The 72,089-nt window shown below is 45.9% G+C and overlaps 1 protein-coding gene across 1 annotated transcript; it reads left to right on the forward strand.

The window, feature by feature from the left end:
• Nucleotides 1-14,703: 14,703 nt before the first annotated feature.
• On the forward strand, nt 14,704-54,466 carry LOC146195938 (uncharacterized). Its single transcript, XM_084596882.1, has 6 exons — nt 14,704-14,875; nt 21,401-21,579; nt 23,582-23,780; nt 36,904-37,022; nt 52,167-52,442; nt 54,150-54,466. The coding sequence occupies exons 1-6, from the start codon at nt 14,704-14,706 to the stop codon at nt 54,354-54,356; spliced, it is 1,152 nt and encodes a 383-aa protein (XP_084453008.1). The 3' UTR covers nt 54,357-54,466.
• Nucleotides 54,467-72,089: the final 17,623 nt, after the last annotated feature.

Below are 72,089 nucleotides of genomic sequence, written 5' to 3' on the forward strand. Positions count from 1 at the left end.
TGAAGGCTTCTACGAAGATGTAGAATCAGTCATGCGAAAAGTAAAGACACAGTATACTGTACTAATGGGCGACTTCAATGCCAAGGTAGCAAAAAGCAGGCAGGAGACCAGGCAGTAGGTGACTGTGGCATAGGTTCTAGGAATAGCGGTGGGGGAGTTACGAGTTGAATTTGCAGAGCGCAATAACTTAAGAATCATGAATACCTTTTTCAGGAAACGGAACAACCGGAATGGACATCAAAAAGTCCTAACGGAGAGACTGAGATGTAATTGAATTCATACTGTGTTCAACCCCCGCCATTATGCAAGATGTAGCGGTAATCGGGAAAGTGCGATGCAGTGACCACAGGATGGTGAGGTCCCAAATAAGGCTAAATCTGAAGAACGAACGCGAGAGATTAGTAAGAAGGAAACCCATCAACGAATTAGCGGTGTGGGAGAGGGCAAAAAAGTTCAGGATTTCGCTATAGAATAGCTGTTCAGCTCTAACCGAGGATGGCGACATTACCCTAGAAGCAATGAACAATAACTTTAAAGATAACATTACTGAGTGCGCTGTAGAATTTGGCGGTAGGATAGTTAGAGCGGATACCAGGAAGCTGCCTAAGGAGACGAAAGATTTGATTAAGAAGCGCTGGAGTATGAAAGCTTTCAATCTAACAGACCAGATAGAATTGGCTGAGATATAAAGGCTAATCAATAAGCGCAGGGTGGCCGATATAAGGAAGTATAACGTGGAGACTATTGAGCGTGCTGTAAAGAACGGGGAAGCCTTAAAGCGATAAAGAACAAATTGGTAATAGGTAAAAAGCAGACGTATACGATAAGGGAAAAGGCTGGCAACGTCATCACAAATATGGACAATATAGTCAAAGTAGCCGAGGAGTTTTATAGAGATCTCTACAGTAGCCAAAGTAGTCAGGATTGTAATGAGATTTGCGGTAAGGAAAAACAGTCAGATGTTCCACCAGTGACTAAGGACGAGGTCAAGAAAGCATTAGAAACTATGGCAAGGGGAAAATCAGCTGGAGAGGATCAGATAACTACAGATTTGTTGAAGGACGGTTGGGATATCGAGCTAGAAAAACTGGCCACCCTGAATACGCAGTGCCTGGTGTCATTGACAATACCGGAACCATGGAAGAATGCAAACATTATCCTCATTCATAGGAAAGGGGACTCTAAGGACCTTAACAATTACAGACCAATCAGCTTACTGTCTGTTACGTATAAGCTATTTACTAAGGTAATCGCTAATAGAATCAGGACATCCTTAGACTGCAATCAAGCAGAGGATCAAGCAGATTTTCGGAAACGGTACTCTACTATAGATCATATCCATACCATCAACCAGGTGATAGAAAAATGCTCGGACTATAACCAGCCCTTATACATAGCATTCATTAATTACGAAAAATCATTTCACTCAGTTAAAACCTCGGCGGTGAGAAATTAGGGGGTAGACGAGCCGAGCGTGAAAGTGCTGGAAGATATATATATAGTGGCTGCACAGCAACCGTAGTTCTGCACAAAGAAAGTAACAAAATTCCCATCAAAGAAAGAAGTTAGGCAAGGAGACAATCTCCCCAGTACTATTCACAACTTGCTTAAAGGAAGTATTCAGAGACATTTAATGGGAGCAGTTAGGGATAAGAGTAGATGAAGAATACCTTAGGAATCTGCGATTTGATGATGACATTGCCTTGCTAAGCAACTCGCGGGATGAACTGCAAATAATGATTGATGACCTAGACAGGAAAAGTAGAAAGGTAGGCTTGAAAATCAATATGCAGAAGACTAAGGTAATGTTGAACAGCCTCGGGAAGGAACAGGAGTTTACATTAGGTAGCGAAGTACTGGAAGTAGTAGGCGAATATGTCTACTTAGGACAGGTAGTAACCGAAGATCCGGGCCATGAAAAAGAAATAACAAGGATAAGATTGGGATGGAGCGCATTTGACAAGCACTTGCAGATTATGACTAGCAGCTTGGCGGTATTCGTCAAGAGGAAAGTATACAACAGTTGCATCTTACCTGCACTCACCCATGGGTCTGAAACGTGGAGGCTAACCAAGAGGGGTGTACCTAAGTTGAGGACGACCCAGAGGGCTATGGAACGAAAAATAGTAGGCGTAGCATTAAGAGATAGGAAGCGCGCAGAGGGGGTCAGAGAAATAACTCAAGTTACCGACATTCTAGCGGAAATTAAAAAGAAGAAATGGACATGGGTGGGACATGTAGTGCGAAGAGAGAATAGCCGATGGTCGCTTCGGTAACAAATTGGATTCCAAGAGAAGGAAAGCGTAGCAGGGGGCGGCAGAAAGTTAGGTGTGCGGATGAGGTTAGGAAGTTCGCAATGGGCAAGTGGATGCAGCTAGCACAGAACTGGGTAATTGGAGAAATATGGGAGAGGCCTTCGCCCTGCAGTGGGTATAGTCCGGCTGATGATGATGATGATCAAAGGTAGTGGCTTTTTCTTGGCTTGTCATGTGGAAGTGCGTACTTTCTACGCCTCTCCCTAGACTCTCGTTGTTTCCCCGTATGTTGTGTGTGGTGTTGTGAAAGGCTCTACCGATGGCTCCGCCGACCGGCTAGTGAAATCTCGGACCAAGACATCTACTGTAATGTTAACGTCCACCTCAGCGTCCGGGACCCAAATAATCGTGTGTTGCTTATTTGGGTATGTTTCTTCTGGCCGGCCTATGCGATGAATCCTGTTGTTTTGGAAGGTACGACAGGCAAGGCTTTTGAGTCCGACACTATCCAGTAACTGTGCTGTCTTCGGTTTGCTTCCGAGATTGCTAGGGTTAATGTCACCTTTTCCGCTGTGCGGATACGTTTGGTTCGAATACTTATTTCGTATATGAGCTTGCCTCGTGAGTGAGTGACCGCGGCTGCGGTCGCCTTTCTGCCTTTGTACCTCGCTGCGTCGACGTACATCACAAAATGTTTTGTGTTCAGGTGTTTGTCAAGGGTTTTGGCACTTGCATTTATTCTGCCATTATAATTGACAGGGTTCATATTTCTGGGCAGTGGTCTGACCGTGAAAGTGTCCCTGCTGTCTGGTTCAATATTTGTGGTTTCTGCGCTATTGTCGTCTTTTCGGGTATATCCGAGTTTCGAAGTGAGAGCGCGGCACGTCTTGGTCTGTTGTCTTCTGATGTGCCAGTCGAGCATAACTTCACTATGTTCTTCGAAGGTACAGTGCATGCCCAGAGTGTCAAACGTGCTTTTAGAGGCATGTGGTGGCAATCCTAGAGCCAGTTTGTATGGCTTTCTGATTAGCACGCTTATCTTGTTCCTTTCCGTCCTGTTTGTATTAAGATATGTGAGTCTGTAGATAGAGCGTGGGATGACGAGGGCTGTCACTATCCGCATTGCGTCTTGTTCATTTATCCCCCTTCTTTAGTTTGTTATCCTGCTTATCATTCTAGAGATTTGATTGGTCACAGTGGTAACATATTTGATCGTGTGATCACGCTCGCCTTCTTGTAACCACAGCCCTAGTAATCTCGTTTTGTTGTGTGTTGAGTCGGGTTTCCGTTCATGATTATGTCGATGTCCAGTGGTTTGTACCTGCCAGAGTGTGATCTTTTGTATAATGATTTCTCCGGTGAGCACTGCATTCCGCTAGAACGAGCGAAATCCTCAAGTTCTTGCGCAGCCAGTTGTAGCCGTTCTTTTTTTTCCCCAGTGGACCCTCTCTGGGCCCATACTCTTACATCGTCTACGCAGATTAGATGTTCTATGTGTTATATGTTCCTGAGTCGTCTCGCTATCCCTGTCATGGCAATGTTGAACAGTATTGGAGACATAACTGATCCTTCTGGTGTGCCCTTCGGGGTTTTTCTCCTTTCTGACCGTATGTTATTAATCCCAATGATGGCTGCTCTGTACATTAGGAAAGCTTTGATATACTTAAAGGTCTTTCTTCCACACTTTGTTGCCGAGAGTTCCCCGAGTATCGCTCCGTGGCTATTGTTGTCAAATGCGCCCTTCAAATCTATGGTCAGTATGATGGTCTCATTTCTTGCCTTTATTCTGATTATGATAGCCTTCTTTAGCTGCAGTAGGACGTCCTGTGTAGAGAGCCAGGGCCTGAAGCCGAACATCGTGTGCGGAAACAGGTCATTGTCTTTCATAAAGCTTCCCGCGCACGAGGTCAGTGAAATGGATGCGAGTCCATCCAGATTAGGTGGTTTGCCTGGTTTGGGGATCATTATGATCTCCGCGTGTCTCCATTCCTCAGGCACTAGGTTTACCACCCAATACATCTACAAACAATATCTTAAGTGCAGGGGTTTCCAATACCCTTGAAGAGCTCATTGAGGCTGTAACCACCTCGCAATACGAGAGACTGTTGCGCAGTCGCAAAATTTTGGAGAAACTGAGCTATGAGCCGCAAGCATGCTCCAGACGTACAGACAAGGTTTCTAGACAGGTTAGGGACAAATTAAATATACCTCCGCTCCCCATAAGCATGCGTGCCGTCCACCATGAGAGCTGAAGGAGTGATACAGCAGCAGCGCTGCAAGCCCGTTTTGCGAGCAGACAGGCATCGAAACTAAAATCGTCTATAGTCAGGCAAGTCGTTCAAGCCAGACACATATTAGCAATACTGTTTTGTTAGGTTGCCTTCTCGTCCTTGTCTCCCTTGCACATGACTTCTGATATATATATATATATATATATATATATATATGCGTAAGAAAAAATAGAACTTTCTTCTTTATTAATTCGAAAGCATTACTTCGCTATGTTCACAGATTTCTGTCCGCAGACCGCATCAGCAAAATCGTGTCCTCAGCAGTAGTGAGTAATTGAGATGTGGTGCAGGTTATTCAGTTGTGTCAATCGATGAAAATTGACGTATTGATGTGTCCGGAAAAATATTTAAGCCAGTCAGTTAATTAGGTATATATGTAGAGGCAAAAATGTAAAATTAAAGGCGAAAATGGTCCATTAGCTAATGGCTTGGCGCCACATTTGAATGTGCCAATTGCTAAAAAATAATTACGTCAGTCAATTAGGGTGACGTCAAGATGTATAAAATACTAAATACGTAACTAATTAACCAATCAATTAAGGTGATGCCAAGGATTTGACGTCATGCAACCTAAGTCGAGGAAAAAAAAAGCATAGGAAGGGATTGGCGTGCAATTTGAAAGTACCAAAAACTAAAATAGTTAGGTCAATCATTTAGGGTGGCGTCAGGGATGTGACGTCACGCAACCAAAAGTAGAGCTTAAAATGGCATAGAAAGGCATTGGCGCGAAATTTGAAAGTACCAAAGACTAAAATGGGTAAACAAGAAGTGAATTATTGTGACGTAGAGGATGTAACGTCACGCAACCGGATGTAGATCTGGAAGATGGCATAAGAAGGGATGTACGCGCAATTTGAAAGTAGCAAAGACTAAAATGGATAAACAAGAAGTGTCTTAAGCAACTTCAAGCAGCATCCATGCTTTCGTATTACTGCAATGCAGATTGTGTAGTTCTCTTTTTGTGAACTTCATATGTGTATATATATATATACTGTACTTGTTGTATTTATAACTACTGTACGGTGCAGGAGGCTTTATAAGTCCCACCTCTGACGTACCAATGTCTCCGTGCAGGTAGGGCCACTCACTTTCAGCAGCAGAAATGGACACGTTACACACCACGAGGGTGGTCTGCCGGTCACCATCGCAGCGCGCTCCGCCCAAGGAGGACCCTTAACCAGAGCGACACCAACAAGTCTGCAAGAACATAGTGCGTGCTTTGAAACATGGTGTAGGTGCGGTTAGTACATTAAATGATTGACACTTGATACAGGGGAATATTTGCGGCGCTTCTTAGCAACCAATGTGTGAAAACCTAACATTTTATGTATAACTCATCATTGTGTGGTAGTTGAGAATTCCTTTTAAATATAGAAGAAGACGTCCAGTTGTTATTACTGCTTTGATATCACCAGATAAAGGCTAGTTCTTTTCGCGTGAGTGCTGCAACCCATCAATCTCATAAAGCAAGGAGATGACACCACTACCAAAACGCACACGACATAGTTGTCAGAATACACTCCTCAGCGCTTTTTTTTTAGGGCGATTGTCTTTCTAGGCTTACGGTTGCGTCTGTGGCCGTTTGCCCGGAATGTCCGCCGCATGACATTACAAAGGAACAATCTCTCTCCTACGGGAACCCAGCCACTATACCTTCGGATATATCCGAATGGGCTGCATATTGAAAGCAGTCTAATGGGCACAATGACAGAGATGACAGAGATAAAGCAGAGCAAACGATGACACCATAATTTCGCTATTAATGTAGAGTGGATTTAAATGTTCTATATGCTGGCAGCTTGTGGGACCTATAATACAAGTAAACCAAACAGACAATTAAGCGCTTTTCACCATTCAATTGTTTTCAGCCACGTTGAAAGTCCTTTGCAACGTAGCCTCTATACCCTATACACCATGTATAACCTTCATGCCCAAATCGTTTAAAATTAAAAAAAAAGTTTTTCCTGTAATATACAGGAAATGGGCCTCGGGCGAAAAACTATAACGATAGCTTGAGAGATGCCCGAGGCCCAGTAAAGGCAGGGCAACAAGACGTGTGAAATCAGGGCGAACAAATACATATATAACATAAAAATTACAAACCAGTGGAAGAGCATAATTATACAAATGAAACAGCAAATTAAAACCTACCACATTGGATTAACGGCCAACAATTAACTAACAGTATGCACGCAACATGGCAAAACGTAATGAAAATGAAGTTACTATTCATGTGGTAATGTTCAAGGCAAGGAACGGAAAGTACAGAAAGACAGTACGGAATTGATGAAAAAGTACCTAATTGAGGCGGTAAAGATGCTCTGGTTCTTTATGCGCTATGATTTAGTATGCATGGTAAAGTAAAACGAAGGCTCTGGTTACCGTATAACGTCCTCGTTCGAGAAACGTCCCTTATTTGTTTACTTCTTGTGTAAAAAAGGTTTACGTAAGGCTTCAGTCCAGCAATATTCTTCAAGAAGTCGGTTAAGCATTGAGGTGACAATATAAGGCAGTGAAGTAAACGATACTCAAACATTGTATGCACACGATGAAGCCTGTATTGCGGAAATAATGTTCGCGTGTGGGCAGTGCAGTATGCACCAATAATCTAATAACCTTCTTTTGGAGACCCAGTATGGTGTTCAGATTTGTTTTGAATGTTGTAGCCCAAACGAGGTGGAAGTAGCTCATGTGTGATTGAATTGAAATCGATATCAATTTACTTACCATAGTTTTTCACTGCAGCCACTCAGACATACACAAAAAAAGTTGGTGCCTTCCAATCCATTAACAAATGTTGGATGAAACAGAGCAGCCATAGCCTGAAATTTCTCGAAGTGGCGACGGGGCTGAAAATATTCATGCATGGAACTCGCAGGTGACGGCGATGCTCCATCTTTGGTCACTGTCGCCAAGCGAACACTAGGTAGAGGCCGAAGGCGTGGCAGGACCTCGTGTGCTGCAGCGCCGGTGTTCGAAGTGAGTACACAACAGCCGTTACTCAAGAGGTTCATGCTGGCCGACAGACACACTTCCACGAGTGTGGCAGCAAAACAGGTACCCCAATGATCTGTCATTCCTAAGATTTATGGAAATCAGAATTGTGAGCTATGAATTGTAGTTTTGATGGTCAGATGCATTAGTATCAAAATTCTGTAGCGTGAAGCTTACTGCATGCTAAGCCTGTTTGTGTTGTTTTGGAACGGCATCTGTGCTTTTATACCGTAGATAACCACAGGCAGATATATTTTGTGAACTTTGGATCCACGTTCCGAATGCCGGAACTCTGACGCTGAAACTCCGTGCTTGTGCACGTTGTCTTATGTCGCGTTCATCGTGATGTAATCGAACCCGGAGACCGTTTACTTTCTGCGCACTTCCAAATGTACTCTCATATATACAGTTGCCAAACATCAACTTTGCGGTACAAGACGCAAGCTGAATATAGTATTGTGGGCTTCACCATGGCCGCTCTTATTTTTATATATATTATATATAAATATTGGGGTCTCAAAAGACAGAAGGCAGCTTCGCCACTGTACACAAGTGATGCTATGCATCCAGTGCTCTTTGCAGTGTTCTGGACTGTTGATTCGTACTAGTTTTGGTGTCTCGCAATCACCAACATCACCACAGAAGTTATCTTGACGCAAAGATTGGTAACTGGAAAGACAGGAAAGACAGGTGGGAGGGGAGAGGGCTGTGAGAATACTACAACTCACAAAAAGTAGAGATGCAACAGATTGTAGCCTCGCAGTAACCGGCATGCGCTTATGCCGGCTGTCGGGGAAGACAAGAAATGATGATCGAATTTCTTTTGCCAGATCAATTTGTTTTGAAGTGATACAAGCCAAAATAAGGCGCTACTATAAATAGTACTTACTGGCGACCGTTCTAAGCTGGCAGCGAAAAAAATATAACTCAATATGCACTCTTTTTGTAGCCCTATATATTGCCGCTCGCTCCATCAAAATTGAGCACCTGGTTTGCCGCCTATTCGTTTGAGTGAACCTATTTAATTTCTGTTCCTAATCCTTCAATACAAAACCCAGAGCTTATAAGGTACTGGACTAAAAGAAGATTTCTGAATCGATCACTTTAAAGTTGAACTGCACTGAACTTCTCATTATTGACGCGTGAGGTGACTCTAACAGCTTCGTTTATGCCGTACCGACGCTTTCGCGCAGAATGGGCCATGCTCATGCAGCGGCAACACCGGATATTTTGCACCACACGAGACTGGTCGGCCAGTAACGCCTACAGCGTGCACAGTCCAAGATAGGACTCCAACGAGCGCGAAAGCATCGAAGCAGCAAGGCAAAGACGATGGCGTCAAGTTGCCTGATGGGAATTATCCCAACGTCAACGTTGCGATGGCCATCCCAGGTAGGGGCTTTGAGTTATTATATGAATGATGTGGACGTTTAAGGCTTGTATACGTGTTTTTCTTTCGCGCTCGCAGATTAAATGATAGTCGATTGGCTTGTGACCATACAGTACATGAAAAGCTAACATTTTATACCTTACACCATTACTGTGTTCTCACTGAAAAAATATTTTGAGTTACAGGCGAAGACGTTCGTTTCTTTTTTCTTTCGAATAAAGCCGACTAAATAATTATTCAGAGGGCGCGGATACTTCAACTAATCAGTTTCATTCCGCCAGCAGATTAAGCCGCTACCGAAGGGTCAAAGGCAACGGTAAGAGCATGCAATGCTCTCGGTACTTTTAATACGAATGGGCTATATCGCAACGTCTATCCGGGCTTTCAGGATGTGAGCAAAGGATAACTCAACCTTTGCCTACCTGTAAAAAAATTATTACTACATTAAGTGTCCACAAAGATGCTCACAACTACTGAGCCTTTCTTTTCATGTATACCAATTACTAATAAAAGCATTAGTACGGCATATAATGGGATAAGCATTGATTATGGCAATCAGTATCAAATAAATAAAATAATAATTCATGATAATAATGGAACGAAATAAAAAATAAAAACAAAACTAAAGGTAACTAAACATCTTTTTGTGCGCCATAGTTGCCTGCATAGGCGCACCACGCAATTGCTACGGTACGTGAGACCACGCCATGATGGCAAGTGAGCCGGATCCTTCCACTCCCCCGCCCGAAGAAGCGCGCCATGTCTGGCTAGCTGAGTTGGAACGGAGAAAAGAGGCCTGTACGTGACCACGTTGCCTAACGTATGTGTATCGTAGAGCGTAACCAAGTCTAAACTTCTTTTTTTTATTGCGCAAGGTAAATATATTGGGTTTAAATATATTGATACAGGCCTGTGGCAGTAATGAATGCCAACAGCTCTCGGTGGTGTGGGCCATTTGTCCATACCCCTGTGTCGGGCGGTCTGGTAGGGTGGTAAGAGTGGCTTCTAAGGTGTGTTTTTCGGGCCACGGGAAGACCAGGACAAGTTGTTAGGAAGTGGTCTAGTGTGGCCTCCATAGCAGAGGCTGGGCAGAAAGGGCAGTTCGTGGGAGCAGTCCGGGTGGTACAGGAAGATTTTACAGAAGGCGTTACGCAGCACCCACGCGGATTCTCCGCAGCGCCACCTCCTCCGCCGGGAAGGTTTGATCCACACGGTGGAATTAAAGCACGCGTGGAGCGGCGAAGAAATTCTTTTGCAGGCACTACGGCATCTCCCGCGGACAACTTTAACATAGGCAGATGATATGTCACTTTCTGGGAACAGGATGCATCATCAGTTTCTGTGAGACGGAGCGTAGTGTGGGGAGCCCACACCACACGTACAGGGCAAGAATATGTTCGCACAATTCTGCAGGTATCATTGATGATGTCGAAGGTATTAGCTATACTCCGTAATGCTCGGACTGCTTGGCTTGATTCTGTATGCAAGATCAGAATGGTCGGGGGTGCAGCATATAGGCTGTCTGCTAATGTAGACAAACCGTCGCGAATGGCAATGAGTTCTGCTATTAGAGAAGGAAGGTGCGTTGCTTCTGTTCTATATGAACATATGTGGCGTATTTAAGGAAGAAATTTACAAATGAGGGTAGTATGTAAAACCTCGTAACCAGTGCTTGCGTTTACATAAGCTTGAAGTGCCCCTGTAGTGTCTGTGTAATGATCTGGCTCAGCTTCTTGCACCGAATGTTGAACTCGGCAGTTTTCTCGTAGCGGACGGTTGTTTGTCATCTGTGGTCTATTCCATGGAGGTTCTGAAGGCGTTGCTTCAAGCAGTGTACAAGACGAATCAATATAATGCGCTAATGCATACGCTGCAGGAATAGCTTCACGCTTCAGGTGGCGCGCTGCACGACGCTGCTCGACGAGCTCATCAATGGTGTTCTTCTGGGCCTCCGCTTGGAGAGTGGGAATGGATGTCAGGCGAGGGAGGCCAGTTATGGCTCGCATTGCCTCTCTATTGACTGCTTCCAAGCGGTCCCAATCTCTTGATGTGAGACGTTGAAATTGGGCTTGATAGACAAGCCGAGCCTGTACCACAGAACGCACTAACGTCCGAGCCATGTTGCTGCAAGCGTCGCCTGTTTTCTGGGCTATGCGCCGAAATAGGTGTAGTGTACTAGCGGCTTTCTGTCGTGTAGATCGAACCCATGGCACTGCTGAACCAGAACTGTCCAGTTCGACACTAACGACTCGCATCGACGAAGTGGTAGTGAGCAGAGGTAAGCATGTCTAAACGTAAAGCACAAAAAAAATGCAAGCACCGACTCACAGCTAAACCAAATTCAACCATGCTTTCGCACGTCTACCTCCGTTTAATCTGCTAATGTTTATACGTGCTCCCAATCTACCTACAGCGCTTTATCCTTACGACATTCATTTCTCGATCCAGGAATGATAGTTCGAGTCATGGCCGTATATGTTGCGTTTCGAACCTTATTGAGAACACACAATTTTATATGTTATTTTGCATCATCGCAAAGAGGCTCTGCATTGAAAAGCCCTAAATGGAAGACTAAGAATGAAATTTGCTTCATATTGTGTTCTAATCCTGGAATTATACAGGATGTAGAGATAAGTGGAAAGGTTCGATGAAGTGAGTGCAGGATGTTAACGTATCGAATTAATCTGAATTTGAAGAAGGAACGGAACAGATTAGTAAGAAAGAAGTCTGTCAACAAATCAGCGGTAAAAAGAAAATAGAATATTTCAGGCTCTCTCTGCATAATAGATATCATTGCTAACCGAGAAAACTGACTTTACCTAGACGTAATGAAAAATAATTTCAGAAATATTATTACAGAGTGCGCAGTAGAAGTCGGCTGTAGAACTATCAGAGATGATACTGGTAAGTTGTCTAAGGAGACGAAAGCATTGATTAAGAAACGCCACAATATGAAAGCCTCCAACCCAACACACCGAATAGAACTGGCAGAGATGTCAAATCTAATCAATAAACGCAAGGTGGCTATCATAAGGAAGTATAATGTGGAGACAATTGAGCATGCTCTTCAGCGTGGAACGGCGGTGACCACCATTGACCTTGGACCTTTAGACGACCACCGTAGAAAACCCCAAGCTGGCAGGAGCGGCCACCTTGGGTCGTTCGTTAAACACGGGAAGGTTATGTCAGAATCAGCCTGCCAGGACCTTGTCATTCACGTTACTCCTACAGCCCAATAAGGCACGTTTATACGGCTTGGTTAAAGAGGGGCTTTATATGTGGGCTGGCCGGAGCTGTCGACCTGCCGTACGAACCCAAGGGGTCACTATTCTGCAGTGTAGAATGCTGGGAAAATCTAAGACTGCTGTCATCCTCTTCGAGGGGCCTGTCGTTCCGAGATACGTTCTCTAATATGGCGGTGAGGTAGCCTGCTACCCCTACCGACCGACCAGGCAGGTTTGCCCCGTCTGCCTACAACTAGGACATCGATCGGATGTATATGTCTCACGCCGAATGTCCGGGTGTGCCGGCAGTGCGGGACCCTGGACCCACCTCAAAAACACACCTGCTCGCTTACGTGCGTCCTCTGTGGTGAGGCGCACCTTACTGCTGCAAGGAGTGCCAAAACCACCTCAAAAAGCTTCGCCAACAGCCAGCACGAAGCAATGCCGGATCCTCTACTGGAGGGCGAGGAAGGAGCAGCAGCGCCCAACGCGGACCGCACCAAGGCCGGCATATCAAGTGGCTTAACGTCGAGGGAGAGACATCGCGGAGCTTCTTGCGGTACCGGTCGCAGTCCTTCCCACCCCTCCCCCCCATCGAGGGATACGGAACACTTCCAACTTCAGCTGCAGGGAGGTGGCATCAAGCCTTCTATATTGTCTTCAAAGTCGACGCACAACCGGGAAGCCCAAAGAAACCAAGAGAACAACAAGGATAACAGCGTGAAAGGAGCCAGGAGACGGTTGTTCAGCTCCGAGGGGGCGACGTCGGAGCCGTAGTCGCTCCTTGTCGGTGTCGGCATCTAGACGCCAGCCGAATGACATGAACCCGAGCCCGGCAAAGACAAATAACAAAACGAAGACCGGCAATATGAGCTGGCCAGGAATAGCGGTCAAGGCTTCTGCTCCGGCACACACACAAAACATGGAGACTGCGCATTATAAGTGTAATGAGTGTGCAGGTCTCAGGCGGGAGCTTGAAGTTATGCGAGAGAAGTGCAACGAGCTCACTTGCAAGTTCGATGAATTAATGAAAGTTTTTAGAGGTACGGCAGCTACTGCCGTGTGCTAGGAAATCGTGGACACCGGGGATAGAAAGAGCTGCCGAAAGGGTACACCTTCGCCACTGCCGAAAGAACTGAGGGTCGAACAACAGTCGACCGACTTCATGAAGGATTTCACCTTTCGGAGAAAGAAAGTCAAGGAGAAGGCGTACAGTGGGCCTTCACTTACAGTGAGCTGCAGCGAATTGACCCAAGATAGTCAGGTCTAAGCATAATGGCCAGGCATGCTAGGGGAGACAAAGAAACACTAGAAATCTGGCAATGGAACTGCCACGGCTTCCACAGGAAGCAGGTCAATTTAAAATATTACATGGAAACGGTTCTCGTCAAGCCAGATGTTATACCGCCGCAGGAAACTGGCTGCTCTCCTAGCCTTTCTGGGTACGTTGCGTATTCCAGTCAGACAGAGGGGAAAGCGGGAACCCTGGTAGCCAAAACGTTGACGGCCATTCAACACCCGGTGTTCAACACAGATATCGAGCGTGTGCTAATCGAGATCATACCGCACAAGAGAGGTAAGAAGAGCATATTCGTCCTGAATGTGTACAGCCCGCCCAGGCAAAGGAATGCTGACTTTGCGCTACTATTCAAAGACGAAAGAAAGGTAGCCAAAGATAATGGTCTGGTTGTGTTTGGAGATTTCAACGCGCAACACAAGAGCTGGGTATATGTAGGCGAAACCACCAAGGGAAAGAACCTTGCGCAAGCTGCTGCGCAAGCGGACATGGATCTCGTAACGGATTTTACAAAACCGACTAGACTGGGCAACAGCGTCCGCAGGGATACATGCCCAGACCTCGCTTTTGTAAAGAACACTAATGACGTTACTTGGGAAAACACGAACGAGAGCCTTGGAAGGGATCACTTTATCCTTGTGATATCTTTGGCCACTGCGAGGGTCAGACGAAAGTTAGGAGAAGTGAAAATAACTATCTGGAATGCGTTTAGAGTATATTACGACAAGGAACCAATTCAATCTATTGAGGCGTGGAGCAAGGGACTCCGCGAAGTTTACGAAAGAGCCACAAAGACCGTGAAAAGGACGAGTGCAGTTCTTGAAATTGATAGCCATCTACTGAGGTTATGGGAAGCTCGTAGGAGTATAAGAGGTGGAGGAGACAGAAGGGCAACAGGAAGCTCAAACTGAAGATTGCCCAGGTCACCGCTGAGGCAGAGCAGTATGCGCAAGAGCTCTCTAGACAAAACGGGACAATTGGGCATCTTACTGAAAGGAACACTAGGGACAGCCAAGACTTGGGCGTTGCTAAGGAATCTTATCGACCCGGCCAAGTCTAAGGCCGAAACCAGCAAGACGCTTCACCGAATCACCCACAAGTACCTGGGAGACGATGAAGAGTTGCTAGACAAGATCCGAAAACGGTACGTGGGGGAGATGGACATCCCCGGCTGCACAGAAGTGTATCGAGGAATTGAAAATGAGAAACTCCACCGTCCAATCACGAAGTAGAGGTGTACACGGCGGCCAGAATGGCTCTCAAGAACACAGCGGCGGGAGCAGACAAGATCGGCAACGCCATTATAAGGAATCTAGGGGCGGAACAGATTGCGAGTATCACACAATTTTTGAATGACCACTGCGTTGTGGAGACTGTGCCGGAGGAGTGGCGGCACGCAGAAATCATCACCATCCCCAAGCCAGGCAAGGCGCCATGTTTGGAGAATCTGCGGCCTATATCACTGACCTCATGTCTAGGGAAACTGTATGAAAGGATCGTGATGATCAGACTTCAAAACTATAAGATGACGATCTCCTGCCATACGCAATGTTTGGTTTCCGGCCAAAGCCATCGACGCAAGACTTCCTTCTCCTCAAAGAAGAGGTTCTTAGCAATGTGCCAAAGTATGAATAGCATGTGATCATGGCTCTCGACCTCAAGGGGGCATTCGACAATGTTAGTCATGAAGCCATACTATCGGGTCTGAGCATTCTACGTTGCAGGCGAAAGATTCATGGTTACGCCAAGGCCTTCCTTACGGACAGGACCGCGACTCTAGGGATCGGCGACTAGGGATCGGCGGACAAGATCAAGATGCCTAACAAGGGTAAGCCTCAAGGATCTGTAATTTCGCCCCTTCTCTTCGACATCGCTATGGTTGGCTTGGCGGAGAAGTTGAATGTCATAGATGGCATTCGGCACGCAATATACGCTGATGACATAACGATTTGGACGACGGAGAGCTCGCTAGGTCTCAAGGCGAAGAAACTACAAGCAGCCGCGGACTGTGTCGACAGCTACGCAAGGGCTAGGGGACTTTCATGTTCGCCCGAAAAATCTGAACTGCTCAGAGTATATAGGCCCCGATACGACAGTAAAGTTGACCTCCCCGTTATGCTAGCCGGGGCTCGCATACCAGAATTGCACGTGCTGAGATTGTTGGGAATGTGGATTCAATCCAATCAGAGGTCAGACCACACGATCAGATTGCTATCTGGATCTTCTGCTCAGATAACGAGAATGATTAGGCGAGTGACCTATAGAAGAAAGGGGATGAAGGAGGAAGACACGCTTACGTTAGTGCGGGCACTTGTGGCAAGCAGAGCCATGTACAGTCTTCCCTATCAACACCTGAGCCAAACGGAGAGAGAGCAAGTGAAATAGATCCTCAGGAAGGCGTACGAGACAGCGCTGCGCCAATAAGGACGGCAAACGCGAATTTATTGGCGCTTGGCTTAACAAACACATAGTAAGAGCACAGGGAAGCGCAGCTTGTCTCTCAGAAGATGAGGCTACAACGCACTACGGCGGGACGAGCTCTCCTCCAAAGGCGAGGCTATCATGATCACATGCTAGAGATTGAACGGACGATAGACATACCGGACGCGATCCGGTCTACGTTTGTAGTAGCGCCAATTCCCAAGAACATGCATCCTGTCGTTCATCAGTGTAGGCGTAGGGCCAGGACGGAAGCCTTAGGCAAGACCTATCAGAACAAGAACACCGTCTATGTAGACGCGGCGATGTATTCAAACGAAAGAGATGCGGTGATGACGGTTGTAGATTTCCAGCTAAAAGAGAAAATGAGCGCCTCGCTACGGAACTGCACCATGTCTGACGCCGAGGAGGCCGTTATTGCTCTAGCGGTCGCAGAGGGCAATAGGTCCGGGCGTTCGCTGGTAGTAATGACCGATTCGCAAGCCGCTTGCCAAGGATTCAGCAACGGCAGGATTGGCAAAAAGGCGGCCGCCATCTTGAAGGCCGGCGCGATAAGCGACACAAAACAATTCGTATTTTGGGCTTCGGGGCACGGCGGCATTCCCGGGAACATCCAGGCCGATCTCATAGTTCGAGGTTATGCAAACCCTGGGAGGTCAGAGGCCGAAGAGACCGCGACAGTGACTCGTACCTACGCAGACATTTTGGTGCACTACCGGGGGACCAGAAGACGGTATCCTCCGCCCCACAAGTTGTTAAACAGGGAATAGTGAGTGTTTTGGCGGCAGCTACAAATTCTCATCCATGCCTGTCTTTATACAGCAAGATACATCCGACCGTATACAGGGACACGTGTCCCTGGTGTGGACAGAAACCGACAATTGATCACATCACATGGGCCTGCCAGAAAATAGATGCAGTGCCGATAATTCACAACACCACACCGGAGCAGTCGGAGGCTGCGCTGTCCAGTTCGGAGTCGAAAGACCAGCTTTGGCTGATTGAACGGGCCAGCAGGGCAGCAAAGGCAGCGGGAGTCCTGGACTGAGGACCCTACCGCGGGAGCTCTAGATTATTTTTCTTTTTTGCATTATATAAAGTTTTTTTTCTCTCTCTCACATGTGACGCTTATGTTAGAATCAGTCTGCCAGGACCTTGGCATTTCGTTACCCCTCTAGGCCACTAAGGCACATTCATACGGCTTGGTTAAAACGGGGCTTGATGTTTGGGCTGGGGAAGAAGAAGAATTAGAAGAATGCTCGGTCACCCGCAGCTATTGCTTTCGCTCAATATTCAGTTCAGCAGCGTTGAACTCTTCTCATTTTTTACTTAGGACAGCTAGTAACCGCGGATCCAGACAATAAAAGGGAAATAACTAGGAGAATAAAAATGGAATGAGGTGCATTTTGAAAGAACTGAAACATTATGATTAGCATCGTATTGGTATCACTCAAGATTAAAGTATAGCAGTTACATCCTACTCATACTGACCTTTCGAGCCATTACCATGGAGGGTAATGAGAAAGGTTCTACTTGAGTTGAGGACAATGCAGATGGCTACCGAACAAAGTGGCAGGTGTAACGTTAAGATAAAGGAAGTGTGCAGAGTTGGTCAGAGAAATGCCACAGATTACTGGCATTCCAGTCGAAAGTAAGATGAAATTGGCATTCTTAGAACAAGTAGTTGGAAAAGAGAACAACCGAAGGCCTGAAGTAATCAAATGAATTCTAAGGGAAGGTAAGCATAGCAGGGGGTGGTAGAAAATTAGGTGTGTGGATGAGGTTAAGAAGTTGGCCGGGGTCAAGTGGATGCAGCTAGCACAAGTTCGGGATATTGGAGGTAACTGGGAAAGGCCTTCGCCCTGCTGTGGGTATAGTCCGGCTGATGATGATGAAAGAAGCTTTTGCGGCCAAAAGCTTAAATTCACAATGTCGTCGCCCCGTGGGCAGCTGTGGGACGTTAAACCACAAATTATATGACATAGCATTGCCCTCCTTAAGCTACCGCTATAGTTATTTTGGTATTTTGATGCGTTAGTGGATCAATAGAAGCTTCAAGTTGATCCCCCTATCTGTTAGTTACACCTGAGTCCTTGGTAGGCGTGTGGCAAAGCGAAGAAAGAAATATTCTGCTCTGCATTCAGGGGGGATCAGAAAGAATTTCGGAGAAATAAAAAGAAAGCAAGGTGGAAGGCGACGGTTGATGGTTAGGAGAGTGGATAGGGCGGCTGAGCAATCTTTCAGCCATATCCGCTTTAGATCGGTAAAATAGAGCGGAGGGCATCTTGTCAGACTATAATCAATGTACTTTGACATATTACCCACTAGTAAAATCTTGGCCCGTCTGCGGCTGCTCCACTTGACTAGCACATATTGCTAATATCTACTTGACCACATCTATATTGATCGTGTATAGTTCTTGTATATGCTTCTTGTAGTCGCTTTTGCACAACTGCTTCATGCTTGCTTAGATTTCGTTTTTCTGCTTTCGTCATACTTTCTTTCAACCTAATATATGGGGATTTATCATTTGCGCGTTTTTATCTCTTGATTGGTGACGGGGAGATGACAATTCGCAATTGATGCAGTACCTCTTTAGCACTTTCATCTCATGCGGCGCGATGAGTGGTGCCGTCAGCAACGTGATATGTATAAAAAATAAGTAACGGTTCTATACTAAACCGAAATATTTATTATGCTGGCAGGAGCCAGGGTAATCGGCGCCGCATGCGATTCAGCCTTCAAGTGAAGGAAGGGTATTATATTGTGATACCCCGTTATTCGCTCACGACAATCGCGTACATGCTGCAGCTGCAGCATGTACGCGATTGTCGTGCGGCAGCTGCCTCGACAGCTATGACTACCGAACTAACCACGTGGCGACGATACCGCTATTTTTTTTTTTGCGAAGTTTATTGCCTCAGGGCATACAAGGAATGTTATGATGGATGAAGGATGTGGTCAAATAAATGAAAAAAGGTTGGCTGATGCAATGAAATCGAGGAGTGAACGATGATGCGGTCCCAGTGTCCAAACAGCATATGACTGCGGATTATGGGGGGAGAGGCCAGCTGCCACCAGGTGCCGTATCCGCGTTGGCTTCAACGCTGGACAATCCCACAGTAGGTGATGGATGTCAGCTTCTATATTTCTTGACTTGCAGATGGGGCACCCAGGGTGTGGATATAAATACCGAAATTGTGGCCACTTTCGGATCACTGCTGGTGTTAGGGCCACCCCAACTCTAATCCTCCGAAGCGCCAACTCCTCTGCACGGGTTAGACCGCGGGGGAGGCTTACCGTACACGGAGGTATAAGAGCACGTGTACGGCGCCGGAGGTGCTCCTTTCTTGTTAAAAGCAGGGTGGCATTGTCCAATTTTATGAGGTTTGGCGATGTCGATGTTAAGTTTGAAAGGCGGGTCGCAGAATCTACTTGGCTTTGAGCACTTAAAAGGTCACGCGGGGTCCATTCAATACGAATTGGATTTGGTATGCGAGCCGCTAGACTGTGTATGTTCTGGCAGATTTCCGGGCTACTACTAACTCGTCTAAGTAGCTTTGTCACCTGCAGGGCATCTGTACGTATGATAATACGGGCCGTGGGAAGCATGGGAATGGCGGTCACAGAGCGAAGCGCCTCTTGCACTGCAAGCAGTTCCGCACAAAAAGAAGATGGAGGTTCCGGTAATTGAAATGTTGACGTCTTGTTCAATGAAGATTTGCTAGGACAGTAAACTGCTGTTATCACTTCACAGGCTTTGATGCTTGCGTCGGCGTAAATTATAATGGAACCATGTGGCAAGCTGGCGTCTTGTTCCATAATTCGGTCGCGAAGTGACGACGCCGTTTCCTGTGTTCTTGGTCGGCGTAAATCAGTTGGCTTGTTGTCGCTCAGCTGTACAAAACGCCAAGGAGGAAGAACTGGCAGTGGCGGTGGTAGTATTGAATGTTTCGAAGCATAAGCCTTCAGAGCGCACGTTGCGTGAAAGTGTGTGGCCTTAAGCTTGCGTGCATCACGTCGTTGCTGCACCAGTTCATCTATTGTGTTTAGTTGTGCGTTTTCTTGGAACGCCACGACTGGTTTAATGCGAGGGAGGCAGGTGATGACCCTCATTGCCTCTCGATTTATAGCCTCAAGTCGATCCCATTGTGCCCTTGTCAAATGCTGAAATCGGGCTTGATAAACAAGGCGCGGTTGCACAACTGCCATCACCAACTGTCTCGCAACATCTGAGCAAGCGCCGCCCATTTTTGGAGCAATGCGTCTAAATAAACCGCTACTTGCTCGCAGTTTCTACCATTGGCAATGCAACTCGGCAAGATTTGTCTACGTTGTCGCGGCACTTTCGTGAACGGTTGGGTGATTCCAATGATCCCCATGACATCCCTTATCACGATAGGCATTTGGGAAAAGGAAGGGCGCGTAAACGCGTCATGACATAGGAGCAGAGGTCGATCAAGCACCGGAGCATCGTTTGGTTGAACGGCGGTTGAAGGCTGCCGAAAGACACATCGACAAAGCCGCTTCGCCCCCTGTAGCGTTCTTCACAGGAGCAATTAATAAATAGTAACCAATTACCTTATAAAACAGGTACTCAAAACGCATACCGTTTCAATAATTAACCAACGACATTCCAAAATGTATCGAGAAGTTAATTATTGGCATGTAATTTATTCAATGCAATAATGCAGTACAACTGATACACATTCAACTGCACCCTGAGAAAAAGGGTTTCGAGAGGATGGGAAAAAATGTCGGGAAAGATTAAGGGAAAAAGAAGGATAGAAAAAGACCAAATGCCAAAGTACGAACGCATGATATTTTAAACGCATGTATATTGCACAACTAACAGACCTTTTAAGCTCCAAGTCAAAAACAGCTTTACAGGCAGTGGTGGACAATACGACTGATTATTGTTGAACGCTATCCGCATAGTAATAATAACTCAGAAAAGTGGCTGTGTAAAGTAGTTTCTCATGACATGCTTCGCGCATTATTTTGGTTTTTTTTTCATCTTCGTCGGATGCATTGTAGTAAATCCAAGAAAACCACCATCACAAGACTTCCCATGTCATCGAACACAGAGGAAACCGTCCGAGTCGGCCCAATGGCAGACAAAATAGGCGGGCATACATGAGCACCATAAGATTAATTGCTGTGGTGGTTTATAGGATTTGAGATATTCATGCAAATCGCAGCTCGCGCGATAATTCTAAAAAAGGAAGTGTCACAAAACGGTTCCCAGGGAGAATTACTTCACAGCCATTGGTACAGAGGATTCTCACTCCTGACCTCAAACTGTTGGAGAAAACAGTGATTTACGAATGATCACTTTTGAGTCGAGTCATTCAGGCGTAAAAATGAACTGCTGCCTCAAAGTCTACTCGCAATTAATTGGCAGTAGAAAATAGAACTACTAAGCGAAAGTCAGAAGTATGAAAGACGAGATTTTTTCATGAGTCTCTGGAAGCTACGGGGTAGAAAATGTCTCTTCATGGAACTCGCAGGTGATGACGATTCTACGGGTCTTTTCGCTACAGCTAGACGAACACTAGGCCGAGGCCGAGGACGCGGCCGGAACCCAAGCCCTGGTGCGCCTACCTTAGGAGTGGCTTCACTACAGCCGATCCTCGCGGAGCTGATGCTGGTCGACGGACAAGTTTCCCTGAGTGTGACAGCAAAACAGGTGCCCCTAATCATCACTTCCCTGTTGAGAAGCGGCTTGATTTGCCAGCTTTCGCAAGCAAATCTTCATATCATTATTTAGCATTATCAGGTCTGCTGCCCGTTTCGAATCTTGCTATTGTTAACCGCACCATTTGTGCCCCGATGCGACGAATAACCAGAGCTAGGTCTTGGCTTTTAACTCCAGACCTAAAGTACAAGAGTCGGTATGTTATGTTCAAACCCTTTGTTTGGGCGTGCTGTCTTGTATCGCGTTGATCGTAACAAAATTTATCTTCTTTATCATTTAACCTATCCGCTCTGCCAACACGATAATATTCCTAGCTTTACAATATCATCAAATATGCACTGTTAAATACGAGATGAATAAAATATTTTTTCACCAATTGGGGCGGCGTCTCAGGGGATACGGAGCCGGACTGAAGTACCCAAAAAGCGCCAGCTCCATCATCACCGCCTTGATGCTTTTGAACGAAAGCGAGAAACATGGTTGCCGTGTATCGTGCAATGTCGACTGATAACAAAGAACTTCAGGGGTTGAAATTTCCCAAGGCTTTCAGTATGACTTCTCTCGTGGCGAGTCGCGCTTGAAAGTGAAAACCACTAAATTTATACACCACCCCTTTTCCGCCTGTAAGCATCGTAAGAACCCTATATCCGAACTGCTGGATCACTTCTTTCTTTTACCGGTACATTGGCACGAGACTTTGTAACCTTAAATCACTTGCTGCTAAGGACTAAACCTGGAATTAGTCATGCGAGGTCATTCCCTGGAGATTAAATCATGGGGAAATGCGAACGGCCAGACTGCTGTAACGGTTCAGTGGCAGAGGTTAGAAAGTGCGGACTAGGCCTCCACAGCTGGCCCTGGGGGCGTATATAAAACAAAATTAGGAGCTTCCTCAGAGCTACACTAGACGTATCTAATAAAATGCTCATCATGCCTATCACATGCTTCTCCTGTCCAGAGTTAGACCGAAACATTTTGCGGTCTGCTACAAAGCATGCACTCTATCATGCCCAAGAACAACAAGGGGACTGGAGTACTGGCGGGAACTAAACCTGTAGGCATCAAAGAAACTTGTTTTGCCATAGTTTCCAAATGGCGAATACTGTTGAAAAATCGTAATTACGACGTACCTTTGGCAAGGGAATAAATTTGATTGGAGATTAGAAATGATTCTTTCACATGATGAGTGAAGAGAAGTCCCCAGCACATGTCACATAAGAGTCGGCAAATATATTCTCAAAGGATACCCTGCTCTGCTAGTCATCCTGTGTCTGTGTGACAGATAAGCTGGCAATCTTAGCAGTAGCAAAGTAGATACATTTAATAGCTCAGCTCGGTTTCAAACCCCCACTAGGCACAATCTGTGGCGTTTAAAAAGGAGTGCCATAGAAAACAAAAATGTGTAATCAGAAAAGTTTGGATTGATACTTAATCAACAGGAGATACTTTGTGTCGTTTCAATCAATATCACACTAGTTTAGAACATTTACAGGCAGAAGGGATATGGTCGGTTAACTCTAACGAAATTAATAGACTGGTGACCGTTTTGTTCCAAAATTGTTTTTTTCTTGAAGTGGGTAATTGGCGACATAGAGATGCCATTTTGACCATTACACCAGACCAGCTGCTGTTGCAATTTGACTGACTTGGGCAGGCAAATTTGAAAATTGATGCTTCTGTTTTTTAAGCCCATGAAACTTCGCTTCGCGCCTTCCGGTGTCAGCTTACACTGTGGAAAATATCTGCTCCTCCGTCTTGCTTTTCTAGTAATTAGCAACCAAGCTTCCATACATTTATTGAATTCAATCAATAAATTGCACAGCTCTGGTAAGCATTTTTTTACGCAAGTGTAAATTTCGAATGCTAGGCAAACCGAGCTACAGTAAGTTATCATTGACCGGTTTGACGACGTTCAACTGCATTTTATTATTGATTACGAATATCAAAGTGAGGTTTAGCAACTTAATCATTGCGCACTGATCCTTATGCGCAGAATGTGCTACATTCATCGACTTGGGGCGCTGTAAAGTTTACACCTTCCGAAGACTATCGGCCGGTGTCGCCCACAGAGGTCCCCATTCAAGAGAGGCCCTCCACCAGCGCAAGCCTTGTAAAATGTCAAGAGGGGAACCACGGCATCCAGCTGGATTACGGCATAAATCCTGACAGCGTCGTAGGAAAAGCCATCCGAGGTGAGGCCTTTCGAATAGAAATATAGCTCTTATGCAGAGAACTTCTGAATTTATTCGCATTTTTTTTTCTCGGACGACAGGACGTAGGCTTGTAGAAGTCGCGATAAGGGCGAAAAAGTATTAGTTTCGTGCTCACAGAATTTATGAACTGATAAAATTTAATCGCTCAAACCTGCAGTGGTTGCTTACTGAGAAGAAAGTTAGAATTAGAGACAAAAGAGCCGATTTTTATTAGTGTTTTATTGTCATACGTATTGACGCCAGGTCTTACCGCGGTAGTTAAACCAATCACCCTTGCTGCGCCACAGAAAACGCACCGCTACTAGGGTACACTAGGATCCAGTATAATAATTTATAGTTCTCCGAGCTTCTATATTCTCTTCCCAGCTAGCGGCAACTTTGCAGCATTCTGGATTTCGGCTCGAAACGAAAAACGGTGGGTCGAAATAATGACAACTGCGGCCACGTTTCGATGCAGGCTGTAAGTCGCTTTTCGATTGCGTTGTCTTAGTGTCAGCTAAGACAACGCAATGGCACACCCACAGGCCGATGTTCTTACGTGGTGGTGACCAGGGTTGATGACACAAATGAGTCGGTGATTGCACTGAAGAAACTCTTTATTGCGCTGACTTGCGCCCGCAAAAGAACTAAGCAACCCGGCGGCGGCGATTGCAACAAACGTGCTCGTCGATCGTCGAACAAAGAAAGCCCGTCACACTCCTCAACGCTCAATTTAAAGGCTTTAAAGGCGCTCCACAGAACAATCTAGATAACGTTGCAAACTGCTACTGTCACAACCTGGAACATTGTAGAAACATACGCAAGTGGTCGGAATCTTCGAGACAGATCTCGGCGCATCATTCGCGACAAAGAAAATGATAGCGCGTCGTATCGCGACGAGCATGAACAAACGCGGGATACAGGATTGATACGCGTGCCAGAATCACAGTGAAAAGGCTGCATGCTGCGGCTAGTAAAAAAAACAACAAATACAGTTTTGAAGGTTTCGCGGCATTACTCGCCCCTTAAAAAAACATCGCCTCGATGTTCCAAAATAAACAAAGGAACTTAAATAGAAGCATTACAAAGTTTAAACACCGCGTACTCTTTAACGCGCGTAATAAGCCTTCAGACGAACAACATGTACGGTTTCTGGGCGCGCGCGTCTCCTTTGTGATGCTGTCGTACCGTCGGGAATAACTTCTTAGTCCAGTTGTCCGATGCGGCGAAGCATTTTGTATGGCCCAAAGTGTCGACACAGCAGCTTTTCACTTAGTCTACGGTGGCGAATTGGAGTCCAAACTTACACTTGGTCTCCTGGATTGTACTCTGCGTGGCGTCGTCGTAAGTTGTATCGTCGGCTCTCGGTGCGCTATTGGTCTTTAATGCGCAGCCGTGCGAGTCGTCGGGCTTCCTCTGCACGCTGCAGGTAGGCGGCGATGTCAAGGTTGTCCTCGTTGGTTACGTGCGGCAGCATTGCGTCGAGCGTCGTCGTGGGCTCCCTGCTGTACAGTCGAGCGCGATTTGAAGGTTATCACGCGAGCATCGACCGGGAACATGAACAGCGCCATGGCCCAGAATTCTCTGCCGAGGCGAGGGAGGTGTAAAGCCAGTTTCCCTCACTCTTTTTGCTGTTCCTTCAGCAGCCGTCACTCCCTGTTTGGACATCACTTCCTTTTTTTTCTTTTGGTTCTGCGAACAGGCAGTGATCGCTGTGCACATGACGTATTTTTCGGTATTATCTGAAATCGGACAATTTATCGCAACAATTGGAAAGCTTAACATAGAGAGAAAGGGTGGTGAGTTTGTCGCGGGGGTGATGGTTGTTGTATGGAACAGCGAAAGAGGGAGAAAAGATTCCGAAATCATGATTTTTTCTGTTCCAAACCTGGCCGCCAGGTGCCTGGATTGCTAGGCTGGTCGACGCTCGCGCGATAACCTTCAAATCGCGCTCGACTGTACACAAGCTTGAACGGGGTCGCTCTGGTCGTCTCTTGGACTGCCGTGTTATACGCGAAGATCACGTACGGCAAGATGGCATCCCATGTCTGGTGTTCTGCGTCGACGTACATGGCGATCATGTCCGCGATCGTTTTATTCAGGCGCTCCGTAAGGCATTGGTTTGGGGATGGTACGCAGTTGTCAGTTGATGGCTTGTATGACTGTATTCCAGGATGACTTGCGTCAACTCTGCCGTAAACGCCTTTCCCATGTCTGTGATGAGCACTTCTGGGGCGCCATGTCGCAAGATAATTTGTTCGACAAAAAATTTGCCGACGTCTTCCGCGGTACCATTTGGTAGTGCTCTTGCTTCGGCGTAACGGGTAAGGTAGTCAGTGGCCACGATGATCCACGTGCTACCCATAGACGAAGATGAAAAGGGGCCGAGGAGATCCATCCCAATTTGTTGAAAGGGCCGGATTGGGGGCGGAATCTGCTTTAGTAGTTCTGCTGGTCTGATCGGCGGCGTCTTGCGTCGTTGGCACTCACGACACGTCTTCACGTAGTGGGCAACTTCGGTGGGCAGTCGCGGCCAGTAGTATTTCTCCTGGATTCGACGCAACGTGCGCGCAAATCCGAGATGGCCTGCTGTGGACTCATCGTGCAACGCCGGGAGAATTTCCTGCCGGAGGTTTTTAGGCACTAAAAGAAGCTGCGCGCTCTTGTTTGGTGTGAAGTTCTTCTTCACGAGGAGGCCGTTGCTTAACGCGAACGGAGATAAATGTCGCCTGAACGCACCAGGAGAGGAAGCGGTCTTTCTTTACAAGTAATCGGCTAGTGTTTTCAGCTCAGGGTCTGATCGCTGTTGTCCTCGTCCTTCGTCGTCATCGTCCTTCGGGGGAGCGTCGACGGGAGCGCGGGATAGCAGACTGCGTCGGAATGCTTCCGGCCCGACATATAGACTACAGTCAATTCTTGAAGTCGTAGGCTCCATCTGGGAAGGCGGCCGGAGGGCGTATCGCCATACCATATCCCTTAGGCGCACTGGAACAGATGACGCTTTCAGCGAGTTAAACGGCGATTGTTGCTGAAAGATCTCTGTGAATGCAACCTAAAGGTAACATACACTCACTGTAAAGGGCGATTGTTGCTGAAAGATGTCTCTGAACGCAACCTAAAGGTAACATACACTCACTGAGGCAGGAAAAGATTGTGGGAAAGGTAATTGCTTAGTGTAACTGTTGTCATACCAATTGTTACTTAAAGATGTCTGTAAACGCAACCTAAAGGTAACATACACTCACTGAAGGCAGGATATAATTACAGTGAAGACAACTGAAAAAAAATATATTCAGAAAAAAATAGAACACAGGAGTCGAACGCACGTGTAAGTGGCATCAGTGAAGAGATGCGTGGTGTTAATCCATTGAGCCACCAAAACGACGGGAACGGTGGGCTTTAAATATGTTCTTATTTGTTTAGTCAATATATCCACTATTTGTCGCTTGGTGGCGCTGCTCATAGGAATCACGAGCCAGAGCGTCGTCTACTCGAGTGCTCCTACGGGATATGGTTTGCTAATAAGCGGCTGGAGGGATCTTTCAAATTAGTCAGCCAGCAGAGCGTGTGATGGTCGCTTACCACCTTGAATGGTCGGCCGTACAGGTATGAACGAAACTTAGAAGTGGCTGAGATGATCGCAAGGTACTCCTTCTCGGTCGTCGAGTAATTGTCTTCGGATTTTTTGAGGGACCTGCTAGCGCACGCGATTACTTTCTCCTTTTGAAGGTTTCGCGGCAATATTATTGCTGATCCCTCATTACGCCGCATTCTGACCGCACGAGTAGCTTTGGATAACATAAAGTACAAGTCACATAACTTCCCTCCTACGCGAGCATGGTGGATATTTTTCAGACTGTGATATGCTAGTGCTGCTATACATCGCTTCAGTTGGAAAATCCATCCGCATGTCCACCTGAAGCTTCGGTTAGCTGATGCCAAAACGGAGATGGCCGTGTTCTCTCCCTTTACAGGACAGAGAAAGAGATTTTTGAGTGAGGACAAATACAGGTTTTCAGACTGTGATATGCTAGTGCTGCAATACATCGCTTCAGTTGGAAAACCCATCCGCATGTCCACCTGAAGCTTCGGTTAGCTGATAACAAAACGGAGAGGGCCGTGTTCTCTCCCTTTACAGGGCAGAGAAAGAGATTTTTGAGTAAGGACAAATACAGGTTTGAAGGCAACGACTGATCGTTGGGGGAGAGTGGACCGAGGGTGTGGCCTGTTCCATTTGCGATGGCTGATTTGCATGGGTAGATTAGCAGAAGAGATTGTGTCCGGTGCACATTTACATCATAAATCACGTGATTCGTTCGATCTGCCTAATCCTGTCCTCAACTGCTGCTGCTCCATGATATTGCTACTGCCTACAAGCCTACTAACTACCTGCAGTTTTTACACAAGCTTTTGGGCAAAACGTTAAACAGTGCCAGCGCGAGAACAGAGCTTTTGGCTGAGTCAAATAATTTATCGCAAAGGAATATATAAGCTCGCAAAGATTTGACCATTTAAGACATTATTGGTGTTGGGACGCGGGCTGTACTAGAGCAACCATTTTCACGACATACCGTCTAGTTTTGGCTTAAGCGTGTGCATTAGACCGAACTTCTGTGTAATTTTCAAAAAAGAAAAACAAAAAATCGACAATGGCAGTTACGAGTGTTTACTTTTCAAAATATGTTATGGACGAGAGAGGAAGAAGAGGGCAGTGGCACTGCCAGGAGCGCTCGCGCTAGGCCCGCACACAGATTCATTGATCGTCATCTCACGACCATCGAGCACCTTCTCTCTGTCCTCTGTTCTCCTGCTTTCATCGCTTGCCGCCACGTAACATTTGGCTGTAGGTACGGCGTACGTCATCCCTATTCTCGCCTTGGAGCATCGACGTTATCTGTAAGCCGGGACCATTGCCCGAGGGCCCAGAGATATCGCCGAGCAGCTTTGCCCCAGCCCTTAAAGCCCAGACCTGACCAACTACCATCGCCCAGCCCGGGACTGAAGACAAATAGAACAGACAGACCAATCAGAACCAAGACGAAGGACCCGAAAGACCCGAATGACCCAAAGGAACCGATGGACACGAACACGCAACCCCCGCCCAAGCTGCCCGACGTGACCTCGAGCCATCGGTCCCATGGACTCTGGTGACGGATGGTTGACAGCTCCAGGGGAGGCGGATCACCCACGCACCAGACATCGTACCGTCAAGCCGTTTTATTCTTTCTTCTTCCTCTTCTTCACGCATCCAGACATGCCCATCATCATGTCAAGGAATCATCATCGGTAAACTTCCTCGTCTACGATCGGTACGATCGCTCGGTGGCCCGGGTCATGTTACGGACGAAGGAGGAAGAAGAGGGCAGTGGCGCGGGCAGGAGCGAGCACGCTAGGCCCGCACAGATTTATTAAACGTCATCTGACGACCATATAGTATCTTCTCTGTCTTCTGTTCTCCTGTTTTCATCGCTTGCCGTCACGTAACAATATGAACGATATAGTTTCTTGTCTGCTAATTTTCTTTACAGACACTTCTCTTTGCGAGATGGTTCTTGTCGTGATGTCTAGCGCACTAAAAACGCGCCGCATTGCCTCTCGCTCATTTGACGTGCTTTCCCTAAGTGCTTAAGATTCATGCTGTCGATCAAAAGCTAACTGCTACACAATACACATTCACACATGGAATTGAAGAGATCGAAGAGAACGCATATAAAAAGAGTTGTCACCACCATCTCACAGTTGTTGAGCTGCAAGAGCGTTAGCCCGTGGGTTTTTAAATGAATAGGGTATTTGAGATTACAGCATATTTGAACCGTGACTTTCTGTACGCCTGACACGTCTTTATTCATCATTTTCATATTAAGTTAAACACATGTGGCAAACACCGTTTTCTTCAAACACTGCAATAATCATTTTCAAAACCCGGCATTGAGTACCGGTCACGGCGCTCGACTGCCCAAGGATGCGGGACAGAATCGCGGCCTTAGCGGCCGCTTTTCCGTGGGGGCGAAAAGCAAGGAGCCCGTTTACTGTGGGATGTCAGTGCATGTTAAAAAACCCCAAATGGTCGAAATGTCAGGAGTCCTCCACTACGGCGTCTCTCATTACCGGGGTCGCTTTGCGACGTGAAACCGTACAAACTAAACCACTCGGCATCGAGTAAAGCGCAATTTATGGGGCATTGGCAGCACGGTGATTGGCAGCATGTTCTTAGACACATCCTAACTTCCCGTACATCTCGCGCGTTGCTTACAGAGCCTCCGTAAAGACAGGCGGCGCAGCATACGAAGCACATATCTGCTGGTAATTATTTTTTTCCGGTGTAATAAAACAAGAATGTGGGCTAGCTGATGTTGCTACGTTTTGAAAAGCATTTGTTGTTTCTTAATGGTCCGGGATTGAAGCTATTTGTGGTCGAGAATAGGGCGAGGTACAACGAGGAGCTGCTGTCAGCAGCCAAAACGTGGGCAACTGAGCATGAATACCGGTACGCGTGGTACAGAGGTGGTCGAGTGTACAGGAGGCGTCAAGATCGGAAATAGCTGAATGTTATCAAATGAGAGTAGGAGCGAGTGGCACGCCCTTATCAGATGATCCCTGGGCGTGACAATATTTCAGCAACAGCCCAGGCTCTATGGCAACAGAAAGATACCCAACTGTCGTCGAGATTGAAAATGATCCTGCTTTTACTGGAAGCTATCTTGGTTTTTTTTCACCCAATGTTAGATCTTCTATGAATACAGCTGCTGCTCTAGACCAAATGTTTGCACAGCTAAAATGATGAAAGTGTTTGTGCTCACAGAATCATGGTATGCATATGACCAAAGTTTGATTCAGATACAAATTTAAACGCGTATTTTGTAAACGGTGCTTAGTAGGGTGGAGGTGGTGTTTGCGTTTTTGCGAAAGCAACATTACGTCAGGTTTCGCCTCGTCACGTCGCCGGTAGCCGGTGGGTACGAATGGTCTTTAACAGCCGTTGCCTAGCAACCGTTTCAGCCGAGCTCCGCCAGGTGGTGTCGAAGTCGTCGGCACCGCTGCAGCTCGCTCCCGCCAGAAGTGTGCTCCGCGGGCAGAGGAGAGGAGGTGATAGTTCGCGGACATAAGCGCGCTTCGCCTCGGTAGAATCAGCCTGTCACGGCATTTGAATTCACGTTACCTCTATGCCACGGGCAGGAGCTGCCAATTCGGGTCGCTCCATTTATATAAGAAGGTGATGTCAGAATCAGCCTGCCAGAACCGTTTGCATTCTCGTTACCCCTACGACACGGCTTGGTTGAAGCGTGACTTTATATGTGGGCTGGTAGCGTATGCTCTCGCATCATACCCTTAAAGGGCAAGCTTAAGTGTCCCCAATAATATAGCACCTTACACAGATGAGGCATGATAGGGGAATAATGTGGCAGGCAAAAGAAGCTCCCGCCTTTGCTTTAGCGATTCAACTAGGATTAAGCAGAGCTAAACCATAACTAATTTTGAATGAGCCAAAATCTGTAGTTTGACCTTTACACCCATATTTTCTTTAGTAACTCCGGACTATGAATGGTGTGTCTGATATCTTGTGGTTCTATGCTTGCTGCCTTTTATTGTCACCCTGATGGCTATCTCGACCAATTTGTTGCTTTCTTCGACTGGTTCTCGCAGATGCTTTACAAAATAAGTATGATTTAGCTTTATTTATTTTTTTACCCTCAGTGCCCGGGGGCATTACAGAGGGGAGTGGGATACATAAAAGTATATGAAAGTACAGGAAAGTTACAGAAAAAATACAGTACAAGTACACAAAAAACATGCGCAAAAAGAAAAAGGAAAACAAAGCTTCACAATGCAGTGGGGATAAGTAAAAACTATGACAGGAAGTAAAGGGCAAACAACATAGTAACAAGCACAGATACATTCAAAGAAAAACAATGGCTTTGCGAAATGCGTCGTTATTTATTTTACGTGCGATAGACAGTGCTTTCAACATAAACCTGCTGGTGGATGACATAGCATTCAAAACTTTCATTTCTGTCATTTCTGCTAATGAATGCAGAAATGTAATTGACAAGCTTACTAGAGACACACACAGTTCCCAATCTGTAATTGATCTATTAATTAGAAATATTGACAGTGACTGATTCCTTTCAGCAGTTTTCTGCTACGAGATTAGTGACCACCTACCAATTTTATTCACGGTCAAAGCAATTGTTAATGTACCGCAATGCCCGTGTATGTTTCAAAACATCGCTAGCCAAAGTCTTGCGACATTCAAGGAAGCCAAATCAAAGAAGTTCGAAAAGAGTGAATCACGCCACAATTACTGCAAGTTCAAAACAAAGAATAAAATGTTCAAGTCCTTTATTGAAACACGTGCGCTACACTTATTCTCGAGAACAAAGCAAAGTACAAAAACGGGAAAAATAGGAGAAGAGGACGGGACACGCTGTTGTCGTTTTTTGCGCTTTACTTTGTTTACGATGAACCATTAGTCTTAAACATTTTCCCTTCTTACTCTCGAGATTTAAAATTTATAGAAACATATTGAATAAGGAATCATCAGAAGTTGGGAATCGGTATTATTTTTCAGCGTTTGAATCTTGCTGTGGGGTTTGAGCAAGACATGGGTAACACTGAACGCGCTAATATTGCGCAAAAGCCATAATTCGTCCAATGAGATAGTTTTTGGTGGTAGAAGCACAGTAGAAACTGATATGTGCGAGGCCTTCAATGCCTCTTTTGTAGAGCGAAATGCGCTATGTCATTCATTTGCTCAGGAATGTAAGAACTTTCTCATAATTAACTCTCAATGCGCATGAACCCAACTACATGCAATAAAGCAGTCTCAATGTTTTATGACTATGAAAAATAGCCGATGTTGTGATGCCGATGATGTACAGACAAAGCCTGTAAAGCTGGTGATTGATACTTTAGCCCTTGTACTAAGAAATATTTATATATATATATATATATATATATATATATATATATATATATATATATATATATATATATATATATATATATATATGCAAAAAGGTAGTCATTGCTCTTTTTAAAAACGGTGACATGAAATGTTTATCTAATTGCAGACCAGTGTCCTTTTACTAGTGTTTTCAAAGGGGCTTTGAAAAGTAATTCATGAAATAATGTCTTCTTTTGGCGATGCACAGAGCCTAATTCGGTTTCAGAAAGAATAAATCTACACAGTGTATAACTTACTTGCACATATATATTACCTATTCTGTTTTTCATTTCTGTGCGCCCCACCTCTTATGTAATACCCTCTAATGAGGGTCTTTAAGGTATTAAAGTGAAGTGAAGTGAAACTACGACTAAAAACACATATTTTGTAGAGCTTTGAAAAGAGAGAAGTTTTCTGGGTGTATGTATCGACTTTACATAAGCTTTTGGCTGCATAAATCACAGCGGGCTTCTAACTAAGCTGGAGAAGTACGGTTTCCGGAACCCGTTCATTCTTACCGTGCATACCGCACACAGTATCTTTGTTAATACACCTTAGATCTTCACTTGAAGAGATAATCCTGGTAGATATATGCTTCCCTCAGGGAGGCATCTTGGGACCATTTCTTTTAATTTTTATATTAATAACACTTTGGATTCTTCCAACGATGGCCCCTTTATACTATATGCTGATGATGTGCCTCTGCTGTTCTGATCACACTCTACGGAGAAGGTAGCACAGCAAGTAGACGCGTCATTGAATGCTCTACTGTCCTGGTCTATTATTACTCACTTATATATATACAAAGAAATCCAAGGTCATTTTATTTAAAGCGCAGAATAAAGACGTAGTGTTCGCACCGCACATTCAGCAGGGCAGCGAGAAATAAGAGATAGTCCATACTATGTAGATATTAGGGGATCACTTTAATTTTTTCCTCAGTTGGGACACTCATGTAAATGCTGTAATCAATAATTTATTTAGAAACTTGATGATCATAAGTGGACGTCATAAATTTGTCCCTATTTGAATAAAATCATTGTTGTACACATCTTTTTTGTTACATTTAAACTATGCCCATTTGGTGTCAGAAACAACCACTGTAATTAATAAACAAAGTATTTTTGACTGCGGAAAAGTGCATTGCAGAGAATTTACAATATGGAGTTTGGGGCTCCCACATGTTGCTTATACGAAACATATTATATGGCCCAAATATTTGAGTTATGAGGTAAAACTAATGGAATGGTGCGTAGAATATTCCTTAAAAATCTTGATAACTTTAGTAAGCTTGCTAATCACACACGAAACGTGCAGGTCTACTGATGTCGCAAGCCTGAACTATGGTACACCTCAATTAGCAGAATCAATGATTGGTTTCCAATATATGAAAAACACATTACCATGCCTTCTGAACAAGATTTACGTAAAAGATGTTGACATATCCCTGTTACCGTTGAGACACACAAAAAATAATTTTCTTGCATATACCTTCTGTCTGCTTGTAGTGCATATAGATGTTTTCAAACTTCTGTTTCATTGATTCCATTGTACATCTTGTAGGTGACTTTTACTTGCTTGCATTGTATAATACCTTATATGCAATTTAGTAAACTTTTCATGGTTCTCTTTCTTTATTTGTTTCTCTATTGAGTAGAAAACCTTTTACGAATACGTTCTGCAAATGACTTCTGTTGCTGGTTAGATTCTGCTTACTTATTGTACGCCTCTTTGCCAAAAGCTGCACTGTACAGCTTTTTCCACGCCACTTCCCTTGCAGGTTATGAGATATAAATTAAAGCAAATGAAATACGCTTAGACATTAGAAACACATTAGCGCAAGAAGCAAGTTCTCTGCCGCAATGCGCTGGACACACGTTTTCCGCTCTTGTGACGGTGGCGCGCCGCCATGCGACCGGTAACGCGATGTGCCGGTGTGCTATTTCTACTTCTCTGACAGTTCCCTCTCCATCCTCGTCGTCCTCGTTTGAGGGCACCGTTTACTCCTATTTCTCTGACAATGGCTGCGGCGCTGGGTCACGTGGTATAGTAAAGTGATTGAGTCGTTCAGTTGGAGGTACAAATGTTGACGGTTCGAATCCCAATAAGAAGCGGGACTAGCAGATGAATGCCAGCTAGGACGTACAGGGGTATGACACACCCGCAACGTTGTACACGGAATTGTTGTGTCAAACGTTTGATACATAAGAGAAACCGGACGCAAAATGAAGGTCCGTTATTGATGCTGTGAGCAAATGACGCATCATAGGTGTCGAAGTTCTGAAGAATTATCTATAGGATGGGTATATAACAGCCACAGAACGCTCGTGAGGATAATGCTATTTTGTATTTATTATCTGCACCACTTCAGTCCGTGCACTATTATTCATTGACTCTCTTCTTCCGCAAATTGCTTTTATACCTTTAGGTGTGTGGTATTATTCAATGTCCCCCCACCTAAAACGCGGCGTTTATTCAATCGGCTATTGTAATTGCTATACAAGACCCGCATAGGACCCTCTTGCTCTGGTCACTGCTCCCCTTCATCTGTACTTGCCGCACTCTTTTGGGCGTCCGTACGCATTGTTTGTCCGGATATAAAGACCATTGGCACAGGGCTCTATAAAACGCGAAGGGACATGGCTATCGTGTATAGCACAGCGGAAATTATACGAGTTGAAGTGAAGTAGTAGCCTTCAGTCAGCAGCCACACCGGGGTACATGCCCTTAACTGGGTCTAACAGCACCCTGCTGCTAAAAAAGAAAACTTGGCATGAAATCTAAGTCCCCTTCCCTCCACACACATACACTCAGAGCACCGACGTAGTGGAATACGCCCTGGTTAATAAAATATTCATTATAATGTGTTGCACGCTTCTATTGAAAGAGCGAAGTATATAACCATATCTAACACTAGCGAGCCTGTAGGACAGTTGCCCGCCGCCATTTGCTCCTCTATCCGTATGATCACTTTAAAGCTACCGCAGACACAAAGTACAAGGATTTTTTTATTAAAGCAGCTGTTTAGGGAAGCCAAGTGTTTACTAATTTGTTATTATGCATCTTGAAGTAATACAGATGTTGAAGAAGTGGGGATATTTGACCTCTTTTATTTCAGTGATTAGATTCATGAACTGTGTCTACTTGGAATCAGTATTAACGTGTCGCACAAATAATGTTTCTTTGCTTGTCTTTCAAATCAGTACAAAGTTTTGGGCCTATTGATGAAGTGTTACCTAGCTACGTGGCAAAGCATAGATGGCTGAAATGACACAATACAATGGAGTGTCGTGTGTTTTTAGTCTTTCATTACTATGTGTTGTACCCTTTTGTTGAAGGAGCGAAGTATATTACCCTATCTAACACTAGCGAACCTGTCGGACAGTTGGTCGCGGCTATTTGCTCCTCTAGCCATATGATCTTTTTAAAGCTACCGCAGACACAAAGTACAAAGATGTTTTTATCAAAGCAGCTGTTTAGGGGAGCCAAGGTTTTACTAATTTGTTATTAGGCATCTCGAAGTAATACGGATGTCAAAGAAGTGGGAACATTTGACCGCTTTTATGTCAGTGATTGGGTTCATGAACTGTGTCTACTTGGACTTCGTATTTACTTGTCGCACAAATAAATGTTTATCTGCTTGACTTTCAAATCAGTACAAAGTTTGGGGCCAATTGATGATGTGTTACCTAGCTACAACTTGACAAAGCATAGACGGCTGAAATGACACAAAACAACGCATTACGTGTCATGTATATTTAGTCTTGTCTACGCTCTTCCGCTCTAGTTATGAAAATTCAGGAGAGAAATTGTGGAAAAGTCGAATTTTCTGCTTCCCTTACCAGAAAACTCACAACAAGCAGTACATTCGCAAACGTTTGGGAGTATCAAATATAAAATTTTTTTTAAAATATCGCCACCTACGCTGGTTCGTAACAGTGTGCTGCACTGAAAACTGTCATTGTCGTCATGTATCCTTATGAGTTTAACTTGTTAGCTAGTTAGTCGAGCATTATCTGATTTATTAATCCCCAAGAGGAGACAAGTAATGACCACAGTTGGCAGAAGAGGTTCTAGTAGAACAAGGTTTACTGCCCAGAACTTTCATCGTAGTCAATTTCTTTGCACATAAAAATTCAAGCGCATGCCATTTTCACAGCACGTTCATTGCTTTCGCAGACCCAGATTTATTGACGGGACACGAGACAGAGCTACTGGTACGCATTCTGTGGACGAAGATCAAGGCCGACCTCAGGACCCACCAGAATGCCATCGGTTTCGTAAGCTCTGTCATCAGGGTAAGGAGCCATGGATCCCGAGCGCTTGTGACTAATCTTATTCATTTATTACGTGAACGCCGACAGTTCTGTACTTGTTGTTATCCGCAGGGACAGTTTTCTTCGTCAAAAAAAAAAAAAAAAACACATATCTCCTGAGAGGAACTTCGTGGCGACTCTTTGACTTAGAGTGAATGCAGCCACTTTGTGTAGGGGTTGATGTAGCTGCACTAGAAATTCATGATTATTAAACGAAGAGCACAGCATCTGTTCTACGCGCATTAGTGTATGTAAGACACGCGGCAGGGCTTTAACAAGGTGCACACTCGTACGATGCTTTGGATAAACGAACAGTGCAAAATCGTTTACTAAAAATAATCACGCTTATTTGTATTTCCCATGGGTATATTTAGTTTGATCGCCGAATTCATATTGGCTGTGAGAAACACCGTAGCGGTTGGTTGCAGAATAATTTGTTCGAATTCTTGTTCGTTAGCATGCAGTGATGTCTCGCACTAGACGCAGGCTTTGCCATTTGGCTCCACCTGGACCTCACCGCCTTGAGAGGTCCAGGCACAGCGGCGGCGTCTGTTTTTGATGCACGAGAGATGTGTGCGAAGAACGAAAGTATAAGGAAAGTAACAGGCTCTCGACCGCTTTTTAATATCTTAATGTTTCAAGAAAAATGCGTTCTAGTAGAAAGGCGACAACAGATTATTTCGTACAAAAATAAAATCATGCTAGTAAATACATTACTGGCTTAGTGTTATTCAAGTAAATATGGGTTGGAGAATCAGAGACTGATAAAGAAGGAGTCTCATTGCATCAACACAAAAGCAGTCACAAACCGATGCTATAATCTAAGGTTTTTCCTGGCCATTGAACATAAGCAGCATTTGAGATTTAATTTAGCAGACCGATTAAGAAGTGCCAATGGTTGCCCCGAAAACTTTCGCATATTTTACTGCACTTAACGTCATTCGGAATAGATGGAGGTTACGACCTGAATCTGCAGCGTGAGAGCGTGTGGAAATTTAACACGGCGGATGATCGGCTGCATAGGTAGCTCTGAGGATACTTATTCGCTTCCTAAATATAATTCTCTGGTTTCAGTCCACTCCACTGAGGCGGTGGCTTCTTTTTCCCCGGGTTCGCAAACGCTTCACACAAGACTCGTGGTTGTGGTGGGCAATTCTAAGCTGTGGTTTTATCCTACCAGAGGGCAAAACATTCAAACTTATGCCAAGTTCGTCACTACCCTTCCCGTGACGGAAGGAAAGGATTTGAGCTCGCTTGAAAATTCGGCTGATATTGATCGGGAGATGATATGGACGGGATGGGAATGGAAGCATGTTTTTCAATCACGAGGCCGGCTCACGGCTCTCCGTACACTAAAGGTACCACAGCCCTAATGAAAACAAAAAGCGTACTTTTTAAATAATACATGCAAATTTACAATAAAAATTTGCGCTTTTATTACAAGTTCCTTATCAAAACCTGAATATATAAAAACATCAACTTAGATCAAGAGAACGTGTTAATTCACTCGTAAAGAAAGAGAACCGCCAATAATGTCTTTAGCTTTAATTTTCAGATCATTCATTAGCAAGCTTAGCCCATGAGTCGCATAACGAATGTGTAATATGGGCAAGTCGTTTGCAACTGTTCCACAGCCTGCTTTTATGTCCTTGGTTAACATCCCCACCTTATCAGTCAATTTGCGCATTTCGTCAGCTAGATAAAGCACTGTGTGACAAAGGTTTCATCATTTGGCTGATGACCGAGTATAACTCGGTCAGAACCTGACCAGGTTCTGACCGAGTTATACCGAGCAGGACGTTCGAAAGCATTTGCGCACTGGTGAAAGGTGATGGAGATGACGACGCGTAGATGACAGCTCAAGCTTACAGTAATAATCGACAGAAGGGATAGCTAGGCCGTTCCCAGCTCACTTCCCAATGCAAATTCTTATATCCAATTACATTTCATCCGGCGGGTAATTTATCTTATAGCAGTGCACACTTCAGAGAAAGTGTTTTTAGTGAGATCGAGCAACACTTTCGTTGTGGAGTCTTCTTAATGGCGCTAGGATGACTACAGGCGTCCTTCGCACTAATAATGACTTTGATACAGCCAGGATAAATTCACGAGTGCCTCTTCACGAGAAATAACACACTCATTCCACCAAAATAGCCAGATATGAAAATGTAGTGTCTCTGAATGATGTTTCAATGCTGTTTATTTCGAGTCGAGCGAAACTCCAGTTTCAGAAGTTCTTGAGTAGCTTGAACTAATCCAACGCCGGTTTGTATTTGCAACTATGGTGTTAAAATTTGGAGCTCTGGAGCTCCTTTGATTTTTTTTGTAATTGTTAGTGGTGTTTTCTGCAAAGTACCGCCTCGTTTTAGTTTGTGAATGTGCGGCAAAACAACCCGGATGCTCAGCTTTTGTTTTACTGACGCAAATGTTCTTGTTTTAAAGCCTGATTGTCTTACACAACATATGCCTTGTCAGAAGCGTCACATAGGAAAGCCGGTGCTCAAAGTCAGAGTATTAGAATAGCATTCAATATTTCCCACCAGTGGCCATATTAAGAGAGGAAGAGCCTCGAAACGTTCAACCGCGGGAGGACTTTACACGAATAATTGATTTCATAAACTGTAATTGCTCCCTTTTTTGTTCTTTTAAAGCACAATGTATGCAAAACTAAGTTCATGAAAGGTGAGTGTTTGCGTGTTTTTTTTTTTGCTATTGCATAGCCGTTATTGCATTCCCCTTAGTGTGTACAATAATTGTACAGCATTCCTGAAGAGAAGCTACAAAACATGCAGGGTCTCGCCACAGTAGGCGTAAATTCAGAATACCAACTTTCGCTCTGATAGCCGTTGTGGTATTGTCTTGTGCCTCGCGCAGCAGTAGACTCAGCCATTCCTTTTTAACTTAAGGTGTAAGGTCCAATATCGAATCTGTCGCTTCAATGTTACGTGCCTTTTGCACGCGTTTTCACAGGAAGAACGTGTGAAAGACACTGTTTATTCAGGGGATGGTTTAGCTGCGCTCCAGTGGGGCGCTGAAAGCGGTTTGACCCAGCCGGGAGCCATGTTTCGATGGAGGCGGGCAGCAAGTAGCGTTTGCAAGTAGTAACCCCATGTAAATAAATGTTCAGTTCGATCTCCGTCATAGCCTGAGACTATCAAAGCGAAAACCTTTATTAGCTCATACTGTCGTCCGTTCGCGAGAAGCGTCACCCTTCTTCGCGATGTTCCGCAGGATATCGCGAGATCGGGGCGTAATGATCTGGTGAAGTCATCTACCATGATCGGACGTGAACCTAAAAATACACAAACAAATCTTGTCTCCACCAAGAAAACTGCGTCATGCCCCGGTTCGTGAAACGCTAATCATAATTCTGTTGTCTACAGTGAAGCTGATAGCGGGATTTTGTGAGTGACAGATACTGCACCTGTCTTGTAAACGAATTATAGAACGCCTGTATACTTGAACCCCGCCGAGGTGGTGCAGTGATGAGACGCCTGACTACTGTGCTGGAGTACCCGGGTTCGAACCCGACCGCGGCGCTGCGTTTCGATGGAGGCGAAACGAAGAGGCATCCATGTGCTGTGCGATGTCAGCGCACGTTAAAGATTCCCAGGTGGTCGAAATTACTCCGTATTCCTCCACTACGCCTCCCCATTCTCTCTTTCCACTTCAACTCCCACCTTCCTTTCTCCCTTTCCTTACGGCGCGGTTCAGATGTCTAGAGAAACAAGAGTGACAGATACTGCGCCTTCCCTTTCCTGTGAACCAATTATTATTATTATTATTAGTACTATTATTATTATATTATCATTATTAAAATTATTATTATACTTAGATACGTTCAGTGGAATGCTGGCTGTGTTCGTTGTGGTTGTGGCTGTAGGGAGAAGAAAAGAAAATGCACGAGCCTGCTACTGGCTCTGTAGCTGAGCCACCTCCACTGCCTCGTTCGGACAGGAGAAAGTAGAGAAGAAAAAAAGAGGGAGAAAAAGACGCGCGCCGCAACAGCCGTCGTCCACCACCTAATCGGTGGCGGGTGCAATGGCGGCCTACAACAGATAAAAATTCGGTGGCTGGCTAGCCTCCGCTACAAGCGGCGTTGACCTATCGTCCCTGCCCCCTAGGGCTAGGAACAGCCACCCATCACGAGGCGCGCATTGTACCGTCATGACTGGTCATGACGTCACCAGGCTATTCTGTTGGGTTCGGGCCCGGCCTGTGCACACAGGACGTAATGCTCCGCTTGAGACACGACATCATAGAAAGCGAAACCAGGGACGCGAGGGTACTACTAGGTCTAGACCTTACAAAGGCGCTCGATAACGTAAAACACGCGGCAATTCATTCTGGCCTCCAAGAATTGCGGGTCGGAAAGAAAACGTACGACTACGTTAAAGACTTCCTGTCGGGTACAACGATAAAGATAAAGTTTCAGGACATTGAATCCTCCACCGTCAAACTAGGAAGCAAGCAGGGGGACGCCGCAAGGTTCGGTGCTGTCCCCGTTCCTCTTTAATGTTGCCATGCGAAACCTCCCGGCAGAACTGAGGAAAGTGGAAAACTTGAAATTCAGCATGTACGACGACTTCAACCTGTGGGTCGTTGTTGTTGTTATGAACTTTATTTTTCCACCGATGTAGGAGGCCCCCAACTCCCCGCCCCCGGCACGCAGGCCTATGGGACGGAGGCCGGGGCCTCCGCGACTAAAGACAGGCGAAGTGACAGTGTTTCTTCGCGGCTTCAGCCGCCAGGCGGACAGCTTGCTGCTGGTTGGCGGGGGACTCGCTCCGCAGTAGCAGTTCCTAGGCTTCTCTACTGTTTATGTTTTCCTTGGCGCCAGGAGAATCAAGGCATTGCCAGATTATGTGATCCAGAGTACACCTTTCTCCACAGGTTTCGCATTTATCGTCCGCCTTTTCCTCCACTTGCGTGTGGAAAAGCCAGACGGGACTTGGGAAATTCCCAGCTTGCAGGCGCCGCCAAGCGACGGCCTCCTTGTTAGTTAGCGTTCGGTCCGGTGGTGGCAGGGACCTTCTGCTAAGTCTGCAGTGTTCTAAAATTTATAAGTTTGCAGCCTCTCGTCCATCCCATCGCAATCAGACGGCTCTACGGTTGCCCGGAAGTAGAGAGCTCGGGCTAGCTCGTGCGCCGCCTCGTTGCCGGGACGGACTCGTGCGCGGGGGTCCAAATAATTCGAATCTTTCTTTCAAGTTTTCCTTTGTCTAAAATTTTGGCTGCCTCCGTCGAGACCGTCCCTTTTCCAAAGTTCCAGACAGCTGTTTTGCTGTCACTAATAACTATACTGGCTTCCGTGTGGGTCACCCAGGGGAGTGACGCGAGCGTTGAGGAGCGCTTGCAAGCGGCGGCGGACACCGTGGTGTCCTACGCAGCCGAAAGGGCCCTCTCGTGCTCTCCACAAAAATCGGAACTGTTTATCTACAACCCGAAGGCGCTCAGGTGTAAACGCCAGATAAACATCAGCGTAACAGTAGACGGCCAAATAGTGCCAAAAGTCGAACAAATTAGGATCTTGGGGCTGTTTCTACAAGCAGATGGGTACAACGATACAACGGTAAAGAAACTGAACGCGTACGCCACGCAAGTCACGGGTCTGTTCAGGAGAATCGCACTCAAGGGTCAGGGCCTTGAGGAACGAAGCCTCCTGAAACTAATGCAGGCTTACATCACTAGCCGCATATGTTACGCCACACCATTCCTAAACATTAGATAAGACAAAAAGCAGAGAATAGACGCACTCATCAGACGATGCGCGAAGAGGGCTCTGGGACTACCCATCTCGACCTCGACTTAACGCCTCCTCGAAATGGGGGTGCACAACAATTGGACGGAACTAGTGGAGGCTGTGCGCATGGCGCAACTAGAAAGATTGAGTAGAACCACCACGGGCAGAACCATCCTCGGCTGGGTGGGACTGCAGTCAGATAGAGGAACAAGCCACAAAGTAGACATTCCACGAGAGTGTCGCGAATATATAATTGTGCCCCCCCTACCTAAAAACATGCACCCTACGTACAACAAGGAGAGGAGACAAAAGAGGGCCGAGAGAGAGAGAGAGAGAGAGAGAAAACATTTATTGCTCTAAAAAGTTTCTGGTTTTATCGGCGGGCCGATGTCTTCATATCTTCAGCCTCTTCACAAGATCGGCGCCCCTATTCCAGGGCACCGCTGAGTCTTGCTGCTTCGCAGGCGTGCCGCACCAGTGCCCTTTGGGCCATGAGCTCGCTGCTGGTCAGCAGACCCTCCCATTGTTCCGCACTCGGGTTATTTAGTTTTTGGAAGGCTCTGTTTCGTTCGCATTCCCATGTGATGTGGTATAGTGTGGGGGTTGCCCCGCACCACGGACATGTGTTCCTGTATTGTGTAGGGAACATCTTGTGTAGTATGTATAGATTGTGGAATGTCCCTGCTTACAGTCTCCGCCAGCAGACCGCCTCGTGCTGTGTTAATGATGTGTGGGGTGGTGGGTATTTGAATCTCCGTCCTCTGTGGCAGTTTAGTATTTCTGTATACGTTGGTTCCACCGTTATGGGGTCCTCCAGGGCTTCTGACTGCCCTGCTCGGTTCGTGATCTCGCGAACTAGGCTGTCTACCCTCGAGTTACCCTCTATCCTGGTGTGTGCCGGTATCCAGAAAATCCTGTCTTAAGGTCTTATTTAGAAGCCTTGCTTCGAGGAGGATGCTCAGCGCTTCCTTGCTTATTTTGCCCCGTGTGTAGTTCCTGCATGCTGCTTTGGAGTCTGTTAGGATTATGAGAGATTTGTTCCTACGGTAACCTTCGGCGGCCGCTAGAGCTACGGCAGCCTCCTCCCCCTCCGTTACCGTACAGTTTCTTAACGTCGCACTGCTGATTAGTTCCCCCATGTGGTCTACCACTGCTGCCGCGACTCTGAACTTTCTGGTCCTGCGGTCCCATGGGTATAGGGCCGCGTCTGTGTATACCGTATTTTCCATTGTGGCTAGGTTCCGCTGCACATAGTCTGCCCTGGCCTACCTTCTAGCGGCGTGGAGGTTGGGATCCATGTTTCTCGGCAGGGGGCTGACATCCAGTGTTTGACGGACCTCGTCTGGAATGGTGGCTGTTCTATCTACGATCCCTTCTACGTCGTGTCCTAATCTCTCTAGGAGCTTGCGGCCGGTGACTGTCTGTTGGAGCCTGACTATTTGCGCACTTAGCTGGGTGTCCGTTAGTTCTTCGAATGTGTTGTTTAGGCCCATTTGTAGCAGCTTTTCATTTGATGTGTTTTTTGGTAGGTGGAGTGCCGTCTTGTACGCTATTCTTAGCAGCGCCTCCGTCTGTTCTTTGTCTTTCTTGGTCATGCGGTGGTATGGCAACGAGTACGTGACTCTGCTGACTATCAGGCTTTTGACGAGCTTGATCGTGTCGCTTTCCTTCATCCCGCTTCTGTTCTGCGATACCCTCTTTATCATGCGGCTTACTTGTTCTGTTGACGTCTTGAGTAGACTGATTGTATGGGTACATCTTCTGCTTCCTTGGATCCACATGCCTAGGATGCGTATCATGTCCCTTTCCGGTATATTTTGGCCTTGTAACCTGACTGTCAGGTCCACCTTGGTGGGGTTGGCCCCTACCCTAAGAAGTTCCGACTTCTCCGTGGCACAGGCTAGGCCCCTTTCTCTCACGTACTCTTCTACACATGTTGCTGCTTCCTGCAGTCTCTCTTGCTTTTGTCCTAGCGAGCCTCGATTCGTCCAGACCGTAATGTCGTCGGCGTACATTGCGTGCTGGATGCCATCGATCTTGCTGAGTTTTCTGGCCAGTCCGATCATCGCAATGTTGAAGACCACTGGTGAGATTACGGATCCTTGCGGCGTGCCCTTTCGTGGGGTGGTGAAGGTGTCGCTTCGCAGGTCTCCCAACCCCACGGTCGCTGTGCGTTCTGATAGGAAGGATCTTACGTAGTCGTGGGTCCTCCTTCCGCAATTGGCGTTGTTTAGGCCTTCCATGATTGCTTCGTGGCTAACATTGTCGAAGGCCCCTTTGATGTCCAGGGCCATGATAATGTTTTCGCCAGTTCTGGGTGCCGTGTCTATGATTTCTTCCTTGATCTGCAGTAGGAGGTCTTGCGTTGACAGGTTCGCCCGGAAGCCGAACATGCTGTGCGGGTACTGCTCCTCGGCCTCTAGATATTGTTGGATTCGCCTGGTGACGATTCTCTCGTACAGTTTGCCAAGGCACGACGTGAGGGAAATGGGTCTCAGGTTCTCTATCTGAAGCTTCTTGCCGGGCTTGGGTATCATAACCACGACAGCGTGCTTCCACTCCTTCGGGACCATCCCCTCTGCCCACAGCATGTTGAGGTACACCGTGAGCTGGTCGATTGCCTCGTCGCTGAGGTTGCGAATCAAGGCGTTCTTGATCTTGTCTGCGCCGGCTGCTGTATTTCGTGTTGTCGCTCTTATCGCCGCCTGGACTTCCTCTCTCGTGATCGGCCTGTCCATTGCAGGATTGTCCGCCCCTTGGTACTCCCCGTCGTAGCCCTGGGGGTTGTCCTTTCCGTAGCATTTGATGCGGACTGCTTCTAGCAGTTCTTCGTCTGTTCCGTCGTACTGGTGGACAAATTTCTGAATTGCCTTGCCACTTTCTGTTTTTGTCTTGGTTGGGTCCATAAGGGCCTTTAGTATGCGCCACGTGTTGGCCGTGCTGAGCGTGCCGTTCAGTGAGCTGCTGAACTGCTGCCATCCCTGCCTGGCCAGTTGTGTTGCGTACTCCTCTGCCTTTATCGTGATTTCCGCGATCCTCTTTTTGAGTTTTTTATTTAGCTTTTGCTTTTTCAAGCGTTTGGTGAGCCCGCGTCTTGCCTCCCATAGCCCGAGCAGCCGCTTGTCCACCTCCGGTACTTGTTCTGTTCTATCTATTTCTTTCGTATAGAGTTCTTGTATTTGTTTCAGTTGTCGGCCCCACTCCTCCACGGAAGTGATTTCCCCTTTTAGTTGTTCGCAGTGTTTGTGGAAGGCGTCCCAGTTGGTAAGGTGGGCCGTTCCGATCTTCTTCTTTACGTTGGCTGCTTCAATTGTCGTTCTTGGTATGTAGTGGTCACTGCCTAGGTCTTCCAGCAGATTTTCCCACTCGGCCTGCTTTGTTCCTTTAATGTAGGTGAGGTCAGGGCGGGCATCTGAACTCACACTGTTACCTCGCCTAGTCGGTTGATTTTCGTACTTTAGGAGGTCACAGTTTATGCTTTCCGCCGCCACGCATATCTGTTTCCCCTTTCTCTCTGTTTTTTGGTATCCCCAGCTCGCGCTTCTTGCGTTGAAGTCACCCGCGATTACTAAGGTGTTCGTCTTGGCTAGTTTATTTGCTTCCGAAAAGAGCTTGCTGAAATCGCTACCCTTTTGTTTTGGGGGGCTGAAAAGGTTAACTAGGAAGGTGCTCTTTGCCTTGTGCTTCTTTTTGGGTATAATTTCTGTTATTATATGTTCTATCTGTGTGCCCTCAATCTCTTTGTGTGCTATGGTGACCAGCTTATTGCTGATGAGAGTAGCGACGCGTCCGTTTTCCTGACATGTGTATCCCTTCAGGGTGGGTGTGGTGTTAGTCTCCTGTAGCATGATGATGTCTGGAGGTGCGTGTCTGGTATTGATGAACTGCTGGAGGAGTCACTGCTTGCGCCGGTATCCCCTGCAGTTCCACTGCCATATATGTAATTGGTTCTGTCCTGCCATGTTGCGTCACTGCTTTTTCCACTTTGGTTTTCTGCCCCGAATCTTCTTTCAATAAAATGCCTGTCTCTGGCGTCGTTTGTGGTTTTTTGTGTGTTTTGGCTTTTAACGTATGTTCGGAAATTTTGATCTTGTAGCGATACTTTCTGCTGCAATTGCATCAGTTGGTTTTGCATCATACTCATAAAATTTTCCAATTTGCTCTCCAAGATTTGTGGTTGTTGTGTGTGCTGCTCCAAGGGCTGTTCCGGCGCTTGCGGGGCCGGGTTCATTATTCGCGGGGGCGAACCCTGTCTCTGGAGCGGCATTTCCTTTATGAGGTCATCTATTCTTTTTTTAAGTTTCCGCGTTTCCTCGCGGCAGAGTTCGAGCTCCTTTTTAAGTGCCCTATTCTCCTCAGCGAGTTTCTTTTCATTGTTTGTTTGATTTTGTTGTCCCGAGTGCGGAAAAAGTGATTTGGGAGGGCCTGCTCCCCAGCTCACCTTCACTCCACCTTTCTTCTGTTGTTGCTTTTGTTGTCCCGGGTCTCCGCTTTGCTTTACCAAGGGTGGGTAGGACTCGCCTCTGGTCCGACTCTGGCCCCGGCTGTGGCTCCGCGACCGGCTTCTGGACGGGCTCGCCTCATCCCGGACCTGGCTCCCGGTCCGCTCCGAGCTGAACCACCTTGGTCCACGTCCTCCCTTCCGGTTCCGCCTCCGGCTTTATCGCTGTGTGGGCCCGCCTCGTGTGGGTCCTCCTCGCAGCTCTTCGGCCGTCTTGAGCCGGTGCTTGCACTCCCTCGTGCCGGCTGCGTGATCGCCTCCGCAGACCAGGCACTTGGTTGTGCACGAGTGTCCTTCCATTGGATTCTGCGTTCCGCAGAGTCTGCAAGCCTTGCTTCCCGGGTTGGGGCAGACGTCCGATCTGTGTCCTTGTTGACAGCAGATATAGCAAATCTGCCGGGTCGGGCGGTATGGGTAGCACCACATCTCTCCTCCGTAGTATAGTACTTGTCTTGGTGTGGTGAGTCCGTCAAACGTGATGACGGCTGAACTTGACTTTCCAAGCATCCGGGCGCTGTGGATCTTGACTCCCTACGTCCGCACCCTTAGGTTGGCTTTGAGTTCGGCAGATGATGTCCCCGGTTCTATGCCGTGGATCACGCCTCTCTGAGTGCCTTCGGGGGCTGCTACGTAGGCGTTGACTGCATACGCTCTGTTGTCAAACGTAAGATGGGTAATACGTCTTACGTTCTGGGCCGTATCTTCATCGTCTGTGCTGACTATGATGATGTTCTAACCGTTTCGTAGTCTTATAATTATGTCTTCGCACTTGCACTTTGCAACGGTCGCTGCGACAACGGCTCGGGCGACTTGATGGGTTTGCAGCGATCGTATCACGAGGCCCCTCGGTCTCAGGATCACCTTGAAGTCGTCTTTCGGGAGTGGCGGCAATCTTGGGCCTGGCCGGCGCGCCGCTTCCTTCTTGTCTTGCTTCAGCGCAGCTGGCGCTCCAGCTGCCGTCGAGGCGCCCCCCCCGGCGTTTTCGCGCCTAATTCCGCTTGGGCGGGTGGCGGGAGATCTTCGGGGTTTTTCCGTTCCTTGCGTGGTTTCCTCTTGCGTTTCGATCTGGCTAATTCCCAATTTTGGTTGTCTTCCTGCTCGATTTCGCTCTGCGAGCCCTGCGGGCCCAAAATGGCGACCTCGTTTGGCGCGAAAATCGCCGCGTTTCCCGCCTCAGCCGCTGGCCGAGTGCTGACGTGGCAATCTTCTTCTATCTCCTGGATTTCCATGAAATCTTTTGGTGATGCTTCTGATGCCCTCTCAGTGTTGGGTCGGTTGTCGAGGTAGAGGGCCGTCTCCATCGCCGTCGTCGCTCGTCACGAGGCCGGAGAGTCCTCGAACGCCCGTTGTCGCGCTAGGCCTAACGAGGCTTAGCTCGCACTCCGCCGCTCGGCAAACGCAAAGTCCGGTAGAAAACCCAAAAATGGGCCCACCTCTTCGAATTTGCTGTCCAAGTGGTCCGCTTCTGTTCTCAAGCTCCAACAAGAATTTTGGAGATCCGTTGAGATGATCGGGCCTGGCTGGTCGAAATTTGCGGAGCTCATGCGAAGCACGTCCGCTCCCTCGAACTACCGCAGCCTGCAGTTCAAGAGGGCTGAGACTCTCGCAAAGAAAGTGGGGAAAATGAAGCCGAGGGAGGTCGCCTACGTGGACGCGGCTAGCGGGAAGTCGGGGTTGGCGGTGGCTGTGGTCGTCAATGGCCGCGGCGTGCCCGCCGCCGCCGCGTCCATTAGAAGCCGAAATGTAGACACGGCTGAAGAAGTTGCAATAGCGCTCGCTTGCGTTGGAAGGGAAGCCAGCATAGTTATTAGTGACAGCAAAACAGCTGTCTGGAACTTAGGAAAAGGGAGGGTCTCGACGGAGGCAGCCAAAATTTTAGAGAAAGGAAAACTTGAACGAAAGATTCGAATTATTTGGACCCCCGCGCACGAGTCCGTCCCCGGCAACGAGGCGGCGCACGAGCTAGCCCGAGCTCTCTACTTCCGGGCAGCCGTAGAGCCGCCTGATTGCGATGGGATGGACGAGAGGCTGCAAACTTATAAGGAAATTTTAGAACACTACAGACTTAGCAGAAGGTCCCTGCCACCACCGGACCGAACGCTAACAAGGAGGCCGTCGCTTGGCGGCGCCTGCAAGCTGGGAATTTCCCAAGTCCCGTCTGGCTTTTCCACACGCAAGTGGAGGAAAAGGCGGGCGATAAATGCGAAACCTGCGGAGAAAGGGGTACTCTGGATCACATAATCTGGCAATGCCTTGATTCCCCTGGCGCCAAGGAAAACATAAATAATAGAGAAGCCTAGGAACGGCTACTGCGGAGCGAGTCCCCCGCCAACCAGCAGCAAGCTGTCCGCCTGGCGGCTGAAGCCGCGAAGAAACACTGTCACTTCGCCTGTCTTTAGTCGCGGAGGCCCCGGCCTCCGTCCCATAGGCCTGCGTGCCGGGGGCGGGGAGTAGGGGGCCTCCTACATCGGTGGAAAAATAAAGTTCATAACAACAACAATTGACATATCCGAAGCTGACCCGACCGGGCATCTGATCCATGCGTTCTAGCTGCGCCTTTCATCAGGTCTCCCCTGATGGGGCTGGGACAGGTAGGTCACCGCCGCTTGCGGCGGGGGCTAGCCTGCCACCGAAGTTTTATCTGTTGTAGGCCGTCATTGCACCCGCCACCGCTTAGGTGGTGGCGGACGATGGCTGTTGTTGCGGCGCGCGTCTTTCTCTCCCTCTTCTTCTTGTTTTCTTTCATCTCTATTTGCTCTTCTGTCTGCACGAGGTAGCGAAGGTGGCTCAGCTACAGACGCAGTAGCAGGCCCGTGTATTTTCTTCTCTTTCTTCCTACAGCCACAACAACAACAACAGCTGCGCCTTTCATTTGGCGTTACTCAAACGCCGCACCACAAACCAAACAGGAGCAGATCAAGATGTCTAGGATTAGGCTTTATTACAGAAGGCATCAGCGGCGTTTGAAATGAATTTAGAGGGAGGATAAGCGCAGTATTTGTCACAATGTTAGGCGGACACATGTATCGCCATGTAGAGGAAGGGAGGAATATGAGAGTGAAAGAAGAGAGGAAGATAAAGGTGCTGTTGTGGAGTTCTACGATCCACCATGCTATAACGTCTTTCGCGTCATCGCACTTTAGTGATCCAAAGAGTCCTTAGTGTTTTTTGGGCTGTAAAACCTTATCGGAATGTAAACATTGGCAACGACAATTACTCTCTGCTTTTACCTTGAGCCACAGCGTGTCGAGCATAAAAAAGCAATAAACCTAAACAAAAAACAATCACAAAAGTGAAACAGTCGCATGAGAAAAATGTTACTTATTTGTTTTTCTTTTCTGAATATGAGGATAGCAAAACTATATACAAATTTTCAGTGAATCTTTTTTCCGCCTTCACATCCCTAGTTAATGCGCGATTCACTCGGCTGATGTGATAGTGGTAGCTAACAAAAAATTAAAATTAAGAAAAGAAAAACCGTGAATAGTGAACACCAAATTTAACAATGTGTCGTCGCCGCTTCACTGGATGAAATTGCTCGTTTGTGCATCTATAATATTTAGACATGGAGTATTACGTTTGGTTTGGTTTGTGGGGTTTAACGTCCAAAAGCAACTCAGGCTATTGGAGACGCTGTAGTGGAGGACTCCGGAAATTTCAACCACCTGGGGTTCTTTAACGTGCACTGACATCGCACAGCACACAGGGGCCTTGCTTTTCGCCTCCATCGAAAAGCGTATTAGTACGCTGAGCAGAATATGCTAGGACATATATATATATGTAGTCGAGGGTTCGACGGCATACAGAAATCATGGCTTAAGTTCACTGGTCACTGAGAGATGATCAGTACGATGTACAAAAAGGAAAAGTTGCAACGAACGCAGTCGCCGAGCGTGTTCAGGCGAGTGGCCACGAAATTAACTGGGGCGAAGGCGATATAATTCCAATGGCAAAGATTATATCAGCCCGCGAAAATCTCGACTCACTAATCACCGAGACTAATATCAACGCAATAAAGAAGAATGATGCCCCATTGCGCCCTATCTATGCGAAATATCTGAGATCGATACTAACCGCTACAAAAAGCCGGGGACGTTCAGGCGGTCGCTCATGGTGAACAAGGAAGCCAAAGCGCTCCAGAAACGTCATTTGTGTTGAGCGCGGTCAGTTACTAGAAACCTCTTTAAGCCATCGTAGGATAGAATCATGTTTATACCCCCCCGTGTCAATGGTCTACATTTATTGCACCGTCAAAACCGGGTTATATTTGCGTGCGTTTGGATGCATCGATCGTTGATAGCTAACCGACTTATTAGCGAGGTTTGGTTTTGGAGTGGCGAGGAACCATTATATTGTCACGTAACCGTTTAGGCCCGTAAGCAGCAGGTTGGGGTTTAAGGGGGGGTTGATCTAGCAGGCACAGGAGAGCAGGTCCAGAGCGCCGAGAGATAGCTGCCAACTTCAGCCTCTTCTAATCGAACGCCACGTGGCCAATTCTTTAGGTCCGCGCACGAGACCCTCGATGAGCAGCTGCCGAGCGGCTGCTGTTGCACACGCTACAATATGGTGGCGTCCCAATTGGTTACCACATAGTGACGAGGTTCCTGGTGATAACGAAGAACTCAAGCAGCAACTGTGATGAATTTACAAAAAAAATACTTTGATTGGTCGCTTTTGTGAGGCGGTTGCTTAAAATACAGCTCCGTCAGTGTGTTTATAGAATCCTATTTATACCCAGAAGTTCGCTTCTGGTCAACCCTGCGATATAATCTACCACGATTGCCATTTGATATACAGACACTATTAAATAGTAGTTTTGTCTCGATGACAAAAAGTGCTCTTCTTTTACGTTTTCTTTAATTTTAAGCCTGTTCTTTCACAGCAAGAGAGAAGAGGATTGTTTCTGGACTACCTGTGGCGTGAGTTCTACGACCTTCAGATAACTCTTCACCAGTGCACCACCATCGGATGCGAACGAAGGGTATCACGCATTGAGGAACTTGGCCTTTCCTTCATCGCCAAACTTCTCGTAGCGATGACTACAAGGAACATGGCCACCAAGTTGGAGCTCCGGATCTTTTCCTCTAGAATCGCGGTGCTTTTGTGCAGGTGCTGCTTGAGGATGCTGCCCTCATCGGGACCAGACCGCTACGCCATGGTTAGTGCGTGCAGAGGAATTTTGCGGTCACGAAGTATTAATCTTCGAATCAGCGAGAGATAACGAGAGATTGCGTAGTATTACAACAACATATCTGCCAAACTTTTCTTTTTGGTCATGTTGGTCGAGTGTCAATATGTCCGGGATAACTCTGCTGTCCAAAGCAGCTCATCAAATCTTGGTGGCAATTTGACTGGAAAAGTTTCTGAAAACTTACGCAGGACGAATGCTACATACTGTACTTTTATGCTTATCCCCTTTTAAAATAGCTTATCTTTAAAGCGAGAAAGTAAACCATCTTTCAACGTGGGTTGCATGAAGCAGACAATAGTGCCGCAGTACTAATACTGGGCAGAACGAAACCTAAATGATGGTAAAAAAATAAAAGCAAGAAGACACTAAACAAATACAAAAATAAGCACTGGCTAAGAATGACAATCATCAGCAAAATTAACTATTTAGTTTTATTTATTCTATTTGCATACAAATACTGAAAGTGATTTGGCGAGGTTTATTGCCAGAAGCATCCGGGCTCCTGAGGTTTATCCATTATATTAAAATTTCACACCATCGTTCCGGTAGTTTAGTGAAAATAGCAATTATGCAGTAAGAATAAAGAGGAAGCACTCCTCTATTGCTTCTCAGTTAGGGGAAAAATTGATGCCAAAATTTCTCTCTAGCTTTTGATAATAAATATGCGTAATGCTTGCTGCAGACACTGGAGTCATAGTCCTAACTAAAGCAATGAAACCGGATCTTGATAGTAATTACTATAGTGAACTAGAATTCTAGTTCACTATAGTAATTACAGAAACATTTACAGCTATCTAAAGCTCTACTGAGGTCTTGATTTTGAGAAGTGGATAACATTTTAACTTCTTCAACAGTAGATGCAAGTGTTAGGTGTTTGCTCGACACAAATTATTAAGTCCATTTTTGCTGCAAACGTATAGGCGATGAAAATAAACCCAGGGTTTCGGATCACATTAAGGAGAGCGCAGGATAAATGTTTGCTCTCTTATGCGATAATGAGTGCTCAGCCTGCGGTAGCGGTTGAAAAACAGCTCTTTGTTCCATCCCTTCCTGATTGAACAGTCCGAGCCACTGCAATATAGAAGCTGATGACAACAGTATCCAAATTTTATCATTTGTTATTCTCCTAGAGTCCATTTCTTATCCTTACACAATGATCCCAAATTAGTATAGTTCGAGCGCTGACGCTCACGCAGTATCCTATTCCACTGTGGGAACAGGCTTTAGGAAACTCTACGAAGAAAAAATTCTTAGCTGACTAAATTATTACAAAGAAATAAAAGCAATGTTTTTCCTGTTTCCTTTGGACACCTACTGCTTGTCGAAAACTTATCTACGCACTACATGCCGTAAAATTTTCTGCGACAAATGAGTTCATGAGCGCCGGATTGTTGAACGCTGGTTCTTGTTTTCACCTTTCGTGTTTTTTTTTCTTTTCATGCGGTTTTGAATTCATGTCATCCTTAACATTTTCTTCCTTCTCTGCATTTTGCTCTTGCATGGTCGCTAAATAATGCTATCTGTATGCTGTGCTGGCTTTGCATCAAACATGTAGAATGAAATGTATTCTGGTTTCGTGCTTTATTATTCCGACCATTAACATAGGCACTCACGACAATCCCAACATAAGTAGTGACTCGTAATATCTTATCGTGTACTTACTCTTATTTGCAGGTCGAGTGTGTTTACAAGACACTGCTTACAGCGGGAAAGAGCATACAACTCGTGGCTCCATTGATGCTGAATAAGTTGGCAACGCGCCTGACACAGAGGTTCGTTCATGAACGAGACCTTCCTCCAGATGAGCTCAAGATGTTGCAGGAGCTTATCAAGCTTCAGGAGCGTTGCTGGCTTCTCGATTGCGCGCACGAGCAGTCCTAGCATGGTATCACCAGCGGTGAAAAGAACTAGGCTGCCAAATCAAGGAATACGTTTAATGTGAACGCACATTGATAGAACTGACGTCTCTGATAATAAAAATCGTTCTTTTCATGTCGATTCCATTTGTGCTGTCTCCGCGCTAATTGAGTGGGCCTGATTCCCGATGGGTTTCTCACACTTTAAATAGAGGAAATGAGGCACATAGCTCCTACAAGGCTGTGGGGGCTTCTGCAAGTCAAGACTAAGTCACGCCTCTGCGACCGACGCCTGCGCGAATGCCGGTGCGTAATCTTTATCTCTGCACAGGACGTCATGACTGTAAAGGTGCGTGATGCAGGCCTCGGAAATACAGCAGCGAGCGTAGGTGTGAGCAAAGTGTGGAGCGAAGACCACGTGGCTGGACTTCGATCAGAGCATACAGCTACGTGAAGATTTAACGGAACATTCTTTAGTCATGGCGTGACGCACCATGGCGTTGACCTTGGCATCAAGTTCTCTGCGGTAGCGAGCATACTTTCACGCTCATAAGGACAGCAAAAATAGCACATTTTATTGACCTGGCAACATTTAATATTGGTGTAGCGTGGATTGTAGGAATGTTAACACATAAAAGGTTTCAAAAGCGCGTCTTGAAACCCGATAACAGGCACCACCGTATTCATTTACGTACTTGTAAAACTGAGCTGTCTATGCACCGACCACTGCTGCTGAAGAAGCTGACGTTGAGAGATTTTATGCGGACCTACAATGCCTTTTAGACCACACCCCATCATCAGAAGTCGTTTTTCTCATAGGAGACTGGAATGCTAAGGTCGGGAGTGAAGAAATATCCGGAATTACAGGCAAGTTCGGTCTTGGTGAGCCAAATGAAGCTGGGCGGAGGCTAGTAGAGTTCTGTCAAGAAAACAACCTGACCATAGCGAATACTCATTTTCAACAGCACAAGAGGCGCCTGTACACATGGATTTCACCGGACGGTCTGTACGGGAATCAGATCGATTATATTATTTGCCGGCAGAGATGGAGAAGCGCTATACAAGCAGTAAAAACAAGGCCTGGGGCCGATTGTGGCACCGATCATCAGCTTCTTGTTGCCAAAATTAAGCTTCGATTGAGGAAAACGCAGAAAACTAGAAGGCCTTTCAGGTATGATCTGGATCAGATTCCATTAGAATATGCTGTGGAAGTGAGGAATCGATTTCAAGAATTGGATCTAGAAGACAGAGAGCCCGAAGAGATGTGGACTGATGTTCGTGATATAATACAAGAAGTTGCTACTAAGGTAGTTCCAAAGCAAAAGAAATGCAAAAAAGCAAACTGGTTATCTGAAGAGGCTTTGCAAATAGCTGAGGAAAGGAGGATGGCAAAAGGTATGGGGGAAAGAGTAAGATACAAGGTTCTCAATGCGGATTTTCAGAAAACAGCAAGGAGAGATAAGAATGCCTTCCTGAACATACAGTGTCAAGCAGTTGAGGACAACAGCCAATTAAGGAACACAAGAGCTCTGTATAAGACAATCAAAGATACCAAAGGAAGCTTCTGCGCTAAGCTGGGCGTGATAAAGGACAAAAGAGGCAAGGACCTCACTGAAGCCTCAGAGATAAAGAAGAGGTGGCAGGAATACACAGAAGAACTGTACAAGAAGGACCCGGATGTGCAAACCCAACATAGGACGGTTGTGATTACTGATCTCGAGCCGGGCATCCTGAAGAGTGAAGTTGAATGGGCCTTAGCCAGCCTTGCTAAGAACAAAGCTAGCGGAATTGATGGTATTCCAGCTGAGTTGCTTCAAAACCTCAACCACGACGCTGTTAACACACTGCATACATTATGTCAAAAGATTTGGACAACCCTGCAGTGGCCACAGGATTGGAGGAGGTCAGTTTACATCCCCATTCCAAAGAAAGGCAGTGCCAAAGATTGTTCCAACTACCGCACTATCGTGCTTATTTCGCATGCTAGCAAGGTGATGTTAAAAATCCTGCAAGGTAGGCTGCAGCAGTATGTGGATCGGGAGCTTCCAGACGTGCAAGCTGGGTTTCGCAAGGGCAGAGGAACTAGAGACCAAATAGCCAACCTTCGCTGGATCATGGAAAAAGCAAGAGAGTTCCAGAAACCCATTTACTTCTGCTTTATTGATTATGCGAAAGCGTTTGACTGCGTAGATCACAGCAGATTGTGGCAAGCTCTCCAAGAGATGGGAGTTCCAATTCACCTCATCTGTCTCCTCAGGAACCTTTATGAAGGGCAAGAGGCCACTGTCAGAACTGGGCATGGTCTTACTGATTGGTTTCCGATTGAGAAAGGGGTGAGACAAGGCTGCATACTGTCGCCCTGCCTATTTAACCTATATGCAGAGTGCATCATGAGGAAGGCCGGTCTGGACGAGTCTTCAGCTGGAGTGAAGATTGCTGGAAAACGTATCAACAATCTTAGATATGCGGATGATACCACTTTAATGGCAGAAAGTGAAGTGGAACTCAAGAGACTTCTGATGCGCGTACAAGAAGAGAGTGAGAAGTTTGGGCTTAAACTGAACATTAAAAAGACGAAGATCATGGCGTCTTGCCCTATCAAGTCCTGGAGCATCAATGGACAAGAAGTGGAAGCTGTGGCAGATTTTCTGTTCTTGGGCGCCAAGATTACCTCGGAAGGAGACTGCAGCCATGAAATTAGGAGACGCCTGCTTCTGGGAAAGAGAGCAATGGTTAGCCTTGACCGCCTAGTAAAGAACAGAGACATTAGTCTGCCAACCAAGATCCGTATAACCCGTGCTATGGTTTTTCCAGTTGTGATGTATGGATGCGAGAGTTGGACTGTGAAAAAGGCTGACCGCCGAAGAATTGACGCGTTTGAATTGTGGTGCTGGCGAAGACTCTTAAAAGTTCCTTGGACTGCCAGAAGATCAAATCAGTCGATATTGTCGACCATAAACCCTGACTGCTCATTGGAGGGTCAAATTCTAAAGTTAAAGCTCAGCTACTTTGGTCATTTGATGAGAAGAGAGGAGTCGCTGGAGAAAGATTTGATGTTGGGAAAGGTTGAGGGTCGCCGGAGAAGGGGTAGGCAGCGAACGCGATGGTTAGATGGCATTCTCGAGGCATTGCAGATGAAGCTATGTGATGTCAAGGAGATAGTGAGAGACCGGAAAGCGTGGCGTGACATGGTCCATAGGGTCACGAAGAGTCGGACACGACTGAACGCCTGAACTGACTGAACTGAAAACTGAGCTCTCCTTCTCCTTGGCAAGCTTAACTATAAGCCTATCGTCGAAGGTAAGATATGTAAATTTATCATTTTTTTATAATCTTTTTTAACATATTTGTCACACATTACACTCAACCTACACAAAGTGCAGTGAGCTATCATGCACGGTTTATACAAGAAACGTGTGTATGTAATTGCAAGGGCCACGAAGAAAATGAGCACAGCACGAATGATAGACGCGGCGCCACAGTGGTGCTTTGTCACCGGCTTCGAAGTAATCGATGACAGATCGACTCATTACATTTTATTGAAAATCCGACAAGTCTAGAAATAGTAATGCAGGTTGAGATGCTGCGGAGGAAGACCTGCGTCGGTGGAGCAATGGGACATATAGGTGCAGCAGGGGTAGGAGGAAAAAAATTCCTAATATCTCTTAACGAGAGCAGTTGTAATCGTGAACTGTCGACACGCATTTCATGTGGTTGTGCTCTGGAGTGAAACTAGTGAACCAATCGCTCTCCGCAAGAGGCGTCTTACATCTTTCATTGGGCTTAATGGCTCGATTTAAGCACCTATTAAGGTAACGGCACTAAATTGGTAAGACGCGTACAACTCAGGCTATCAGAGACGCCGTAGTGGACGGCTTCGCAAATTTAGATCGCCTATGGTTCTTTAATACGCACTGACATCGTAACACGCACGGCCGCCTTGCTCTTCGCCTCAATCGAAATGCGGTTACCGCGGTCGGAGATCAATTCCTCATCCATGGGAACAGCAGTAGGGGACACTAACAACAGCACCACCACGGTAGGGTGCGCCTAGGAATGATCAAGCACGATATTGAAGTTTGCAGGAATTATCAAGGTCATAATCAAGATTGCATTGCATTACCCGCACCCGGATGAACGTCGAAATGCCTCATTGCGGTCTAGACACCAGATCCCTTTCATCGTTTTTTTGTTCTCGTACATCCAGTGCTTCGCCCAGCAGCAGTGTCCCCCTACTGTTTAGAGCGTTTCCCATGTCCTATTCCTTAATGATTGAGAGCAGCCAACCAAGTGCACACGATGGTGAAACTTTCAAGTTGTGTTAACGCTTGTTTATGCTGCAGGACAGACACCGATTGAAGCTAGATATTATTTCACGCAATTCAACTTGTGCTTGCTGCACTCAAACGAGAAGTTACAATGATGCCACAATCGGTATAGGCTGCCGACGCCACAAATTCAGTCTGATCTGCAATGTTGCTGCTTTAAAATATTAGTACATTCGCTAATCTGAATAAAGCTAGAACACTAAATTTGTTGTGGCGAATGTTTGCCGTTTGCCGAGGCAGTGGATGTGGCTCAGCAGCAGAGCCAGTAGCAGGCCTATTCATTTCCTTTCCTTCTTCCTAGAGTCGCAACAACAACAACAACACAACCAGCATTGCATTGAACGCATCAAAGTTCAATGGCGTTCAATAATTCGTTTCTGCCACTCGCGGAATCCCGAATTATAATGAACATTTCATAATCCGGGGCGTGGAGCCAGTTTTTGAGCGAGCTGGCTAACCTAAGCCGTTTTTGAAACTTTGTGAACCCTTACATTTCGCTAGACCTATTCGTGGTATTATTTTTGAACTTTTCCGCACTGTAATTCTAATTTTTAAGAGAAGATAAAGAAAAGACGGGGGTGGTGCAGTTGGTAAAGCGCTCGGCTGGGGATGCAAGGGATGGAGGTTCGATTCCTGGAGGAGGCAAGGTTTATTTATTTTCTCTCTCTCCTTCTAAAGCGCGTCAGCCTCTGCTGTCAGCTGCTGCTAACAACGATGAGGAATTAACGGCTTTCGCCTTAATATAATACAAAAGTAGATGCATCTAGGAGCACCATTATGCATTCTTGATGGCTATTAGAGAAAACTCTGGAATCTACTTTGTGCTTTTCCGTGTGTATAGCGTAGTTAGCTTCCCCGCGTATTCTTCCGCTAGACCGCACTAACTCGTTGAAAGCAAAGTTCTCGAATTAAGAATTGACATCAGCTAACGTAAGCCATCTTTCGTAAAATAATAAAATGTTGCAGCAAGCTATTAACGATTCAAATGAGCCACGAAAGATATCCTGTTTGTTTTATATATTCGAATGATAAGGGGAAAAACGTCTGATTCCTTGTGTGCATCCTCAGATAACTTACTAAAACCGCAAGAATCATGATCATCACATGCATTGTGCTCAAACATATTTAATTTTCTGTTATCTGGATTATGATCGCTGGTTACCTGAAATATTTTTGTTCCTTCGGCTGCCATTTCGTTTAGATCATCTTTGCAAGTGATTTTGAGGACATAAGGTGAGATGGAGTCCAAAGTCAGACCCGCCCGCACCCCTAATGTATCGCGGGCATCTTGAGGACAGTCGACAGTCGACTGCGCGTCTTTCCTTGCGAAGACCTTGTCACCATTTGTCTATACAAATTTCCACTGTACTTCCTGTTTCTTGGCTTTCGCTGCAATCAGCAGCTGTTTTGCATGTCTACACAGATGTTCACAAACGTACATGTCGTCTGCTTTACGACAGCCCAGCTCTTCAGCATTCGAACATTTCATACCATGCAGAATAAGGCATGCTTGGACCCTCCGCCCATCCCTTACGGCGCAGTTGAGGTGTCCGCACTAAACAAGTGAGACAGGTACCGCGCCTTTCTCTTCCTTTAAATCAATTAATCAATCTTGGACCTATGAAAAAACCAAACTATTATGTTCAGTTCTTTGTGTGTAAAAGTTGGAGCACTGTGACAAAGGTTGATACCAATCTCTCTTACCCCTCCATTGAGCAGCTTACAATTTTTTAATCAGAGTAATCGGTTCACCAATATCTGCCCGAAATCATATAGAAATACTGCTTTTCTTTGCCGTATTAGTAAATTTTGAGCTTTATTCGTGCAGTGGGTAGCCTGTGGTGTTTTCAGTAGGATTCGATAATGGAATTGTACTAGCAAGGGAGGGCTACCTACCTGGAAAATTATGATATTGTTTAGGGTGAACCCCAGCTAATCCTACTAGCGATTATTTCTAATCTGCTCAACTCACAAGAATGAAAAAAAGATATTCTAGGGACGCGAAACGCTTTCAGAGCTGTGTTTTAACCGGTCGTACGCAGTATTTTTGGAGCACTCTTAGAGCCGTTTCAAATTCAGCTTGAATTTTTCTGAAATATGAGGAATGCGAATCTTGTTAATGGAATATAATTTGTATTTCTCCGCAAGCAAATTTGGTGGCTAGATTAAAATGAAGCCGGAATATAACCCATGGGTTGTGTAAGGCTAATTACTGTTAGGTTTATAATTTCAGAATCAACTAAATTGATTTACAAATTAATCTTGTTCTGCCATTGTTTCTTGCACCTCTTGCATGGCCCGTGTCTAGCCAAGAAGGTTAAGAGCCCAGATGGTTTACGTTTATGTCTACACTTTTGTGAATAAACTGGCTTCATTGATTGAAGTTTGTATCCCTCATATTCAATAAAGTGTAAAAGTGTCAAGGCACTGGTTGGAGTATGGAGCGTCACAGAATATCTGACTAAACATTTTATTTTGCATCCAAACTTCTGCAACCTTCGCAACATTACGCCCCGATATTTCTTGTAAAAAAACACTAAAAAGACATTCAGGGTAACTTCTGATCATTAAAAAAAAGACAAAATAAAATTTGCGATAGATTTCGCAATCACAGTTCTTTCGTAATATAGTATTCTGGTGGCTTGCGTCTTAGGTATTTCTTGTTTTTCAGCGAGTTTTACATTTACATTATCTAGGAACGTATCTAGTACATAGGTTTCATATTTTCTTAGCATGAAACGTTCAGAACAGTCAGCAATTGAAGAAAAACGAAAACATTATAATTTGACTGTAAATGTTTGGTCACCCTTTATTTCGGAGTGGTACAAAACATCTTGCTTCTTATTTTTCGTGAATTGTAAGAGTTCAAGTATACACTACAGGGTACACAAAGGGTTTCACCGAGAAGGAAACCTTTTTAGGAAAATAAATTAGGAGGAGTTAAGGAATCTTCCTTTCACTGTGGTCAACATAAATTCAGAAATGTATATTTGTAAACGGTTCACCTCTACCAAGCTTTCGAATAATGAATGTTGAAATATTCAGATAATGCTCTAATCCCTATTAAAAACAGAATGTTAGTATGGAATATGTAGAGGCGCTGCAAAATAAACACTCGAACTCGATGTCGAAATCAGATGCTAGCATGCAATGAAATGTAGGAAAAGGGCACCGCACATAAGGTCCACCTATTTCTAGTTCAGCCCGTTTCTCCACAGAAGGTGCTTTCGACGCTTTTAAACTGAGATAGTGCAGCCCTTTTTTAGTTTTGCGCAGCATAAGCTGTGCTGATTGAAGGCTATGATTTGTTGGCGTATGGCTTGCTGCAGGGTAGGAACCCCAACGAATAAGGTACACTCCCACATAGCATATAGCTTTGGACCCCGAAAATGGCGTGGTTGGAAAGGAGGTACGTTTTGTCAAATGCTTTGTTGAAGATTTAGCGCATCATCTAAATACGAAGGGTGGCTCATGAAAAATTGTTTCGCGGTCTTGTTCTTTGTTCAGTTCGCCTACGAGTTCTTCTCCAATCCGGTGGTATGTTGGGGCCTGCAGCACACCGACAGTGGGGGCTAAATGCATATATAGCATTTTTAATTTAAGAAAACAGCTCCTCTTGACTACAACTGTTAACGTCCAGATGCTAAGGGGCGGTATGCCACAGCATATGATGACAACTGTCGCGGACGTGTCGCTGTTTTGTTTACGCCAATCAAAATTTTAATATTGTTTCAAGAATATGCCTGTCCAACGTTCTAATATGGAAAAAAGGAAATATAATTATTATGTCAAGCAGTAGCGCACTGCGACCTGAGGGTCACGTACAGGAGGCCGATAACAGACAGCTGAATCAGCGCAACTGCGTTTAAGAATGTGCAGCTGAAAACAGGCTGGGAATAAAAAAAAACTCAGGATGTCGTGGCTTTTTCACACGGTTTAAATACCAGGAAACTAACTAGAAATTAACATTCAAGTATTTATTTCGGGGACACACGAGGGTGGACTGCTCGAATAGCATTTTTTTTAATTGCACAAATAGCACACGGTATTCTCAGTTAAGACAAAGACAGTAGCAGCGACAACTCAATCGAGCAATAAATAAAGGCTTGATGCACAGAGAGGACTTACATAAAGCTAAGGTAATAAACAATTTTGAATGTGCTTTCCATAGAGAAGAGAGTTCTTCTGCAAAAACATGCTGTTCTTTCTTGAAGCCAAGCTTATGCATAAAAGCAAGCCTTCATAGAATTCTAGCGCCCGTGCTTTGAAATGATGAGAATGAATGTACGTACTCCCAAACCCGAAATATTTTTATACGTACAAGCTGTCTTGAGGTGTGGAGGGCAGTTTTTACAGAGGACTTATGTTCGAACTGCCTGCAATATATATCCCCTAATTTTACATATACGTGTGCTGTTACAGAAAGGACTTGTCCAGAAACGCTCCAGTTGGACCGGTTCTCGAGGAGGCCAGGCGTGATTGCGTTAGAGTAGTCGCAGTCCTAGTGACGCAAAGTATTCTGTTGGATAAGAATGCTTCTTACGTTTTCAAAGAAAGTTCTATTGAAACCTAATATATACATACGCCGTCTTAACGGAGCAACAATTCGTAATATAGACATTCTATATTAGAAAAACCTCCCGCAGACTGCAACATATTCTTTAGAGAAAGACCACAAAGGTAAACAGTTGCTTCATCACTGTGAATCTCCTGAGCACATTGCCTTGTTCTTACGCTGTATTTCTGTGTTTAGTTTCTTTTACTTTGCGGAATATTTACGTGTGCAGATAATTTATTTTCCTTCGTAACAATATAAGGTATCAATTGGATCAAATTTATAAATAGTATTTGTGCCCATGGCGCGAAGCTAGGACATAAAATAATATTTTTTTTTGCAAAACGCTTAGACTCACTTTTGAGAGTCCCTGAAATAGTATTAGATAAGCTTCTTACTTCATCGAAACACAAGCCGTACAAATTTTTTGCTTTACCTTCTTTCATAGAACATAGAATCTTCGTCGTCGAGCGCGCCAGCTGCTTTTTATATAATCCTTCACTTATTAGTTTGCTTTATACGAGCGAAAACAAAATCTGAATACAAGCATTTATTTTAAAATCAAATATAATATCAATTTGTTTTATTGAAAACGTTTTTCTTTGCCGACGTAAGCGCCTAGAGCTATCTCGGCAATTCCAGTCTGCGTGCATGGCACTCCACAATAAATCTGTATTTTTTTAAACGCTCACAAACATACTTTACAGATGCAGAAGACATGGCCTGCAGCTTGCCGTGTGTCAGCATAGTTTGAGTGCTGCTTAAATATGCGTTGGAGGAGACCGCTTTGGAGAGCTAGATCCTAGTTTGATAATAAATTAAGGACTCATTTTGTTTAGCGTTAAGAGAATTGATGGTGTTTAGCAGTATATCTTGTGGGAACATATTTCTCGTAGCTTTCCGTGGCTATGCGATGGATTATGTACCTTGTCCTGACTTGCACGGTAATCAACGCCAAGACTACTTGTAAGTCCAATTATTGATACAATTTTGCCCTCTTTTTATATGTGTACTGATTTGATGACAGCTTATAAGTTATACATCAAAGTACATATCAAACAAATATCCATTTGTAGATTCTTTTTAAAAGGGTTCTCTATTAAAGAGCAATCATTTTTAAGCATGGGAATGTATTTTTAAGAATAACGCCCCAAAGCCTATGAGGCTGAGAGATGCACCGTAAAGAACAGCTTCGGCAATTTCGACCAGCTGAAGTCTTCTTATTTGCCCTAAGGTGGTAGAGTGCACGGTTGACTTGTTGCAGCCATACAGTAAAAGGCGGCCGCTGAGACCGGGATTTATTCTGTACAAAGACACCACGGCGAATTTTCGATGTATGAGAAACTTGAATATTCTATACTAAAAAGCCATATCCCACGATTCCACTGCCAAAACTATACGAAAGTATCTCAAGTGCCCCGATTCCTTCCACCTGTAAAGTGTTTTGCTTCCTTCATATTCTTTTTTCATCTAAAAAGCTTCGTACTGCCTCGGATTACTTTGTTAACAAAATTATATGCATAAGTTTTTAACGTCGACAAGCACCGAGCGGTATTAAAGTGAACGCCTTTATGATGTCATGAGTGTGGACAGGATTTTGTATTTGAGCGGAGGCTGCTAACGTTATTGTCTAGGAATCAGTTGATTTATGCGTAAAAAAGTGATTATATAAGGTAGACATGAATAAATGTGTTCGCTTGCAAAATTTTGTCATGCTTTATTCAGTTTCTTAACCGGAGCCAGAAAATTCAATTCCAGGTCAAAAGCGAAGGACGTCGATATCACGCACAGACGTTAAAACAACCTAGGACATGGAAATTGGGCAAAATCTTACTAATCCTTGCAAAGCTTTTGACAGGCCTTGTCATTTCTTTACAAAATATCGAAACCGATCAGTCAGTCAAGAGCAAAGGAGGAAGAAAGAAGTAAAAGACAAGACTGAGTACAAACATTAAATGGTAGAGAAAAATATAAAAAAAGAGAAAAGTACAAAGCGTAGACAAGGAACAAAAAGTACAAAACAAGAGAAAAAAGAGCAAAAAGGAAAAAAAAAGCAAAGGAGCGAATAAGCGGCAAATTAGTGCAGAGTTGCAGGAAAGGCTTTCGTCTTACCCCACTTAAGAGAGATCAGTGCCTCCAATAACTTCTTTGGGATATCATGTTTCAGCGGTATTTCAAGATGGACCCAACATGTTCGTACCATTGTGGCAATAACGTTTTAGATTTGTAAAAGGTAATGTGTCCTAATATTGTGCCTGAATATCGCTGCTTCCTTGCTGAACTAATGATATGATATTTGGTTCACAGGAAGGGAAAGGAGCAGTATCTGTGTCACCCGTTAATAATTAGGGGGTATTATTAACGATGCGCCCTTAACGGTGCGCACACTCCCAGACACCCTTAGAGTGAGTGGGGGTAGCTGTTCCGGTCGCGAAGGAGATGCCCTCGACTTGCGTGGCAAACTCAGCCGGAATCCAACTACCTAGTAGTGACAGAAGGGGGTGGCCGTTTGGTACCCAGCTGTCGCCGGTTCAAACCAGGGTAAGGACCGGAGTCAGAAGTAACAAACAAAACACAATTTATGCACAGCAAGAGACGATACAAAGGAACGCACAAGATCACTTGAAATACAACAGACGAGAGGTTCACAGAACACAAACGCTAAGCATGCAACTACAGAATGATTCAATAACACAGGCTTTACAACAGATCAAACGCGAGAGAGTTACATACACAAACACCAAATTGTTCACCGGGCACTGTTGCAGTCCGACGCCTCAAGAGTCACGATGTGGCCGCCATACGAGACGAGCGCCGCTCCCTTGAAAGTCCGTGGGCTTGCCAGCAGCGGGTGATCCCCGAGAGTCCAGCCGAAGCACAGGCGAACACGTCACAAAGCACTGACGAACTGACTGACTGGCTGGCTGGCTGACTCAACAAGCGGCGCGGTCGCTTTAAATAGGGCGCGCCGCGTCTGTTTGTTAACATGCGCCAAAGCTAGCGCGCACACACCCTTAGCTTCGCCGGTTATAGCGCTCTCTCTTCCTCCTGTCGAGCCGCGCGTCGCCATTGGCCAGGTCCCATAGAACATGCTGGGAATTTCTGGCTGATTCCAGTCCGATGAACCACCGTCCCCCCCGGGCAATGGGAAAGAGGGTGACGGCAACGCGTACAAAGCTACGCGCTCTCCCGCGCGGGGAAGGGGGGCTTTTCTCTCCATGCCTTTCACGCGACGCCGTGCGGGCCTCGCGCCGTACCGGCTTGATGAAAATGGGCGCCGATTTCGTGACACTGCCCCACCCTTAAAGAATATTGTCCACAATATTCACAACAACCACGAACATCGCGCGCACATGCATGCGCTCACAAATATATGGGGCAAATGTCCACATCACACACATTGCACAAATTTCACAAACTGTAATAACACATTACAAAATTCATACATCAATGCCATGAAATTCACAAACATGACAACACACTGCCGTCGAATACACCTAGGAATCAACAACACAGAAACGCTCAACTATTCAAATGTGAAGCGCACAAACCCTGGGCATGCCTCCGCCTATATTTCCAAAAACGGCTTGTAGCTTTTCCTTCGAACAGGTAAGCCCCTCTCAAACTACCTAGCGCGCCAGTTCTTTCTTACGAAGCCCTGGTACTTCTTTCTGACGCGTGCCCTGCTGTTCTTCCTCATTAGCGCTTTGAGCTTCCTTATATTGTCTGTTTGCCGATCAGAAGTAGTTTGGCCCTTGTATCTGAGGCTCCCAACAGGACGCTCGCGGAGAGAAATGTTGCCTGCAGGCCTAATATTATTCCGTGCCGGCCGCCCAGTTTCTTCTCTGTTTGAGCTGTTCTCCTCGCGCTTCAAGTCCTTCAGTAACTTCTTCCTTTTCTTCTTGACTTTTCCGGCTCCATTTCACCTGACTTGGCAGGTCTGAAGTTGTTTCTTTTCATTTTCACTTTTATTCGCACCTTTGGCCGAGGAACGTTCGATCCGGTTTTACCCGCATAATCAGAACATTGTTGTCTGCAAGGAGCGTCTTTTTGAGAACTTTGTTCTCCCTTAATCCTTTTAATTTTCTTTCTTTTCTTTACGACCTTCAGTCGTACTGTCTCAAAGCAGGACTCATTTTCAACTAGAGACTCATTATCCTCACTTTTGGTTACATCCTGTTCCTTAAAATTTTTGTTAAACTCTTTTCTTGCAGTGCACTTTTCTCTTTCTGGCGGTTTCCGTTTCTTATCTGCACTGTCATTCCCAACGGAGGGAAATATTTCGTCCTCCTCAATGAGTAAAGCCTCCTCGTCAGTCGAACCGTTCTTGGAAACCGGTTCTTGCATTTCGGCAAGAATGCGCTCCTCAGCATCAGCTCCCTCTAAGCTTTCGGCATCGCTGTTATTCCACAGCTCTTCCTTTCCGTCAGTCATGCGACCAGACATGGAGCTAGAATATTGCGCTTCCTCTTGAAGTGAAGAGTACATGCATGAGCCTTCTGGCTCGATAGCTGCCGTTGCAGCTTCTCTGCAACCTGTCGTCTCGGAGGGCACAATATCATTTTTCTGTTAATTCTGAGCTCCAGTTAGGTCATCTGACGTTTCTGTTGCAAGAACACGCTGATCCACAACATCATTCTGGCTGCTGGAGCCAGTTTCTACAGTACCTGTGGCTGTCAATGTATCGCTTGGTTCACTGTACTTTCTAATATAAGGAAAGGTAACCTCCGGAGGCTCGGTAATACCTTTCAAACGCCGAACTTCAGCCAGCTTTTTGAGAAGGATATCTCTTTCTTTTAAGAATTCTTTTTCTTTTTCTGCCTGCTTCCTCAGCCATTCTTTTTCTCTTTCGGCTCTCTTCCTGAGCCATTCTTTTTCTCTTTCTTCTTCTTGTCTCTTTGCCTCTGCTTGTTTCCTCTGCCATTCTCTCTCTCTTTCTTCTCGTTTTCTCTTTGCCTCTGCTTGTTTCCTCAGCCATTCTCTCTCTCGTTCTTCTCTTTGCCTCTCTCTTTCTTTCTCAGCCTCTTCTAGAACCTCCCTTTCTTTTCGGTCCACCCATTCTCGCAATTCAGCTCCTTTAAGACCTTCCTCTAGGCCCAACGCAATAATCTCTTTGAGATTCATCTCCAATCTGAACTGCTTAATGCTAATACATAGCACTCTCAATGGACCTTACACAACCGCTTCAGCGCGGTACCTCTTGCTATCGCTCTGCTGCTACACTGTTTACGACCTCTTCGTAAACTCTTCCAACTCGTTCTCCGTCCTCTGAGCTTGAGTGCACCAAACGTCCTGTCGCGGACGCCAGAATAATTGTCACCCGTTAATAATTAGGGGGTATTATTAACGATGCGCCCTTAACGGTGCGCACACTCCCAGACACCCTTAGAGTGAGTGGGGGTAGCTGTTCCGGTCGCGAAGGAGATGCCCTCGACTTGCGTGGCAAACTCAGCCGGAATCCAACTACCTAGTAGTGACAGAAGGGGGCGGCCGTTTGGTGCCCAGCTGTCGCCGGTTCAAACCAGAGTAAGGATCGGAGTCAGAAGTAACAAACAAAACACAATTTATGCACAGCAAGAGACGATACAAAGGAACACACAAGATCACTTGAAATACAACAGACGAGAGGTTCACAGAACACAAACGCTAAGCATGCAACTACAGAATGATTCAATAACACAGGCTTTACAACAGATCAAACACGAGAGAGTTACATAAACAAACACCAAATTGTTCACCGCGCACTGCTGCAGTCCGACGCCTCAAGAGTCACGATGTGGCCGCCATACGAGACGAGCGCCGCTCCCTTGAAAGTCCGTGGGCTTGCCAGCAGCGGGTGATCCCCGGGAGTCCAGCCGAAGCACAGGCGAACACGTCGCAAAGCACTGACGAACTGACTGACTGGCTGGCTGACTGACTCAACAAGCGGCACGGTCGCTTTAAATAGGGCGCGCCGCGTCTGTTTGTTAACATGCGCCAAAGCTAGCGCGCACACACACTTAGCTTCGCCGGTTATAGCGCTCTCTCTTCCTCCCGTCGAGCCGCGCGTCGCCATTGGCCTGGTCTCATAGAACATGCTGGAAATTTCTGGCTGATTCCAGTCCGATGAACCACCGTCCTCCCCGGGCAATGGGAAAGAGGGTGACGGCAACGCGTAGAAAGCTACGCGCTCTCCCGCGCGGGGAAGGGGGGCTTTTCTCTCCATGCCTTCCACGCGACGCCGTGCGGGCCTCGCGCCGTACCGGCTTGATGAAAATGGGCGCCGATTTCGTGACTATCTGCCACACTTGCTCTGTGGACACCTGAACCGCGCCGTAAGGGAAGGGATGAAGGTGGGAGTGAAAGTGGATAGAGGGAAAGGGGAGCCGTAGTGGAGGGCTACGGAGTAATTTCGACAACCTGGGGATCTTTAACGTGCGCTGACATCGCACAGCACACGGACGCCACTTCGTTTTGCCTCCATCGAAACGCAGCCGCCGAGGTCGAGTTAAATTGGTTCACAGGAAGGGAAAGGCGCAGTAACTGTCACACTTGCTCTATGGACACCTGAACCGCGCCGTAAGGGAAGGGAGGAGGTTGGGAATGAAAGTGGAAAGAGAGAAAGAGGGGGCCGTAGTGGAGGGCTACGGAGTAATTTCGACCACCTGGGGATCTTTTACGTGCACTGACATCGCACAGCACACGGACGCCACTTCGTTTCGCCTCCATCGAAACGCAGCCGCCGCGGTCGTGTTCGAACCTGGGAACTCCGGCACAGTAGTCGGGCGTCTTACCACTGCACCACCCCGGCGGGGCCGAGGTCGGGTTGAACCCGGGAACTCCGGACAGTAGTCGGGCGTCTTGCTGAACTAATGGAATATATATTGGGCCCCTCAGCAAGGACACATTTTGAGTGGACACTGAATTGCTGTCATTGCAATGCTCTTGCCTTACTTATTACTTACTTATTACTTGTTTATAAAGGTGTACGTGAAAGAGTTCTTGTCTTGTTCTGCTGAGTAAAGTGCTCTAGAGCACTTTAGCTGAGGAGAGTTACGGGGCATTTCGAAATTATGAAAACAAGGGAAGCAATCTTACTTGCTCAAAAGCGGTTTTCACCTGGGATATTGAGCACATATTTGCTGCAAAGTAACCCGAGCGTTTTTATGAATTCGTGTATTCCAATGTCTTTATCATATGGACATTTTCTTTTTGCAGTACCTACATTCGACCTCAATTTAGAGCGTATTGCGTATTGAGCATATAAACGAATCCTTTTCTTGTGCTTATTTGCCATAATATCTTGACACTGGTTTTTCCGTCAAATATAAGCATTGAGTGATAAATTTTTGTTGAGTAAAACACTGACTTTCTTAAGAATTCGTCCTTGTAATCATTTTCTGCGAGAAATTTTCCTAAAGAGCAGTTAACTACACTTTGGAAATCTCTGCAGAATATACAATGGAAAATTCCTCGCAGATATCTGGCGGCGAATTCGTTTCATACCGATCTGATTTTATATCCTTGCGCTATATGGCATGGAAGCGCAAACGCATCGCAGTAAGAAGGTCTCTAGAATATGACTCCCCTCAGACCACTTTTGGTAAGATGGGAAAAGAGAAAGATAAAGAGATGAAACTGCAGCGAGCTTAAATGTGTAATTTTCAAAATGCCATCATACAATGCCAAAATTGAAATAAAGAAAAATGTAAGCGACCAGAAAGCATTGCTTGCAATTGTTTAGAAATTCGCACCGCAATCTTGTGTCATATTATTGCGAATATAGCCAGCAAACAAGGCGAACATTCATATTAATCTATACGAACCGAAAAACAACCATATTAGGAAGATTAAGGTAAAAGTGTAAATTGTGCTATACAAATCTCAGTGCGTCTAATACCTAAGGAAAAAAATATGCGTTAAAAATATAAAAATAAAACTTTGCCGATCAGATATATTTGTCAAATATGGAAGCGAAAGGTCCTCAATTGTTTTCGCCACTCCTAATGAAGTTAATTCATCAAGAAAATTGGCTGGTGCTTAGCTTTAGTTAGGCCCGGCAAGTTGTGAAAGCAATGGCAGATGGTGAAAGCGAGTATATACCCCCGGCCCCGCCACCTACCTCTCTATTGTGATGTCAAAACGAGCGAGGCGCCTCCAACAGTAGGAACGCAATGCCCCGCGTCTTCCCGCGTGGCTACCGGCCGCCGCTAAGCGACGACTGGACTTAGTAGCCCGTCTCTCACTTCTGGTATACGTCAGAGGTCATTCTAAAGGTCAAACGTGGCTACCGGCCACCGCTACGTGAAATGTCGTTCATGAGCGTAGCATTTCTTTCCCAATAAAGCTTAAAAAGTCACGCAAATAGCTCCAATTTTAGTCACGTTCAAGTTATGATGGCACACGATGCGTTGTGCGGTTAGTTGCAATTATCTTAGAACTAGCAATGTTCTGAAAGCAAGATTTTTTAAAACCCTAATTGCATATCAATGCGGAAAGAAATTTACTGAATTTGAACGCCTTAAGTCGATTGTAAAAGACCTGGACGCGAGGGCTGATTGGTATATCGTCAACCGGAGCACGTTAAGGAATACTGCACTGTATCGAGCGTTGAGGAGAATAAATGTATGTACACGCACACACACACACACACACACACACACACACACACACACACACACACACACACACACACACACACACACACACACACACACACACACACACACACACACACACACACACACACACACACACACACACACACACACACACACACACACACACACACACACACACACACACACACACACACACACACACACACACACACACACACACACACACACACACACACACACACACACACACACACACACACACACACACACACACA

This window comes from Amblyomma maculatum, chromosome 3, assembly GCF_055883805.1.
Source record: "Amblyomma maculatum isolate TAMU_Amacu chromosome 3, ASM5588380v1, whole genome shotgun sequence".
In the NCBI taxonomy this organism is placed as follows: domain Eukaryota; kingdom Metazoa; phylum Arthropoda; class Arachnida; order Ixodida; family Ixodidae; genus Amblyomma; species Amblyomma maculatum.

What these genes read in the sequence shown, in the direction of transcription:
- LOC146195938 (XM_084596882.1), top strand. Translation starts at nt 14,704, where the DNA reads ATGGCTCTCAAGAACACAGCGGCGGGAGCAGACAAGATCGGCAACGCC. An exon ending in TGAGTGTGACAGCAAAACAG is followed by an intron (nt 21,580 to 23,581) that starts GTGCCCCTAATC and finishes CCTTATGCGCAG; the next exon opens with AATGTGCTACATTCATCGAC. An exon ending in GACCAGACCGCTACGCCATG is followed by an intron (nt 52,443 to 54,149) that starts GTTAGTGCGTGC and finishes TCTTATTTGCAG; the next exon opens with GTCGAGTGTGTTTACAAGAC.